General features: G+C 47.0%; 1 protein-coding gene and 1 long non-coding RNA gene across 3 annotated transcripts; both read left to right on the forward strand.

Annotated features, from left to right (window-relative positions):
• Positions 1-25560: 25560 nt before the first annotated feature.
• NMUR1 (neuromedin U receptor 1) lies at positions 25561-31601 on the forward strand. The gene is made up of 3 exons (XM_060015488.1): positions 25561-25685; positions 27620-28505; positions 31161-31601. Exons 1-3 carry the CDS (start codon positions 25683-25685, stop codon positions 31568-31570), a joined length of 1299 nt encoding a protein of 432 aa, XP_059871471.1. The 5' UTR covers positions 25561-25682; the 3' UTR covers positions 31571-31601.
• An 8308-nt stretch (positions 31602-39909) lies between these two features.
• LOC132427956 (uncharacterized) lies at positions 39910-57744 on the forward strand. Of its 2 annotated transcripts, none has more exons than XR_009520039.1 (5): positions 39910-40434; positions 40660-40765; positions 43166-43262; positions 43372-43768; positions 57160-57744. It is a non-coding gene; the product is annotated as an uncharacterized lncRNA (long non-coding RNA). The 2 variants fall into 2 exon arrangements; XR_009520040.1 differs by lacking the exon at positions 57160-57744 and adding an exon at positions 45352-45842.
• Positions 57745-62127: the final 4383 nt, after the last annotated feature.

Below are 62127 nucleotides of genomic sequence, written 5' to 3' on the forward strand. Positions count from 1 at the left end.
GGATTGAACTATGGCCCCCCAAAGACACGTCCACTTGCAACCTCAGAATGTTACCTTATTTAGAATTTGCAGATATAATTAAGTTAAGGATCTCTTGATGAGATCATCCTGGATTTAGGGTGGGCCCTAAATCCAAAGACTGGGTCCTTATAAGACCAAGTGGAAGATGTTAAGAACAAGACACAGAGGGGGAGGCCATGTGAAGATGGAGGGGAGATGGGAGACAGAACACTAAGGGTCCCCGGCAGCGAGCAGAGGCTAGGAGAGAGGCATGGAACAGATTCTCCCTCAGGGCCTCTAGAAGGAACCCATTCCTGCTGACGCCTTGATTTCTAACTTTAGGTTTCTAGAACTGTGAGAGAATAAGTTCATCAAGTTTGTGGTAGTTTGTTATGACAATCCTAGAAATAAATACACCTTCCCAATGGTGATCATAGGTGTTGGGAAAGGATCTCATGTTTAAATAAATTTGGGAAACACTGTGTTAAACTAGAAGTTTCTTTGCTGAGGAACTTCTCAGAGGCTTTAATAGGCTACAGAGCCCTATGGATTTTCAAGGAGGGGGATCAGTATTGAACACACATTTCCCAAACGTATTTAACCAAGGAACACTTGTGTATTAGTCAGCTTGGGCTGTCATAACAGAATACCACAGACTGAGTGGCTTAAACGACAGACATTTGTTTTCTACAGTCTGGAGGCTCCAAGTCCAAGATCAAGGTGTCAGCAAGGTTGGCTCTGGTGAGGTCTCTTTTCCTGGCTTGAAGATGGCTGCCTTCTCACTGTGTCCCCACATAGTCTCCTCTCTGTGCATACACGCAGAGAGAGAGAGAGAGAGAGAGAGAGTGCTGTAGTGTCGCTTCCTTTTCTTGTAAGGACATGAGTCCTAATGGACTAGGGTCCTATGCTTTTGACCTCATTTAACCTCGATTACCTCTTTAAAGGTATCTCTAAGTACAGTCACATTAGAGCTTCAATATATGAATTTCCGGGAGTGGAGGGGACACAATTTAGTCCAAACGTCTTACTTCGTGAGACTGGTTTTCCCCCAGATCTGGGGAGATGCGGATTTAATTGCCTTGAACTTGAGCCCAGGGATATAGGGTGGCAGGGAGCACTGTCAGTTGGCAGGTGGTTGTCATTCATCCCTGCCTGTATAAGGATGTCCTTGGTATGACAGGAGAGGAGAAAGAAGATGTGGTAGATATTTTCTGAAGGTCACAACATTTTGCAGCTCCTCCTGTCAAAAGAAGGAGTCTATTTTCTCTAGCCCCTGACTCAGGGCTTGGCCATGTGACTTGCATTAGTCAAGGGGACAGTAGGAAACATGACACAAGCAGAAGCTTTTACAGTGTTTGTGCATTGGGGCTTGGCTTCTCTTACTCCTTTTGGAGCCCAGCTGCCAAGCGAAGAAGCCTGGCCGGCTCGATAATGAGATTCATGTGGCCCAGTTGCCTTTATCACCCCAGCCAAATGCCAAACATGTGAGTGGGGGCTGTCTGGGATCTGGACCTTTCAGCCTCCAGCCCACCTGCCTACTGACTGCAGCCACGTAGTGTACCCAAGTGAGACCAGCAGAAGAACTACCCAGGGGAATGCCCTGGTGGCGCAGTGGTTAAGAATCCGCCTGCCAGTGCAGGGGACACGGATTCGAGCCCTGGTCCGGGAAGATCCCACATGCTGTGGAGCAACTAAGCCCGCGCGCCACAACTACTGAGCCCACGTGTGACAACTACTGAAACCTGTGCACCCAGAGCCCGTGCTCCGCAACAAGAGAAGCCACCGCAATGAAAAGCCCACGCACCGCAACAAAGAGCAGCCCCTGCTCTCTACAACTAGAGAGAAGCCCGCGCAGCAACGAAGACCCAATGCAGCCATAAATAAATAAATAACCCCCCCAAAGAACTACCCAGCTGAGCCCAGCCCAAATAATAATAAATAATAACAACAACAACAATAACATTTTCTTTGAACTTCTTGGTTTTGAGGTGTTTTCTTTCATAGCAGTAAAGCCACCTTAGAAAAGACATATGACTGTCACTGCTTTATAAGGAATAGCCTTCTCAGGGCACTACTCTCTGTACCAGGCTAACCTTCTCAGTACTGTGGGGAAACATCTTTGCCACCAGTCTTGCTATTAAAGTTTTCTAGTCTTATCAGCACGATGAATATCAGGTGAAAAATCTTAAACGGACACACCACAAAAACAGGATGTGAGTTTTATTAGTTCAGTCCCTGAAATTAGCCATGGACTGGCTACAGAGAAATCGGAAACATGTTTCAGATGATGGAATGTATCAAACATGTAAAAACTGACCTATCTTGAATATTCTTGAATATCCCACTGGAAGGAGTTGGTGAAAAACATAGGTTTTCTTGCAAAACAATTTCCTCTTGTGAAATGGCACCATCTTCTGAAAATCAAGCTGAAACGACTGTCTTGCTTAGTCTTGGTGTCTTGGGAGAGTCAGGGGCAGGGGAATCGGGGAGAGAAAGCAGTGGATGTGGGGCAGCTCCCAGGTGCCATCTCTTCTTGAGCTGGCTCTCTGCTGCCACCCAGTGCTGATTCTGCGGCATTGCAGGAGGCTGCCCATCCCTTATTCAGGCCCCTGGCTCCGCAGGCGGCACCTCTCCCAGCCATGTGACAGCATGAGGAAGAGGTCTGTGCTCCCCACCTCACTCCTACCCCCACTCTAAAAGCTACACATTCTCTGTTACTCCACAAGGTGTCCAGTGACAGGAGAATATGGATCATGACCAACCACTGCCTCTTCTGGGGCAATTTTATTTTGGGGTCCCACTCCCATTGTATTAGATACACTGAGGCCATCCAAATTCCACATCAAATGTGAGTTCCATATACTCACAGAAGGCTTGACTTTCATTGAAGTTGAGGGTTCTTTTCCCCGCAGTGGTCAAATACACGTAACATAAAAGTTACCATTTGAGCCGTTTGAAAGTGTACAATTTAGCAGCATTAAGCACATTCACAACATAAATCCAGTTCCAGAACGTTTTCATCACCTCAAATGGCAACTTGTACCCATTAAGCAGTCACTGCACTGAACTTTTTGATGCATGGTTACAATTTTTAGACATTTAAACATTTATTAACTTTTATTATTAACATGTACTAACCCAGAAATCACACTTTTATTTTTATATTTGGAGCCAATTAATCTGTTTTTAAAAAGTTGCACATATTCTCATAGGACATTAAAAGCTGCTAGGTTTGGGCTTCCCTGGTGGCACAGTGGTTGGGAGTCCGCCTGCCGATGCAGGGGACACGGGTTCGTGCCCCGGTCTGGGAGGATCCCACATGCCACGGAACTGCTAGGCCCGTGAGCCATGGCCGCTGAGCCTGCGCGTCCAGAGCCTGTGCTCCGCAACGGGAGAGGCCACAGCAGTGGGAGGCCCGCGTACCGCATAAAAAAAAAAAAAAAGCTCTAGGTTTAAGCCTGTGCATGGGGTGCCTGGGTATAAGGAGACCATGAGAAGTCTCCCTCCACTCCCACCTCTGTGCCCCTCCAGGACCTACTGGGCCCCTGAGCCCTGCTGCCTTCCCAGGGCTCCCTGCCCTCCATGCTGCCGTTGGCCATGGATTCTTTTAAACATACCTGTACTATTTATCTAAATTATAAAAGCGTGACACGTCATTATGGATGAGTTGGAAAGTGCAGATGAGCATAAAGGAGAATAACCACCCTTCCTAATTCTACCACCTTGAGATAATCACTGTTAACATTTAGGTGTCTTTACCCCACCCCCCAATCCTTTTGTTTCTAGGCAAAATTACCACCCAACTTACCTCAAGCAATATATACAAGATATATTTTTATTTACAAAGTTGGGATCCTGTACTTTCAGTTTGAAACTCTGCCTTTGTTCCCTTATTAGAAATGATACTTTGAGAAATTTCCTATATTCTTAAATTTAATATTAATAGCTGAATATATTTAAATATAAATTTTAATTGAAAATATAACTACATTTAATAGCTGCATACCCATCATTAAGACACACCATACTAAAAAAAAAAAAAAAAAAAAGACACACCATATTTTATTTAGCCAGGCACCTCTTGTAGGATGGTCTTAGTCAGTTTTCACTAGGTATAGCTGCAGTAACAACGCATCCCCACATCTCGGTAGCTCATGGACATCAAGGCTCGTTTCTTGACCCTCTTACATTTCCTTCACAGCTTGCCTGTGGCTTGGCACCTTTTGGCTGTGGGTCAGCTGTGGCTGTAATTCTCCTTTGTTCAAGCTGAAGGAACAGCCCCCGGGGGGACATGTCAGCCTTGTGGCAGAGGACAGGAGCAAGCGAGCGGGTGGAAAAAAGCAATGGCTCTTAAAGTCTCTGCTCTGATGTGCTACAGGTCCTGTCTACACACAGGCCGTTTGCAAACGCAGTCATGGGGTCAAGGTCAAAGTCAGTGGGGCTGGGCGAATAGCTCCTCTCCAGGGGGCACCACAGGTCACACGGTAGTGGGTGGGGTTGCATAATACTGTTTCAGGAAGGGAGCGTGAATAATTGGAAATAATAATACAATTGTCTACAGATGTTTCCATTTTTAAACTATTAAAGTGTTTTGGGCTCTTTTTTAATGATATTAAAAAAGATATGCAATTTTAAAAATGAAATTTTCATTTTAACCAAGGTTGCACAGGTACATGTTTTTAAAAGTCAAATAATTCTTTAAGGCTTACAAAAAACAACCCACCCCCCAAATAGCAGCTTCCTTCCAGTCAAATTCCCACACCTCAACAAATTGAAAGAGAACTTTTCCCTGGTCTTATTACGTGCCAGGAATTGTGCTAAATAATTTACCCAGGTTATCTCAACTTGATCCATACAGCCACCTCAGGAGGTAAATATATTTATTTATCTCTCTAGTAGAGAAGAAATTTAGGCTGAAGAAGCAATTTCTTTGGCCTAAGGGGCCACTTGCCAGCAGGGGGCAGATCTGCCATTGGAACCCAGGTTGCCCGAGACGCCAGAACGCCGGGAGCCAGACTTCCGCATAAGCGCTTCTCAAGGCGCGGTCCTCACCCGCAGCATCCGCCTCTCCTGGGACCTTGTTAGAAATGCACATTTCTTGGGCCCCACCGCACCCCTGCTGGCTCAGAAACTCTGGGGTTACAATCAACAGTTCGGTGACTCTGACGGATACAGAAGACTGCCAGCTGGTCTCCACGCTGATCCTCCCCACGCCGGCTTCAGTCATTTGGGGCTATTAAAAACGTTGCTTTGCAGGCAGACTTAGGAGCCCCTGGCCGTCCGTGGTCCTCCCCACTGCGCCCCCTTCCCCCCAACACACACACCTCCACCTCCAGCCAGACGCAGAGCCGAGTGAGGCGGGTGTCCCTCTTTCCCCTTTGGGGGGCGAAGGTGTGCATGTGTGGCTTGGGGGGCCTGGCTGGTTGCTTGGGGAGGTCTCTGCAGCCCTAACCTGGACTCAGAGCTGCCTGATGTCTGGTCTGGAACCGGATAGAGGCGTCTTTGCACTTTTCATCTGGGAAATAAGTGGAAAAAACCCAAACAAACCAAGCCTACGAATGTCAGAAATTCTCCAAAACAAGTTCACCGCTGAGCTTTAGCGCATATAATGCTCGGACTACTTGCTTAGTTCCCCCCCAGCCCCCATGCTGATGGGTTTCACCTCAGCCCTTTGCAGGGGCACCCTCTCCCACTCCATTGCCTCCGCGCACCATTCCACAGAGCTGAGGCCAGGGTGGGAGAGCAAAGGGTCGAGAACCCACCCTGTGGCAGCAAGACTCCTTTTGTCGCTCTGTTGAACCCTGGAGGGTGGCTGCTTCCCACAGCTTGGGGCTGCCCTGGGGCTTGGTCTCTTACCTGATGCTGCCCCGGGGCCCTCGTCCTGGGGGCACCTGGCTAGTGGCATCCCTCTCTTGGTCTTGCCGCTCCCCAGGGGCACTGCCGGGACACAGGAGATGGGGGCCCCTCTGCCCTCAGACCAACTGACCTCCTCTCTCCCCTCCCCTCTCTGCCCATCTCTCCCTCCCGTCCTCTAATTGGGGGAGGGGGAACCTTGCCCTCTTTATAGCTGTTACTCTGCCCTTCTTCCCTTTTGCTTCCTCAGCAAACCCTCCAGGTTCTCCTAAGAAGGGCCTTCAGGAGAGAAGGGGCCCTGCCCGAGCGGGTCCCCAGGGGTGGAGTGGAAGGGCCCACAAAGGAGATAGTTTGAAGGCTGAATCAACAGGATCTGGTGGCTGATGGATGGTGAGCGCAGGGAGAGGTCAAAGCCCAGCCATGCTGGGAGAACAGGCCTAGTCCCCAGAGATGGAGATGTGAACCATTTGTTCATGTTAAAGACGATGGAAGCATCAGACAGTGGACAGGTCCGGAAGGCCATTTGGAAGGGCTGAGCCTGGATTCCGTCCATGGAGGTTATGGGAGACCTTGGTAAGGACCACTGCTAGGGAGTGAGGTGGCCATCATGCACAGGGAGGGCAGAGGATCAGCTGGCAAGGTGGAGATGGCTTTATTTAGGGGACTGAGGCAGAGGAGGATGGAACGTCTACAAACAGCTCCTGGGGACCAGCTGGCCCACAGCCCCACCACAGGCCAAGCAGAGCAGTCAGCAGAAGAGGGAAGCAGGCAGGCCTGAGAATCAGGCATCAGTGTATCCAGTGAGCCTGGTGCATCATGGGTGCTCAGTATGGGTGTTTCTGACCGTAAGGAACAAATGCAGGACTGGAGTGTATTAGTTTCCTGCCGCTGCCGTAACAAAGTACCAGAGGCTGGTGGCTTAAACAACAGATGTGAAATTTCTCACAGTTCTGAAGTCTGGAAGCACAAGATCAAAGTGTCGTCAGGGCTGGTTTCTTCTGAGGCCTCTCCCCTTGGCTTGCAGACGGCCATCTTCTCACTGTGTCTTTGGCACAGCCTTCCCTCTGTGTCCTAATCTCATCTTCTTATAAGGACACCAGTCATATTGGATTAGGGCCCACCCCAGTGATCTCATTTAACCTTAATTATGTCTTTAAATATCCTATCTCCATATATAGTCATGCTAACTGGAGGTTAGGATTTCAACACATGAATTTTGTGGGGACACCATTCAGTTTGTAACAGGGAGCAACTACATACAGTTGGGGAGATAAAATATACACACTGAAGTAATGGACAAAATGGTGCACAATTGTTTAATTGTGTGCTAGAGAGGAACAAGAAAATAAGACTGTATATAAGACATGACTAAAAGTTCTAGAGAACCGACTCCCTCTTGCGAGAGCACCAGAATCGCAACTAACTGCTGAACAATCATCGACAGGAAGACGCTGGAACTCACCAAAAAAGATACCCCACATCCAAAGACAAAGGAGAAGCCACAATGGGATGATAGGAGGGGCGCAATCACAATAAAATCAAATCCCATAACTGCTGGGTGGGTGACTCACAAACTGGAGAACACTTATACCACAGAAGTCCACCCACTGGAGTGAAGGTTCTGAGTCCCATGTCAGGCTTCCCAACCTGGGGGTCCGGCAATGGGAGGAGGAATTCCCAGAGAATCAGACTTGGAAGTCTAGCGGGATTTGATTGCAGGACTTTGACAGGACTGGGGGAAACAGAGACCCCACTCTTGGAGGGCACACACAAAGCAGTGTGCGCATCGGGACCCCAGGGGAAGGAGCAGTGACCCCATAGGAGACTGAACCAGACCTACCCGCTAGTGTTGGAGGGTCTCCTGCAGAGGTGGGGGGTGGCTGTGTCTCACCGTGAGGACAGGGACACTGGCAGCAGAAGTTCTGGGAAGTACTCCTTGGTGTGAGCCCTCCCAGAGTCTGCCGTTAGCCCCACCAAAAAGCCCGGGTAGGCTCCAGTGTTGGGTTGACTCAGGCCAAACAACCAACAGGGAGGGAACCCAGCCCACCCCCCACCCCCCATCAGCAGACAAGTGGATTAAAGTTTTACTGAGCTCTGCCCACAACAGCCAGCTCTACCCACCACCAGTCCCTCTCATCAGGAAACTTGCGCAAGCCTCTTAGATAGCCTCATCCACCAGAGGGCAGATAGCAGAAGCAAGAACTACAATCCTGCAGTCTGTGGAACAAAAACCACATTCACAGAAAGAGAGACAAGATGAAAAGGCAGAGGGCTATGTACCAGATGAAGGAACAAGATAAAACCCCAGAAAAACAACTAAATGAAGTGGAGATAGGCAACCTTCCAGAAAAAGGATTCAGAATAATGATGGTGAAGATGATGCAGGACCTCGGAAAAGAATGGAGGCAAAGATCAAGAAGATGCAAGACATGTTTAACAAAGACCTAGAAGAATTAAAGAACAAACAAACAGAGATGAACAATACAATAACTGAAATGAAAGCTACACTAGAAGGAATCAACAGCAGAATAACTGAGGCAGAAGAACGGATAAGTGACCTGGAAAACAGAAAGGTGGAACTCACTGGTGCAGAACAGAATAAAGAAAAAAGAATGAAAAGAAATGAAGACAGCCTAAGAGACCTCTGGGACAACATTAAACGCAACAACATTTGCATTATAGGGGTCCCAGAAGGAGAAGAGAGAGAGAAAGGACCGAGAAAGTATTTGAAGAGATTATAGTCGAAAACTTCCCTAATATGGGAAAGGAAATAGGCACTCAAGTCCAGGAAGCGCAGAGAGTCCCATACAGGATAAACCCAAGGAGAAACATGCCGAGACACATAGTAATCAAATTGGTGAAAATTAAAGGCAAAGAAAAATTATTAAAAGCAAGGGAAAAACGACAAATAAGGTACAAGGGAACTCCCATAAGGTTAACAGCTGATTTCTCAGCAGAAATTCTACAAGCCAGAAGGGAGTGGCATGACATATTTAAAGTGATGAAAGGGAAGAACCTACAAACAAGATTACTCTACCCAGCAAGGATCTCATTCAGATTCGATGGAGAAATCAAAAGCTTTACAGACAAGCAAAAGCTAAGAGAATTCAGCACCACCAAACCAGCTCTACAACAAACACTAAAGGAACTTCTCTAAGTGGGAAACACAAGAGAAGAAACCCAAAACAATTAAGAAAATGGTCCTAGGAACATACATATTGATAATAACCTTAAATGTGAATGGATTAAGTGCTCCAACCAAAAGACACAGGCTCACTGAATGGATACAAAAACAAGACCCATATATATGCTGTCTACAAGAAACCCACTTCAGACCTAGGGACACATACAGACTGAAAGTGAGGGGATGGAAAAAGATATTCCATGCAAATGGAAATCAAAAGAGAGCTGGAGTAGCAATACCCATATCAGAATAGACTTTAAAATAAAGAATATTACAAGAGATAAGGAAGGACACTACATAATGATCAAGGGATCAATCCAAGAAGAAGATATAAAAATTATAAATATATATGCTCCCAACATAGGAGCACCTCAATACATAAGGCAACTGCTAACAGCTATAAAAGAGGAAATTGACAGTAACACAATAATAGTGGGGGACTTTAACACCTCACTTACACCAATGGACAGATCATCCAGACAGAAAATTAATAAGGAAACACAAGCTTTAAATGACACAATAGACCAGATAGATTTAATTGATATTTATAGCACATTCCATCCAAAAACAGCAGATGACACTTTCTTCTCAAGTGCACACAGAACATTCTCCAGGATAGATCACATCTTGGGTCACAAATCAAGCCTCAGTAAATTTAAGAAAATTGAAATCACATCAAGCATCTTTTCTGAGCACAACACTATGAAATTAGAAATCAATTACAGGGAAAAAAACGTAAAAAGCACAAACACAAGAAGGCTAAACAATACGTTACTTAAAAAACCAAGAGATCACAGAAGAAATCAAAGAGGAAATCAAAAAATACCTAGAGACAAATGATAATGAAAACACGACGATCCAAAGCCTATGGGATACAGCAAAAGCAGTTCTAAGAGGGAAGTTTATAGCAATATAATCCTACCTCAAGAAACAACAAACACCTCAAATAAACAACCTAATCTTACACCTAAAGGAACTAGAGAAAGAAGAACAAACAAAACCCAAAGTTAGTAGAAGGAAAGAAATCATAAAGATCAGAGCAGAAATAAATGAAATAGAAACAAAGAAAACAGTAGCAAAGATCAATAAAACTAAAAGCTGGTTCTTTGAGAAGATACACAAAATTGATAACCCATTAGCCAGACTCATCAAGAAAAAGAGGGAGAAGACTCAAATCAATAGAATTAGAAATGAAAAAGGAGTTTCTGTAAAAGGTGTCAGTAAAAGAAGTTACAACAGACACCGCAGAAATACAAAGCATCCTAAGAGACTACTACAAGCAACTCTATGCCAATAAAATGGACAACCTGGAAGAAATGGACAAATTCTTAGAAAGGTATAAGCTTCCAAGACAACCAGGAAGAAACAGAAAATATGAACAGACCAATCACAAGTAATGAAATTGAAACTGTGATTAAAAATCTTCCAGGGGCTTCCCTGGTGGTGCAGTGGTTGAGAGTCTGCCTGCCGATGCAGGGGACACGGGTTTGTGCCCCGGTCTGGGAAGATCCCACATGCCGCGGAGTGGCTGGGCCCGTGAGCCATGGCCGCTGAGCCTGCGCGTCCGGAGCCGGTGCTCTGCAACGGGAGAGGCCACAACAGTGAGAGGCCCGCGTACCGCAAAAGAAAAAAAAAATCTACAAACAACAAATGCTGGAGAGGGTGTGAAGAAAAGGGAACCCTCTTGCACTGTTGGTGGGAATGTAAATTGATACAGCCACTAATGGAGAAAAGAATGGAGGTTCCTTAAAAAACTAAAATAGAATTACCATATGACCCAGCAATCCCACTACTGGGCATTTACCCAGAGAAAACCATAATTCAAAAAGACACATGCACCCCAATGTTCATTGCAGCACTATTCACAATAGCCAGGTCATGGAAGCAACCTAAATGCCCATCGACAGACGAATGGATAAAGAAGATGTGGTACATATATACAATGGAGTATTACTCAGCTGTAAAAAGGAATGAAACTGGGTCATTTGTAGAGACGTGGATGGATCTAGAGACTGTCATACAGAGTGAAGTAAGTCAGAAAAAGAAAAACAAATATCTTATATTAACGCATATGTGTGGAACCTAGAAAAACGGTACAGATGAACCAGTTTGCAGGGCAGAAATAGAGGCACAGATGTAAACAACATACATATGGACACAAAGCGGGGAAAGTGGTGGGTGGGTGGGGGGGTGGTGGGATGAATTGGGAGACTGGGACTGACATATATACACTAATATGTATAAAATAGATAACTAATAAGAACCTGCTCAGGCTTCCCTGGTGGCGCAGTGGTTGAGAGTCCGCCTGCCGATGCAGGGGACACGGGTTTGTGCCCCTGTCCGGGAAGATCCCACATGTCACGGAGCGGCTGGGCCCGTGAGCCATGGCCGCTGAGCCTGCGCGTCCGGAGCCTGTGCTCCGCAATGGGAGAGGCCACAACAGTGAGAGGCCTACGTACCGCAAAAAAAAAAAAAAAAAAAGAACCTGCCCTATAAAGAAATAAATAAAATAAAATACAAAAGAAAAAGATCCCGCATGCTGCATGGCATGGCCAAAAAAAAAGAAAAGAATTTTCTCATAAGTCCCACTCAACAATTTCTATTGAACAGTATCTCCTGTTTGGGAAATGTAATTATTTAGCTGGATACATACTGTATAAAGGGTCACTTGGAAAAGCAAAGACACTAGGATCTGGGAGTGAGGAAAGAGCGAGAAAGGAGAATGGATATTAGGTGGGCAGCTTGCGTCTCTGTCGCAGGTCCCAACCCAAATCCCCTCTATCTCTTACAGTCCGGCCTCCACCTAGCAGTCAGAGCAATTGTTTTTTTGCTTAAATTTTAAGGCAGTACCTTTACAGAGTGGAAAGAAAAAAATCTAGCAGTGTAGCTGATACTGCTAGATACTGTACTGATACTGCTGGTGTAGCTGATACTATAGTAAAAAATGTCCCTCTCTCACCCCGACTCCCCACTCCCTCAGTCCAGAAACAATCTCTGAATTTTCAACATGTGAACCAGACCATAGCATTTTCCTACTGAAGACCCTTCCCTGGGTCCCAGAGTCTGCTCTCAGGCCCTGCCCTCCTTTCTGCCCTCAGCTCACGCGGCTCTCCTCCTGGCTCATAGTGGGAGGTCCTCTGGCTTCCAGTCAGTTACTGAGGGCACTGCCCGACAGCACTTCCCCTGTTGTTCTCTCCGCCTGGAACACTCTTCAGGGCTCATTTCAGTTCCATCTTGTTTGGCAGCAAGTTTTTCTCTTTAGGTCCAACCCTGGTCAAGGTATCCAAGTCCTGTACCCCCCAGTGAGGGGCCCAAACCCCTGCACAGCTGAATTCCATGACTGTACTGTCAACAACCAAGGGACATGATGGGGCTGGTCCAGGGCACTGTGGGAAGGGGGGAAGGGCTCCTGACCAAACATGGATGAGCTTAGGAGCTGAGGGATCATTATTTATTGAATATGTATCAAGGGAATTCCCTGGTGGTCCAGTGGTTAGGACCCAGTGCTTCCACTGCAATGGGTATGGGTTCGATTTCTGGTCAGAGAATTAAGATCCTATAAGCTGTGTGGCATGGCCAAAAAAAAAAAAGAATACGTATCAGGTGCTCTCTCCTATGACCTGGTATCGGGAAGATAGAAGAGAATGAGATGAGCATGTTCTCCTGGACCCTCTAGACAGATCCAAGAGACGCAATAAACAAGAAAACAAACAAATAAGATCGTTCCAGGCTGTAATAAGTTCCATGAAAACGAACAAATAAGATCGTTCCAGGCTGTAATAAGTTCCATGAAGGGCATAAACAGGGGATGTAGCAGAAGGTTTGGGAGTAGAGGAGGGCATGCCAGAATGTGTGGTCAGGGAAGCCAGCTCAGAGCTCTGAGGATGAGAAGATGCCAGGGAAAGAGCCAGGGGAAGCTAGGACGAGCAGAGCAAGCAGCATGTGCAAAGGCCCTGAGGTGGCAGAGAGTGGTCTGGCCAAGCACAGGGAAGCAGAAGGTGAACAGAGTTGGGCAAGGCTGAACTGCAGGCTGACTTAAGCTGGGGTTTATTCTAGGAGCCTTGGGAGGATTTTCAGAGGACAGTGGCATGATCAAGCTGGCTATGGGACCTGAACTTCATGAGTCCTTTGAGTGGCTTCTGTAATTTTCCGTTTGCAGCGCTGTCTTGGGATAGCATTATGGGGGTTATTTTTGGTTTTCTGGCCAGCTTGGTTAAACCAACAGCAGGATGCATTTTATGAGTGCAGAGCAGCAGGGCAAGTCTCAGCAAATCTCCTACCTGCTTTTCTATGACCTTGGGGGTTGTCTCCCCAGGAGTGACACTCGTGCCCCCTGAATGGGGTACCCTTATCTTTGACATCCCGCCACTCAGCACCTCTCCGTCTTGCCTTCCACTGAGAGTAGATACATCAATCAGGGCTCTCTAGAAAAACAGAACCAATAGGAGATAGGTGATAGATAAATAGAGAGGTAGGTAAGTAGATGGATGGATGGATAGATAGATAGATAGATGGATAGATAGATGGATAGATAGATAGATAGATAGATAGATGGATATTGAAACCTTTGAGCCAAACTGGGCTCTTTGGCTCTGTTGCTCTGGGCAACTCTGTGTATGTTGGGAATATTAACATCCACCAACTATCTTTTGCTTGAAGATGAAGGCATTTGACTCGGGCTGAGCATGTCTGAATTTGGGAAGGAATAAAGTTCTGGGCACCTGGTTCCCAATCTGGGCCTGGAGGCTGGAGTGAGAAGCCTGGTTGAGCCCAAACCTCTCCCCTCTGCTGTTTGACTCTCAGTCTTTGCTCAGTGACTGTTGGTGAAGTTCACTGCCAAAGTGACCTGGGACTCGCTGGGCAGGAGATGCCTCACCACACTGGTCCCTTTGCCTGGGGGACCTCAAGAGGTGTTCCTGTCTCCCTAATTGCAAGTCTTGGCTGTGCAATCTTTGCTTTTTCTTAATCAGATACCTCAAGATCACACTCGAAGGGTCTGACCCTTCCCACAGACTCTGCTGAACTCTCACCCCACAGCCTTTCATAACCTCCTGCTTCTCTGTCTTGGTGGTTTGTGTGGTCAGATGACGCCCAGCCACAGAGACAGGAAAAATAAGCCCAAGGGGAAATGAACATGTCCCACATATCCCATCTCGGATAAAACGCAGAGGCAGGGCCTGGTTGTTTAATGGTCCCACCACTGTTCCCAGGCCTGAAAGTGTGTGTGTGTGTGTGTGTGTGTGTGTGTGTGTGTGTGTGTGTTAGCATGTGTGCACATCACACCAGGCTCATGCCACGCATGCTGTGGGGATGGCCAGCTCTGCGACTATTTTGGACTTTGGTTCAAGCCTTTGCCCTGGACAGTCAGCCAGTGGGCAGTCCCCCCAGCTGAGATCCGTAGGGATGGGGCTCAGAATCAGCCCCACCCCGGAGGACCTTGACTCTCAACCTGAAGAACATGCTCGCTTTCGTTTGGGTTCCCTCAAAAGCGAACCTTGAGACAAGAATTGGGTTAAGTAGTTTATTTGAGATGTGATCCCAAAAAGCGTGGGGTGGAGGAGTGAGACAATGACGAGAGGAAAGAAAATCCAGTGTTTATTAACAGACCAGCTCTGGCTTTGTGCAACTAGTGTTCAGTCCTACTGGGGACCCTCTGAGAGGCTCTGTGGAACATGCCTCAGAGTTGTTCCACCAGGGGGAAAGGAAGCTGTGGTGTATTCGTCATCTGTTTTTTTAAAAAATAAGTTTTATTACGATATAACTGTCAGGACTTCCCTGGTGGCACAGTGGTTAAGAATCCACCTGCCAATGCAGGGGACACGGGTTCGAGTCCTGGGCTGGGAAGATCCCACATGCCGCAGAGCAACTAAGCCCGTGTGCCACAACTACTGAGCCTGCGCTCTAGAGCCCTTGAGGCACAACTACTGAGCCTGTGTGCTACAACTACTGAAGCCCACGTGCCTAGAGCCCGTGCTCCGTAACAAGAGAAGCCACCGCAATGAGAAGCCTGTGCACCACAATGAAGAGTAGCCCCTGCTCACCACAGCTAGAGAAAGCCTGCACGCAGCAATGAAGACCCAACGCAGCCAAAAATATAAATAAATAAATTTATTAATTAAATATAAAAAATATATAACTGCCATCCATACAATTCACCTGTTAAAAGTATACAATTCAAAGTTTTTTTTGTATATTTACAGACATGTGCAACCATCACCAACCATGGTCAATTTTAGAAGACTTTCATAGCCTCAGAAAGAAATCCCACACCTTTAACTGTCACCCCTATCCACCACCACCCTACCTCAACCTAAGCAGCCACTAATCTACTTTCTGTATCTATAGATTTGCCTATTCTGGCCATTTCATATGAATAGAATCATATAATACATGGATTTTTGTGACCAGTTTCTATCACTTTTCAAGGTTCAGTCAAGCTATAGCATGTATCTGTACTTCTTTGATTTTTATGGCCGAATAATATTCCATTGTACGAATATACCACATTTTGTTTCTCCATTTGTCCATTGATGGACATTTGGGTTGTTTCCACGTTTTGACTCTCATGAATAATGCTGCTATAAACATTTGTGTACAAGTTTTTGTGTAAACAGATGTTTTCATTTCTCTTGGGAATATACCTAGGAGTGGAATTGCTGAATCATATGTAACTCTATATTCAATCATTTGAGGAACCACCTAACTGTTTTCCAAGGTGGCTGTTCTGTTTTACATTCCCACCAGGAGTGTATGAGATTATCAGTTAGCTATTGCTGCATAACAAATTACTCCAGAGCTTCAAAGCTTAAAAAAATAAACATTTACATAACACACTTTTTTCAAGGGTCAGGAATCCAGGAGCAGCTGAACTGGTGGTTCTGGCTCAGGGTTCTAGCTACTGTCTCTCATGAGACTGGAATTATCTGAAGGTTTGACTGGGACCGGAGGATCCCTTTCCAAGGGGGCTCGCTCGCTTGCCTGACAAGTTAGTGCTGGTTGTTGGCAGGAGTCCTTAGTTCCTCACCCCATACACCTTCTCCTGTGCTGCTTCAGTATCCTCATGACATGGCAGGTGGCTTCCACCAAGAGCAAGTGGTCCAAAAGAGAGAAGGGCAGAAGCCTCAATGCTTTTATGATCTAGGCTTGGATGTCACACACCATCATTTCTGCAATTGCATAGTTCAACCCTACTCAGTGTGGGAGGGAACTACACGGGGTGTGAATACCAGGAAGCGAGGCTCATTGGGAGCCATCTTGGAAGTTGCCTACCATGTGGGGCATTTATCCATCCATTCCCATCCCTCCATAGGAGGGTTGTTTCTGGGGAGTTAAGTCCCTGGAACTTTTGGCCTAAACCAGAAAACTCTGAAGACACTACCATGCTAAAGAACACCCTCAGGCGGAGAGAGAGGTTCAGGAAATTGTCACTGTATGAGCTGCATTTGCAGATGTTTACAGGAGATAAGGGCAGGGTGCTGACTTCACCTGTTATAGTGATCAGACCCGTCCCACACCAGGTCTCCTGTGTCCTCCTTCCTTGCCGAAAGGCCCACCACCACCCAACACTTGCCTTCATGCTAACATCCCTCCCCTCCCCTGCCTGTGCGTTCTTATCTGTTCCTCCCTTACTTGGTCAACAGCTGTTTCAGCAGATTCCACAGACTTCTTTAACTATTTATTTGATTTTTGTTTGTTTTGTGATTATACAAGCAATACACATTGCTGAAAATACAAACAACACAGAAATATATTACTTAGGAAGTAGAAGTCCCTTATAATCCCACTCTCTAGAAACGATCACTGTTCCCTGATTGTTGTATGTTCTTCAACAATTTCCTGAGCATAAAAACCTACCCTAGTTTTTTTTTAAAAAAACAACAACCTAGTAATATACATGCCTGGGATCCAACCCTTCCTGCTGCTATGTTTCTTACAGGCTCCTCTTGGCAACATACCTTGTCTGGGTGCCTTTCTAGGGCAACATGTGTAGATCAGCCTCCATCTTTCACATGCATGCACAGTGCCAATTAATATGCGTGTTCTACCATTTATTGTGCCCATTCCCTATTGACAGAGATAGCAGATGTCTTTGGGGTCCCCTGTCTCCTCCCCTTGGCCTGACTCTGATTTCAGCCTCAGCTGGGGAGGGAGGGTCCCTGCTCAGGCACATGCTTTGCATCTTCCTCTTTCTACTCCAAGACCTTCTCTGGCACACAGGAGCCCTCTGGACTCTTGTACAAACACAGTCAGGAAGTACAGGGGGAGCTAAGAGCTCTGGAGGAAGTCAATTAGAAACCAGCTGTCTGGTCCTACAGGCAGATGACTCTGGGAGGCATGCAGGGTACTCTTTCAGGAGCTAAGATAAAGAAAGTTTAGGTTGTCTCCAATTTTTCATTATTACAGACAAAGTTATAACTCATACCCTCTTACACGTATCTCTGTATTTTAGCTACTATTCTTTCCCATAAATTTTTGGAGGTAAAGTTGCAGGGCGAAAGGGATAAATCTCAATACTTTGGTGGCTATTGACAATTTGCCCTCCAGAAATGTTGTAATACTCATCCATGGTGAGGGAGCCTGTTTCCCTCTATCTTGGAAGCTGAGTGCAGTGAGGAGGGTGTCCTGCATGCTTCTCAGCTAGAGGAGGGGAGGGGGCAGGGACGGCTCAGAGCTAGACTTGAGTGGGTGAGGAGGGGTTGGCACGATTGGTTACATACTGAGGGGGGTCCACCTAGTAAGTAAATATGCTGAAAATAACAGAAGGCACATTTCTCACTGTCAGGGAAGGATAGTAAAGGATGAATGCTGTGGCGTTGGATTGGAATTAGGGGTACTGATGTCCGTCATGTTTTTCAATGTTTATGGCTAGACATACAAATAAATATTGATGTGTGCATATATGTGTGTTATGTTTACCTACATGTATACTTATGTTTATACATGTATTCCCTAGTTGGGCTTCCTGAGAGGGCCTGGGGGCAGCAACACCCTAGTAGTAATGAGCACACATGGCACCCAGATCTTGGTTTCTAAACTCCAGTCTCTGCTAAAAAGAACCAGAGCTCCTTGGAAAATGGCTGATTCCAGACTGGTGCAGGGAAATACATGATGAGCCTGGAATATCTGACTGTGCCAGAAGACACAGAAATATTTATGATGAAGACATGTGAAAAGGATATAGCAGGCAACTTGAAGCGGTTCCCACTGGCCAAATCTGGGACAATTTAAACATGATAAATAATGATAATGGATTATTATTCATTGAATACAATAAGAAATCCTGAGTCCACAAGGATATAGTGAGAGGAAAATTTTTTATCTTAGAGTACAGTACCAACTAATCAATGAAGGAATGATAGAATTAGAATTACCATTTGGCAACCAATAATTAATTCATCTAAGAATCATAAATGAATGCTAAAATTAGTGGGTAAGAGTCTGATGAGAAATGGGATATTTACACAATCTCAAAGTATCTTCCATAAAATACAAACTAATCCCAAAAGGAAACGTAGTAGCTTTCTAGAGGAGAACCCCGGCAGGTACCACCCTAATCAAGGGAATAAAATTACCATTTTCAGTAACAGGGCCAATCAAAGCTGGGTGCTACCTCATAGGATGCGATGAAAAGGGCAGATCTCCCTTTCTATGATATTCCCGCCCAAAATGTATAACCTGAATGTATCGTAAGGAGACATCAGCAAGCCCTAATTGAGAGAAATCCTACTAAATAACTGGCTTGTAATCTTAAAAAATGTCGAGGTCACGAAGTCAAGGGATGATTGAGGAACTGTTCCAGACTGGGACAACTGGCAGAACTTGAAAGGGTTTGTGGATTAGCCGGCAGTAATGCCTCAGTGCAGTTCCTGAGGTTGATGGCTGTGTTGCGGTGATGCAGGAGGGGCTCCCCGTTTGCAGGAAACATGTACTGAAGTATTTAGGGAGACTGAGCTTCAGGCCAACAACTTACTTTCAAAAGGTTGAGGACAAGAAGTCTTTTGTACTTTTTTTTTTTTTTCCCCGGCTGCACCGTGCAGCTTGCAGCATCCTAGTTCCCCGACCAGGGATCGAACCCGCGACCTCAGCAGTGAAAGCGTGGAGCCCTAACCACTGGACAGCCAGGGAATTCCCTTTTTGTACTATTCTTTTTTTTTTTTTGCGGTACGCGGGCCTCTCACTGTTGTGGCCTCTCCCGTTGCGGAGCACAGGCTCCGGACGCGCAGGCTCGGAGGCCATGGCTCACGGGCCCAGCCTCTCTGCGGCATGTGGGATCTTCCCGGACCGGGGCACGAACCCGTGTCTCCTGCATTGGCAGGCGGACTCTCAACCACCGCGCCACCAGGGAAGTCCTTTGTACTATTCTTGCAAAATTTTTCTGGAATGTATTTTGTCATTAAAAATGCCACATGTACCCCGGAGTCTGTAAGAATTATTTCATCCTCACAGCAGCTGGGGAAAGATGGTTAATGAGGCCCTGCAGCTCACACAGGCAGTCGGGGCAGCAGGGGTTTCAGCCAGGCTTGTGCTGTCCTTTTAGGTCATTCAATGAGGGATGTGGCTGGTCAAGATCAGGGCTTTGCACGGGGAGTGAGAAGTGGGGAGAAATAGAGAGGATGGCGCCCTCCCCACGGAAGCAATACTAAAGCCTGTAAGTGCCCACAGGCCCACGCTGTTAGGCGTGATGCATCCCCCGCCGACACAGGGGCCACACAGGGGATGGGATCTGGGTCCAGGCTCCTGGCCAGAAGCCCCTGTTTGCCCCTGGTGGCCAGGAAGTGTCCATACTGGGCCTGGGCAGAGGTTGCCCTTCCATCCCGACCGCTGCACGAGGACCAGGAGTGGGGGACCATACGGCAGAAGGCCCTGTACCTGGGGGCGAGGAGAAGGGAGCAGAGCAGGCTGGTGTTGTGGCTCCTGGCTCCTCGCACAGGGCCTGGGATCCTGGGTGCGTGGTAGGGGTGACACAGTGGAGGGCGTGACAGTTGGGGATGACAAAGTAGCAGCGATACGGAGGGGGCCTTGGGGACACCAGGGCATGTGACCAGCTGCAGTGCATCTCTGTGTCCAAGTCTTCCCCACCTGTCCTTGGAAGGCTTCTGACCAGGCTAGGCCTGACCCCAATGAAGGGCTTGGCCCGAGACAAGCTACCAGGATTAAGCAAGGAACTGCATTTTAAAATAAAAAAATATATATATATCTACATATATAATTATTATAAGAAAAACAAATGTTGACTGTTGAAAAAAAATCTGTTTAACGGAAAACAAAAAGAATTATCTCCCCTCCTCTTACCCTAATCCACTCCCCAGAGAGAACCCCTGGCAACTTCAGAGCTGAGGGCTGCTGGGTTATAATATCCGTCTCAAGGCAGCTGGGAGGAGAACTGACATTGTCTACTTGAGGACAGGCTGTTTACAAGTCCGCCATGTTTTTGGTCCAAATGGACCAAAAAGGATTTCAACTTTCAGTTCCTGGATGTGGCCCCCTCAAATAGGAGTGTGAACTGGTCCTTCCAACTTTGCATAACTGGAATCTCTTATTTTCTTTGCAGACACGTGTTCTCCTGGGTGTAGTTTTCCAAAAAGGTTTTGTTGACACTTGTGAGCCTGTTGGGACAAGCCACCCCACCCCTAATGCCAGGCTCCCCTGTGCCCATGTGAGCGCCAGCCCCTCTCTCTGATGCTGGTGCATTTGAAGAGACCTTGGACCCCTGGGTGGCAGAGACTTGTGTGCTTTGTTTTGGTTGCTTGGCAACAGCACGTCTGCCAGGGGCTGTGGATGCCCCTCTGGGCGGGGCATCTGCCTTCCTCCACTCCAGAAGGCTTGAAGGCTCACCTGTCCCAAACAGTGAGAGTGCTGGGGTAGGATCCAACTTCACAGCATCCAGGGCGTCACCCCGGGGCAGGGGTCCATCAAGTGTCTCAAAGAAGTAGGGACATGGTCCTGGACTGGGGCTCATGTCCAGGGGACACAGGGCCACACCACCAGCACTTTCACCTGCAAGGGGTCTTCAGCTACCTAATGGTCTTCAGGAAACCCTGCCTAAATTAGCCAGAGCCAGTTTTGATATTTGCAAACCAAGATCCTCATCTGGCACAGGAGCCCACCATCACCTGCGACAAGAATTGCAGCAGCAGCATTCCTGGCACGCCGCCTTCAAGCGCACAGACTCCTGGCCTTCTTTAACTTTGGGCCAACTGTACCCACACTGATGCCTAACCCCCAACACACTCTCCGTGTCCCTGTGTTTTGTGCCCTTCGCCACGTCTAACGATTGCTGGTGGATACAGCCAGCACTTTTCACTTACCTTGCGATAACCCCAGAAAGACTCACGCACAAACAGTTGTCACTTTTTCACTGCTTTTAGGTTCTTTAATTTATTTTCTCCAATTTAATGTTATTTCCTTTGTAATCCTGAGCCTCTTTTTGCTAACACTTTGAATACTGCTTTTGTATCTATTGGCTTGAAAGCAGTCTGCCTTGGGAATGGCAATACTTGGGAAGAAAGGTAAAGTGGTAATCAGACCAGCTGGAAGTGGTCTGCTCTCTATAATCACAAAGTGCTGAGTGGAAAGATATTATTCTTGCCAGGCTGACTGTTCCTTCTACCCTCACCCCTTGGTATGCCACCTCCTATGGGAAGGTAGAATTAATAATATTCATGGAACACTTTGAAACTAAACCAGAACTGAAGTATTAAGCGGTAAAGGGGCATTATGTTTGCAACTGACTCTCAGAGAGTCCAGAAGAATTGCATACATGCATATCCATACACACAGAAAAGGATTTAAGAAATGGAAAATTTTAACACTTGGTGAATTAGTGTCAAGGTGTATAGGAATTCTTGGTTGTATTCTTTCAACTTTTCTGGAAGTGTGAAATTGTGCCAATGTCAAACGCTGAGAGACTGGGGTCGCTCAGAAGCAGCTCACGGCCCTTCGGCAGGAGGGGCCGGACGGTCCCAAGTGGGCCTCTTCATGGGCAGGACAGGCGGAGGTCTCCGAGGTCCAGCTGCAGGGCCTGGCCTGCCCATGCCCCCCACAGCTTTGTGTGCTCCTTCCCTCCCACTGGGGCCAGCTCTCCCGCCCCAGCTTGCTGGGGACCTTCCCCCACAACCTGCTGAGTGACGCTCCTCTGTCTTCCGGCTCCCATACCAGCCCTGACTCCTGGCAGTTTTCTGGTGTCTCCCAGAGAATGCTGAGCAGAGTTATGACCACCATTTCTTGAGTGTGTCAGACCGAAGTGTTTTAACCCATGTTATCCCGCTGAATCCTCACAACACCCTGACAGACAGGTGCTGTTCTTGCTGGTTTACAGACCAGGAAGCTGGGGTCTGGCGTGCACAGTCTCTGGCAGAGCGGGGATTCTCATCCAGGCCCCACTGTCCTCTGCCTTCCTTTACTGTCTCTCTTCTTGGGAGTAGGCCAGTTTCTGTGAGCGGAACCAGGAATGGGGGCTCGGCAGTACTGATGACCACACAAGCCGCACGGCTTACTGAGGTGCATCCCAGCCCCCACCACCTTGTGGGACCCAGACCTTTCCTCCTCTCTCCTGGCCATGGCCTGGCTCCGAGCCAGCCGAGCAGAGCCAGGTGGAAACGGCTCTGACCTGGGAAAGTGCCCAGGTGAGCACAGCGACTCTCCTGCTCGGATGTTTGCTGTTCCCAGCTCTCCGTGTTTGCTGAGCCCGATTACTGGTGGGTCCCGGGCTGTCCCCCTTGCCCAGGCTGCAGAACTGCCCCTCCGTCCCATCCAGCGCCCCAGTGTCCCCAAGCTCACCTCATCCTCCTTGTCTCATCCCCGAGGGCAGTAAAGCAGGCGGGGTGGGGTTTCTGGACCTCCCAGGAGTCAGCAGGGTGGGGATGGCTATGGGACTCATCACGTGCCTCAGGCCCAGTGAGCCCTGTACACGCTCCAGGACCTGGGAGGTGTGCCCACCGGCTCCCGGAGGTCCCAGTGGCACACGCTTGGCAGATTTGCTGTCGTGTGGAGTTGGGCCCCTAGCACCCAAGTCTGGGTAGATGTCCACCGGCTAAGCTCAGGAGACTGAGGTATACACCCAGAAAACCTGGCACCCATCTAGGCCAGGCCTCAGCCTTGTGGGAGTCCCCGGCCGGACACGGCCCTGGGGAAGCCACCTCAGGATGGAGAGGGAGGCAGTAGATGTCATGGGGTTCTGATGGGACATGCTGCCGTTGTGCTCTCAAGCTCCAGCCCGGAGGCTGGGACACCCAGGGTCCTCTGGTCAGTGCCACAGTCATGATGGCCACTGGGCCTCTCCTTTTGGGGCGCTACCCTTTTAGCATGACATGGTGTTTGACGGCTGCTGATGCTGTGAAGATGCAGCCAGCTGTAGGAATTCCCAACAGGCGGGAGCCATTCTCCCTCTGGAAGACAGAGCTAAGGTCCTTCCCCATCCTTTCCTGGGCTCTGAGCGCCTCCAAAGGGTCCACAGTGGGTTTCGGGCCCTCAGAGTCTGTACGACGTGGTCACAGTGGTGTGCGTGGGTGTGTTCCATTGAGGGGGGTAGGGGTCGACAAGGCTCATGACGTGCCAAGTGCGGTCTGTGACCCCATGGTGGGCTGTCTTCCCCTCACTGCTCAACTGATGTGATGGCGGCCCTGATCTTGAAGTTTCCATCCAGCCAGGCTCACGCATCTGAGGCTGAGTAGTTAAGTCTCAGGGACACCCCAGAATCCTTTCCCCCAGGGACATGGGCACTGTGTGTCCCTGTGCTGCCTGCAACCTCTCTGTGCCTGGGGCTGTGTTTACACGTGGAGTTCCTGGGAAGGCAGCGAGGGGGACAGGATCTAACTCCCGGTCTCCAAGACCCGGACAGTGACTCATGAGGAGGGGGTGGGGCAGCGAGAGTCTGAGGGAAGAAGGTTTTGCCTCCAGTTAACATTAAATAGAGATAATCCCACCCAAATCCCACCCGACGTTCTTGAGTGCTGGCCCTGTGCCAGCCCTGGGCTGAATCTTTGCAGTCCGCGTCTCACAGCGAGCACACAGTAGTGGTAAGGATGGTTACACGTCCTACAAGGCACAGAGGGGCTGAGTCTCTTCCCTCTACACAGCTCACAGCAGCCTTCCTGGGGCCTGGGGCTTTATACTTAACCCTTCCTGGTGCTTCTCACAGCGAGATTCTGCGGCCTGGGGCTCTCTGGAGGGTGTGTGTATCAAAAACGAGGATTTCTGGATCTCGCCCAGACTAAGTAAATCAAACCTTGGGAAGAGGCCCAGGAGCCAACATTTCAGCCTGTGAGATCCACGCTTCTAAGCTCCCTAGCAAGTTCCTGATGAAATAACTTCAGCTAAGGAGCTGGTTGGAGGAGGCGGGCCAAGCAGGGAAGGTGCCCCCTGCTGGGCTGAACAAGTGCACAGTTTGGGGGAGAGGAGGAGGCCTCTTCCCTCTCTACAGTCTCCTCCCTCCTGTGGACCCCCTGCGGTAGGGAGAGAGGAGCAGGGGGAACATTTGAATGGCTGAGAGGTATTTGGGGTATTTGGGCTGGGAGAACATAGTGACAGGGGACCAGGAAGGCAAGTGGGGTGGGGAGGTACGAAACCAGACTAGACTTTGGTGTTCTTTTTCAGAAGGGAGTGGGGGGCCCTACAGAAGGTTTTCAAGAAGAGGAATGCCGCGGCTTCCCTGGTGGTTCAGTGGTTGAGAGTCTGCCTGCCGATGCAGGGGACATGGGCTCATGCCCCGGTCCGGGAAGATCCCACATGCCGCGGAGCGGCTGGGCCCGTGAGCCATGGCCGCTGAGCCTGCGCGTCCGGAGCCTGTGCTCCGCAGCGGGAGAGGCCACAACAGTGAGAGGCCCGCGTACAGGGGGAAAAAAAAAAAAAAAAAGAAGAGGAATGCCATGGTTGGGGTTTCAGGAAGATGACTGGGCTGTGGGAGCCCAGAACAAAGGAAGAATGGAGGTTCCGGCAGCAGTCCTGTGGGGTGCTGAGTACTGGACCCAGGGGCTGGAGGACCCGAAGGGAGAGAGCGTTAAGGGAGAGGGCGTGGAGACTGCGATCCTGGGACTGAGATAGACGGGGAGGAATCCCATGTGAAGCCTAGGAGGCGGGGTGAGACCTTTAGGGGCTTGTTGACTTGGAGGGGCTGGTGGGACCTCCTTGGAGGTGCATTTGAAACGTGGGGCAGGAGGAGGTGGGATCTGGAGGGCCACCGTAATAAGGGATTAAGCTAAGAGTCAGCACGCTGGAGCACAGGGACATGGTGTGAGACCCAGATCATTCGAACTTCATCTCTCTGAGGCTCAGTTTTCTCATCTGTAAAATGGGTTGTTGTGAGGGCTCTACGAGGTAAGGGTGTTCCTGGAAGCGCCCCATCAGACACTTGGAAACACAGTCGCTACGGTTTGGGTGGCTGCGGGGGGCCCCAGACGGGCGTGTCTGGGTTCAGCGGCCGGGTGGGCTGCAGGGGCACCACTGCCCCCTGTTGGCGGTCCTGGCCAGAGCGTCCCCGACCTCTGACAGGCGGGGCGACCCGGCGGGCTGCTAGTGCGCTGGCCGCCCTCAGTCTGCCCGTCGGCTCGCTTTGGCGCCGCGTCTGTCCGTCGATCGATCCGCGGACGCCCGCCCCACGCTCGGCGGGTGGGCTCTCGGCCCCTGGATCTCGCGGGGCGCAGACTGCATGGTAGGTGAACGGGATGCCGGCGTGGGCACGGGCGCGGCTGGAAGAGCGCGCGGGCAGGGTCTCCCCAGGGCTGTAGGGATCGGAGGGCGCGTCGGGACGCCCCCCTTCCCGGGGGACTCGCAGCCTTCTAGGGTATTTGTGTCTTTTTGTCGGCCACGCACGCCGCGGGGCTGGGGGCTCCGGTGCAGCGACCTTTCTCGGGGGAGTAAGGGAGTAAGGGAACCTCTCTCGAACCTGGGTTGGCGCCTGCGCATTCCCAGCTCATCTCCTCTGTCCCCGCCCGGCTCCCGCAACAGCCGGCGTAGGGAGTGCGGGTGCGGCGGGCGCGGGCGGAACGTTTGAGTGGATGAAGATGCCCCCCGATTCCAAAGTGCGGGGATTAGGGGTAAGAGAGGCAGGGAGGCTGGGGGAGGCTTCTGGGTGGAGGCTTCGGTGAGGAGAAAGATACTCAGGATTAAGAATACTTGGGATCTAGGAGAGAGACGGACCTGAAAAAGAAAGTCGAGTGGTAGGTGCGCAGGTACATGGGCCACGGGAGCCCCAACCCCCCATCTGAGGACAGGAAATGGAGCCGAAAAAAGAATCGAGGGAGAGGATCCAGGAGCCGAGCCTGAAAATCCGCAGTTGCTCCGAAGGGAGGGGAGGTGGTGGTGGCGGGCTTGGGGAATAGGCTCAGAAGGGCAGCTCCTGATCTTTCGCACCAAGACACATGCCCAGTGGAATCCCGTTCAACCCCTGCCCCATGTCCCTTAGACTGTCCTTCCCTTGCCAGGTGGGAAATAAGGATCATGTCACTATGCACCGAAGCTGAGCACCTGAAATGTGTCAGGCACACTCCTGAGAACTTTATTCTTTCATTTAATCTTCCCAGAAACTATGAGGTAGGCTCTACTTACCCATTTTACAGGTGAGGAGACTGAGGCACAGTGAGGGCATGTCACAGAAGAGGATAGCAGAGCTAGCATTTGACCCCAGGCCAGTCTGTTTAGTTCCATGGCCTGGTTCCTTAACTACTATATCTGGTGGACTGGCAAAGAGATGGGAGCTGGAGAAAGGAGAGGGAACCCCAGAGCTGGCAGTGTCAAGGGTGTCAAATATTCCTACTTCAAACAGTTCAGGTGATAGAAAACAGAAACAAGGACCAACTTTTGGATCAGCACCATAGTTTTTGGCCTTTTCACTGCCTTGCTTGATCCCCACCGTGACTCAGTCCTCACAGTGAGTTGATGTAATCAGGCCCTTCTGTGCGTCAGGCAGGCCCTGTGTCAGGCAGGCCTTTCATGTCTTAAATTCCTGGATCCTTGTAATATGGGAACAGCCACAGAGAGATCACCATGCAAATAGTCCCACAGTTCGAAACTGGGGAGGCTGGATTTGAATCCAGGCAGCTGCTTCCAGAGACCTTGCTCTTAAAGACCATGTGATACTGTGCATTGTGCCCATTTTACAGATGCCCAAACTGAGTGTCTCTCCCAAAGTCCATGACTTGAAAGGGGAGAGACCCAAAGGGTGACTGCTGATGGCATAGCCCATGCTTGAGCGTCTCCATCACTGTTCAAAGGTTTCAGTAGATCGTGAAATTTAAAATTGAAGTCCCACTTTTTATCATTTTAAAGATATACTTGTTCTTGTTTTTTTTGGCCACACCGCGCGGCATGCGAGATCTTATTTCCCCAACCAGGGATTGAACCTGTGCCCCCTTCAGTGGAAGCACACGGTCTTAACCGCTGGACTGCCAGGGAAGTTCCTAAGATGTACATTTTTAAGATGAAATTGTGATGCATCTTACAATGGATGGCGGTGTTTTTCCTTCTCAGCGGCACACGATATATCGGCCTTCTTGGTGTTGATGGCATCTTTGGTTTGACGAATAACAACAGAACCAGATTCCCTGAGTGACTTTTCTGGGTGTCTCTCTCTCTTCTGTTCCACAGGCTCCTCTCTGCCTCAATTGCTCCACCCTCCCTGGAGACAGGTCCCTGGGTACAAGGACCCCGGTGCCCTGCAATGGCAGCAGGGCCCTGGGGCCCTTTGACCCCCAGGACTTGAACCTGACTGATGAGGAGCTCAGACTCAAGTACCTGGGGCCCCAGCAGACGGAGCTGTTCGTGCCCATCTGTGTCACGTACCTGTTGATCTTCGTGGTGGGCACCGTGGGCAACGCACTGACCTGCACGGTCATCCTGCGCCACAGGGCCATGCGCACGCCCACCAACTACTACCTCTTCAGCCTGGCCGTGTCGGACCTGCTGGTGCTGCTTCTAGGTCTGCCCCTGGAGCTCTACGAGATGTGGCGCAACTACCCTTTCCTGCTGGGCCCCGGTGGCTGCTACTTCCGCACGCTGCTCTTCGAGACTGTCTGCCTGGCCTCGGTGCTCAACGTCACTGCCCTGAGCATAGGGCGCTACGTGGCCGTGGTGCACCCACTGCACGTCAGGTCCGTAGTGACTCATGCCCACGTGCGCCGCGTGCTCGGGGCCATCTGGGGCCTCGCCCTGCTCTGCTCTCTGCCCAACACCAGCCTGCACGGCATTCGGCAGCTGGACGTGCCCTGCCGGGGCACGGTGCCCGACTCGGCCGTGTGCACCTTGGTCCACCAGAGAGCCCTCTACAACCTGGTCGTGCAGGTCACCGCGCTGCTCTTCTTCTGCCTGCCCATGGCCACCATCAGCGTGCTCTACCTGCTCATCGGGCTGCGGCTGCGGCGTGACCGGCTGCTGATCCACAGGCAGGAGGCCAAGGGGAGGGCCAGGACTAGCAACGGCCGCAGGCTCCAGCTGCTGCAGGATAGGGGTCGGACACAGGTGACCAAGATGTTGTGTAAGTGTTGCTGCTGGGAAGAGGGGCGGAGCCAGGCACTGGGTATGGGGCTGGGGCTTCCAGGGGCCTGGGGGAAAGGGCCGAGTGTTTCGGTTTAGGGTGGAGGCTGAGTGTGAGGTGTGGAGTAACCCCCCCGCCCCCCACTCCCCCCGTGTGTGTGTGCATGCACTGCACGTGTGTATACTCTTCTAGATTACCCTTGAGAAAGTGACACTGGAAGTAAATGCTAATGGCTCATGGCGGGATCAGCTACATAATTTGTGGGGCCCAACGCAAAATGAAAATTCAGGGTCCCCTGTTAAAAAATCATTAAGAATGTCAAGACAGCAATAGTAGAGCAGCTGTCTTTTTTTAAATAATTAATTAATCAATTAATTAATTATATTTATTTTTGGCTGCATTGGGTCTTCATTGCTGCACACGGGCTTTCTCTAGTTGCGGCGAGCGGGGGCCACTCCTCGTTGTGGTGTGGGGGCTTCTCATTGCAGTGGCTTCTCTTGTTGCGGAACATGGCCTCAAGGCACGTGGGCTTCAGTAAGCTGCAGCACACGGGCTCAGTAGCTGTGGCTCTCAGGCTCTAGAGCACGGCTCAAAAGTTGTGGCGCACGGGCTTAGGTGCTCCACGGCATGTGGGATCTTCCCAGACCAGGGCTTGAACCCATGTCCCCTGCATTGGCAGGCGGATTCTTAACCACTGTGCCACCAGGGAAATCCCAGAGCTGCCGTCTTGAAGGTTTAAAGGTCAGGGCTCTGTGCAAACGCGCAGGTGGCACCCATGAAGCCAGCCCTTGTTCATGGAACCAACCACAGACAGGGCAGAGGCGTGCAGCTAGGCTCCAGGATAACAGAGCTGTTCATGGGCTCTGGACCCTCCAGGTCTCTCATCTTTGCTCCCAAATATGTTTTGGTTCTGTCCTTCCCTAAGTAGCCTGGGAGGCAGGACCACGGGCACAGAGTTCCCCTTTCCTGAGGAGCTAACTGTCCTCTTCCCTTAGTGGCTATGGAAAATCCCAGGGAAGGATTCTGATTGGTGGGCTTGGGTCATGGCCTGCCACCGGGCCAGAGTGGCAGGATGCTGAGGTAAGCAGCCCCCACAGACCCACATGGGGATCCGGGGGGAGCAAAGTTCCCAAAAGAAGGGGAACAGGGTGCTGGAAAGGCAAGATAGTGAATTTCCTGCACACCATGTCTGTGGTTCCCTGGGGACCAGAGGAAGGATCATGATCTAAAAGAGGTGGTTGGAGGCATGTTTGTGAGGGTCTGTGCACAGAACACAGGAGAATCAGGGCAGAAGTGTGGATTGGGGCCGACCAGGGCACGCCCAGCTGGCTTGAGGCTCTGGAGCTTACTGTGGCCTAGGCCTGGTGCTTTTTCAAAAACAGTGGCCCTGGGGAAACCAGGCAAACTGATGCTAAGCCAGTCATTGATTCCCTCCCCATCCTGCCCTGTCCCACAGAGCCTGACTCAGGTAGGTGGGGTGAGCCAGGGCAAGACAGGGCTGGTGAGACCTTGGTCAAAGCCATGGGATTATGGCCAGCTAACTGGGAACTGCCCCATTCCCAGAGAGAGACTCACTCCTCTCCCCCCACCAGAACAGTGTCCCAGAGCCTATGGTCACTTGTACAGCCCCCTAAGATGGGACTGACCTGGAGCTCTGTGCTTGCCTCCTGCACTACAGACCACCTGCCTGGGTCTGCCTCTGCTGCCTTCTACTGCCCTGCCTACCCGGGCTGAGTCTGCTCATCTGAGATGGCTCTCGCGCTGGGAAAGTGGGGTGTTTCCTTAAGGCTGCCTTGCTTGCTGGCCTGGGGCTCTGGCTTTCTTCTCTCCCTCCTGCTCCTGTCTTGTCTTTCTGAGGGCCTACTGTGCATCAGGCTGTGTGCTGGGGATGTAAGCAATGTTCTGATTGAAATCCGGGATTAAGAGGAAAACCACGCTGGAATGTAAGGGGGAAGACACTGCAGGGGAAGGACTGTGAGCTGGAGATGCAAACATGAGAAACAAGAAACAAAAATCAACACAGACCTGATAGCAAAGACCCAGGGAGGGTAGGGTGAAAACCAGGGCTGGAGGGAAGCTCTGGAGAAAGAGTGAAGGATTGGCTGGCCTGGCCTGCCTTTTACTGGGGCTTGGGGTGGGGCTGTCGAGGAAAGGGGAGATAATGCAGGGCAGGATATTCAGGGGCACCCAGGAGAGCTGGGGGCTGGGGCTGGGAAGGCTTATAGGGCCAAGACAGGCAAGTGCGTGGTGGCGGGGGGTGTTTGTCTCGCTCTCCCTGTAGCTCCCTGGCTACTGCTGTCTGACCACGGGCCTCATCCTCCTGTTCCTTTCTGCTTATGCATAAGCGGGCGTGGCCCCTGAGTGGCACCCAGAGTGGGCCTTAGCCGCACTGTGTCACGCTGGGGCTCAGCATACACAGCTGTCACTTAGGTCCAGTTCCACGGTGAGAGAATCGGACCAGGCCAGTTTGGCCCGGGTGTCCACACCGGGTCCAGGGCGCACGCCCACTGCCCCGTCGGTGACAGTGGCGAGAGCAGCCTCTCCTATAGGGGTGTGGCCAGGACAGGCAAACTTCCAGAAACTTCCAGATGGACAGTGGGTGTGGGTGGCTGGTGAGAGGGGAGAGGAGAGAACAGGCTCCCTTTCTGCCCACAGTTGTCCTGGTCGTGGTGTTTGGGATCTGCTGGGCCCCGTTCCACATCGACCGCCTCATGTGGAGCCTCGTGTCCCACTGGACCGAGGGCCTGCACCTGGCCTTCCAGTACGTGCACGTTGTCTCCGGCGTCTTCTTCTACTTCAGCTCGGCCGCCAACCCTGTGCTCTACAGCCTCATGTCCAGCCGCTTCCAGGACACCTTCCGGGAGGCCCTGTGCCTGGGGAACCGGTGCCGCCGCCACAGATCCCGCCGCAGCTCTCACAGCCTCAGCAGGGTGACCACGGGCAGCACCCTGTATGACATGGGCTCCCCCCGCAGCAGGGCCCAGCCCCTGGCTGAGAATGATGGCCCAGAGGGGTGGCAAGAGACGGACCCCTCCCGAGAGGAGCCTCAGGCAGCTTCACCCTGAGGGGCCAGAGGGCCACGCCCAGCTTTGGGGACCACACCTGCCTCCTCTGCAGCATGTCTTTGTGGCCTGTCCCCCTTCGTGCCCCGTCCCCACTTCAGCCTAGAAACCCTGACCAGCACCTCAGTGATCCTGCCCCACCCATGGATCAGGACTGTAAGGTTGCTGTCTGTCCTCCAGACTCTCAGGTCCCCAGTTCCAGCCCTTCCCCTGGAAGGGGAACATCGTGGTCGGATAACTGCGCACCGCAAGACTCTATCTGGGGAGATAGAGTCTCCCCAGCCCGTTTCTGACGTGTTTCCGTGGCGCCCTTCCTTTCCTTCCCGTTTCTTGCAGAGCTTCTGCAAGATCTGGCCCATTCTGTCCCTCTCTAGCTCTTGGCCTGCACCTGGGATTCTGACCCGACCCCCTTCCTGGCCCCCAGTCGGCTTGTTTTGCTCTGGGAGCTCCACCCGGTGGAGCCACTAGGCGGCAGGTGTGTCAGGGATCCAGGAGACCTGGCTCCGGTCTCAGCTGAGCCACCGGTCACCTGGTCCCGGCATCAAGCGAACTGCCTCGCCTTACAAGCCTCGGGCCCTGCTTGCAAAATGAAAGGGGCCATGACATTCTAGAGTGCCGCGCTTTGGCACTTTAGCTGTGATTTTGTGCGCGTGCCTAAGTTCCTGCTTGTAACGAAACAGATCCCTCAGATTAGCAAGGCGGAAATTACTCTTTACATCCTCACTAACCCCCAGCCCTTACTCCCTCCCTGACCTCTACAAGCCTCCCACCCGACCCCCTCGAGAGCCACTCAGGGAACATGCTTTGCTTGTCCTAGAGCAAGTGAGGCTTGGCACCGGCCAAGGGACTGTGTGTGAGCAGAGGCCCCTGCCTGCCTCTGTTTTCACCTCCTCACAGGTTGGCTTGGGGGCCTGAGGTGAGCAGAGAATTGGGCCTGACTGGCCAGAGAATCTCTGGGGGCGAGAGACATGGGCCAACCAAGGGCAACGAGTGACTCCGCGAGAACTGCTTGGGACTCAGTGAGGTGAGAAGAGAGACACGTGAGTCCTGAAACGAAGCTCCATCCCGAGTCCCTGTGGGTAACTGGGTGCTCAGTCAGGACCCAGTTAATGGCCAGAACTTGTCCTGCTGCAGCCCCTGACCTGTCCTCCTCCTAAGAGGGGACTGCAGCAGAAGGAGCCCTGGCCTCCTTTGCGGGGAGCTGCAGGACACCCAGGGTGCTACAGGTTCTTCCTGCAGACTCTCCACAGCTCAGGCCCCAGGTCCCCTGACTGCAAAGTGGAGAAGATTGTACAAAAGTGTCCTGGAGTTTTTGAAATTCAGTTGTAAAAATAATACATACTCATTTTAGAAAAATTGGAAAGTACAAATGAGCAAAAATGAAAACAATTTAAAATAATTAAAACCCACCCTTGCTAGGGGATGGGGGAGGGGGAAATAGAGAGTTGTTTAATGGGTACAGAGTTTCAGCTTTTTAAGATGAAAAAGTTCTGGAGATTGGTGGCAAAACAATGTGAATATGCTTGAACAATATTGAATTGTACACCTAAATGGTTAAGATTTAAATTTTATATGTATTTTACTACAGTTTTTTTTAAAGAAAGGGTTAAGTCAAAAGGAAAAGAAAAAATTAAAAAGCCACCCATAGCTTTACTTTCCAGGGTAACCACCACATATAAGACAGGATGGGGGGATCTGAGAAAGGAGCTTGTGAAAAGAGGCTGTGCAGAGCTACGAGTGCCCAATGGCACCTCTGAAATGAGCTCCCAGGCGGCCTTGGGGTGTCGTCGGGGGAAGCAGCTGAGGCCAGACTTCAGGCTGGAGCCTGCTGTTGTCCCCAAAGACAAACTGGACTCCCCAGGGCCTCTCTTAAGTGACAGAGACGACATGCTCCTGAGGCTCTGGTCAGTATTTATGAAGGGGCTACTATGGGCAGAGAAGCAGCAGGCAGATTGGGGAAGCGGGGGATGTGAGTTATCAGAAGGCCTGGGCTCTGTAAATTTGATGTCTCTCAGGTGTCTCCACGGCATGTCAGTGGATAGGTCCCACTTGTCATGAGTCACTGGTTACCATGGAAAGTGGAAGCAGCAGCAGTGGGCTCAGCCCTGGAGAAGAAAGGATGGAGGTGGAAAGGCCAGCCAGCAAGATCCCACTCTGTCCTGGAAGCAGCATCCCCTGCAGCTCGCTCTTCTGCACTGGTCAGGGGGGCAGCAGCATTCCTGAGTGCTCAGTGCTACTCCCGGGACAGGAGTCCTGGCTCGTCTGGGACTCGGGTCACCTCCCGTCCTAGCTCTGGCTGCAGTCACACAGATGTCTCCTCCTCCCATGTTCGAGAGTTTGGGCCCGCTCTACTTCCCGTCTACTCCACTCCTGCCATTACCCTGGGCGAAGCTGAAGTCCCCGTGGATGGCCCGCCGCTGCCCTGGTATCAGCTCCTGATCTCTCCTGCAGCTCTGGAGGCTCTCCTCCACCGTGGCCTTTTGGCCCCTTGGTAACATCCTGACTCCCAGAACCTCTGGGCGTTTTTCCATTTCTGGAAGTGTGAGCTCTTTGACCATGATTGCCTCCTTCCTGCTCTGCTGCTTTATAAATGATACATTTATTCTTTAACCTCATCTAACCTTCCCAGTTCTCGACCACTCTGCTTTCTCCCCATCCATCAGCTTCCTCTCATCTTCACTTCCTTTCTGATGGGTCCTAGATCCCACGGTCCATCACACACAACCCTCTCTGCCAGTATTTCTGTAGGGCCAAGGGGAACATACTGGGATCACCCTTTCCTTCTCAGAAAAAAGGCTTATTTTCTTTGGGAACTCACCAAGATGAGTCTCATCAACAAACAAAGCTGCATTTGCCCACCCTTCCTTCTGTGAAGTACCTGCTCAGGAAATATAAAGTGTGCAACACTTCACATCTATTCTTACATAGTCAGATGGCGTTTCCAAATCAATCCTGACACATGGGAGCCCATCTCATTTTGTACACTTCTTGGTGTCTCCCTTTTCCCCATCCTTGTCTTCTAGTGGGTCCACCGAGTCTTCTTTGTTCCATGTCTTCCCTGTAGAGAGGAGTTGCCTTTTTGGAGGGCTTCCTAGTATTTGCACTCCCTTCCCATTGAGGGGGATCCCTGTGTGTGTGACTCGGTTTGAGACCAAGCCCAGGCTCCTACCACAGAAGCTGAAAGGGCTCTGGACACCGCATCACTGACACCACTGTGTGACCCAGGACTTGCACTCAGGCAGCTGGATGGTCTGACCTGGGACTTCCACTGGGAGTGATACTAAGACCCATGACAACAGGGGCAGACATGTCCAGGGCAGCAGTGCTAACAGCAGCATCCCATGCAGGCTGCTCCCGGGGCCCCTGCTGCCCAGCCCGCCTTGGCTTCTGCCCATTTTCTCTGCCGGTTTTTCAGCCTTCTTGTTGTTCTGAGCTACTAAGAGCCTTTCAATAAATTCCTTTTTTGCTTAAGTTGGCCAGAGTTGTTTGCTGCTGTTTGCAACCCAGAACCTTAACAGATCCATCTACCACTGCTGTGAAGGTTACACATTCTGCTTGTTCTACTAGTGGTTGTCTTTACATATTTCTAAGATGAACAGATATTATCATTGTTTTGAAACCCCAAACTACGGTCTGTAATACTTAATCATTCTCCTCTCTCACTCTGTTTTTAAAACTTTTTTTAAGAGGCAAGAACGATGAGGACGCACTTAAGGAATTTGATCCTAGAAACACATTTACATTTTTCTAACAGTCTAATCCTCTTCAGCACAAGAACTTTCGTATGCTTCTTCTGACAAAGCAGTAGGGTAAAAGGTGGTGAGCAGGGACTCGAGTCAGGCTGCCTGGGTTCAAATCCTGACTCAAAAGTCAGACTGGCCTTAGGCCAAAGTCAGACTGGACTGAAAGGTACTGACATTTCTAAACAAAGGATGAGCAACCTGCCTGCACACAAATAAGAGACTCAGAGGCCAACACTGAGCGCTGCATCCTTCCAAACAGTGTCCAGGTTCCTAAGTCTACGAGGTTTAGTTTGAGGATGGTAGTTACTGAGGTAAATGTCCCTTTGTGTGGCCTCTTTAAATGCAACACCCCAACTTCACCTTCTTTCAAGCTTCTGCACAAGGCAGGGCAGGACAACTGGGGGGCTGTTTAGGAATAGAGGCCACGGCCCAGGTGAGGGACAGTGGGGATCCAGGGAAGGCCGTACCTGGCTGGGTAAGAGTGCCCTGGCTCAGGAGAGGTGGCCACAGGCTAGAGCTAGGCTGGAGGGCCTGGAAGCTGCTGCCACATTCTCTGGAACATCTACAAGAGTACCTGGGGTCTTTTAATCTAATATTCAAGTAGCTTCATCAGCTCTGAGCAGTGTGGGTGTCATTCATTCAGCTAACATGTACTGAGTACCACGTGCCAGGGACCGTACAAGGCTGGGAGCGGGGGCATACAAGTGTTCTGACAGCTGCAAGTCTGGGGGCACAGAAGAGAGGCAGCTGCCCCAGTGGAGGGAAGGTTTCCAGGAGGAGGCGATGCTGCTCAAAGTTCTGGGAGAAGGGGTTGGACTGGCCTCTGAGCTTTGGCCAGGGAAGGGCGGAGCAGCTATAATGACAGTTCCACCAACACTGAATCCAGGGGAGGGGGACCCTAAAGGAAACAGGGGCCGTCAGGAGGAGGAATGGACATTGGACAGGCAAAAACAATAGCAAAGCAGACTGCGGTCCAAGTTCTTTGCTCTCATTCTCTGGACTTCCCTGGTTGCTCTTCCTGGAATTTGCACTTGGAACCTTCCCTCCAGTCTTCCTGTCTGTCTGGCCTTCATGCATAGGTAGGATGTGTTTCCATTTTAGTAAATTTGAAAAAACAAAAAAATGAAGTATACAAATAAACTACTTTTATTCCCAACACCTAAATTAACCACTATTAACATTTTGGCAATTTGATCCCTGTCATTTCCCACACATATACCCTCCCCTCATTAATGAATAACACACTGTTTTCAATCGTTTGCTTTGTGAGAGAACTGCCTTGAACCGTCTGGTACGATATCCATGGTTACGATGGACGGATGAAGCTGACAATACCCAAACTGTGAGATCAAGTTTACCCTCACTAGAAGTGGTGACTTAACCAGACATTAAGTGCCTCCTAGAAGGATGTAACAAGTACACAAAACCAACCATAAGTCTTGCAAAAACAAAAACTGAAGCTGAATGTCAGGAAGCTCCAGATCTAACTGGCAGTTTACAAGATCACTGCGGATGGAGGAGCGCGTTCAAGACACCTCGGCGGTGTAAGGCAAATCTAGCATAAGGACAAATTCTATAAGACAAATGGCCTGGTTTCTTCAACAGATAAATGGTATTTAAAAGGAGGTTTCTATTACAAAGTAAAAAAGATTTAAAAGATGTATCAACCAAATGTAATGCATGGAAATGTTTGAATCCTAATTCAAACATGCTAACAGGGCTTCCCTGGTGGCGTAGTGGTTGGGAGTCCGCCTGCCGATGCAGGGGACACGGGTTCGTGCCCCGGTCCGGGCAGATCCCACATGCTGCGGAGCGGCTGGGCCCGTGAGCCATGGCCGCTGAGCTTGCGCGTCCGGAGCCTGTGCTCCGCAGCGGGAGAGGCCACAGCAATGAGAGGCCCGCGTACAGCAAAAAAAAAAACAAAACAAAAAAACATGCTAACAGCAAAAAACAACAAACACGCTAACAGCAAAAAGGCATTTTTGAGACAGAAAACTGAACACAGACTAGATATTAGATGATATTAATCCTGATAGCCTGTATCAGTACTTAATAAAGTGTTTACTGGCAAAATAATAGGATGCCTGGGATTCACATTAAAATACTCAAGCCAAAAAAAAAAAGGGAGAGAGGGAGAGCAAAACTAAAGTGGGGCAGGGAATAGCTGAAAAAAGAATTGCAAAAATACTGAAGTGATTGAGGTGATGGGTAAAAAGGGATTCATTAAATTATATTCTACTTAATAATGTATGCTTGAAATGTCCATAATAAATTTTAAGTTTGCAATAAAGCTTCACATATTTGTATCTTCAGCAGCGTGATCCCTTATCTCTAGGTGAGAAAAGTGGAATTCCTCAATTTAAGGAAGGAGAATTTTTACCTCAACAGGAAGTCACCAAATTTCTCTCCAGGTGTTTGTAATGAGGGGGTTCAGGATATGCTACCCCAAAATACAGCCCCTTGGCATACTGAATATCTTAAGCCAAATGCATCGGTAACACAGCAGGTGCAGAGAGGACTCTGACCTTCCCCTGAAGCAGGTCATAAGACCCTCACGTGAGAGGTGCTCTCCCTCTACCCAGAGGAAAGAAGCATTCTTTTCTCCAAGACTGAGGAACACCAAGACCACACTTACCTCACACTTCTTTCCTTACTTTCACATTTTGTGACACCCTCTACTCTTCATCACATCTAGCAAAACACTCAGGTTTAACCCATTCTTCAGGTCTTCATTTCCTTATGAAGGCTCCTGTGTCACATCAAACTGTATGCTTTTCGCTTGCTAATCTGCCTTTTGTCACAGGGCCCCAGCTAACAATTTAGACAGGTAGAGGAAAAAGATATTTTTCCTCCTCCACTGTAACAATTTGCCTTCTCACCAGTTTCCCCACAATTCCCAAACACTTGTTTGATGTTTTAATTTCTGTTAATCTGATGATACAAAATAGCATTGTATTATTGTTTTAAATGGTATTTTCCCTGTGGTTGTATAGCTGAGCATCTCTTCGTTATCTTTTCGTGCCATCTAAATTTCTTCTGAAAACTACTTTTCATATCCTTGGCCCATATTTGTTTGCCGATTTTTTTTTTTTTTTAACTTTCGGCATGTGGGATCTTAGTTCCCTAACCAGGGATGGAATCAGCCCCCCATGCATTGGAAGCACAGCGTCTTAACCACTGGACCACCAGGAAAGTCCCTGTTTGCCTTTTTCTTATTGTAGTTTTTCATATTCTGATACTAACTTTTTATTATATATGTTACAAATATTTCTTCCCAATTTGTTCCTTACATTTTAAATTTGTTTATAGAGACTCTTGCACCCAAAGGTTTTAAACTGTAACATGGCCAAATCTGTCATAATTTTTTTGCTCTGTCATAATCTTGCTGTGTCTTAAGAGTGACATTCATATTCCGAGTTCTTATTACAGATTTTAATAAGAATGCTTCTTACTTTTTGCCATCAAATAGTCTACATTTTCAGATAAGGTTTATCTAAAAGATATGTATTTTTCTTCCTTTAGTCTCTTAGTTTGACATTATTAACTTACCTTGCGACATCTGGCATTCCAGAGATAAATCCTATTGGTCAATATTCTTTTACTATATTCAGTCAAGTACCAAATCTAAAATACGTAGGCAAATCGTTCTTTTCACTCTTCTTCCTCCCCAATTTGGGACTTTCTGAAGCTAGGACAAAAGCAGGGCCCCTTACTCAGGGTCACCCCTCCCCACCCCTCAAAAACACACACATGACCCAAAGTGCTCATTTTCAAATCCCAATGTGGGTATTATTCCTAGAATTTTGATCCCACTACAGGGCCTAATGGTGCTAATGGTCGTTAAGAGAGCACATATTAAAGATGGCTTAATTCAAATAAAATAAGAGACCATATTAAGTAATTGAGGATGCAAATCAATGGCCTCGGACGTGTTCCTTAGCCTCACTCTGTGAGCCTGGGAAACCAGTAACCGATTCTAATCACAGATTTGTTTTGAAAAGTCCATGATAAAATGTATGAAAAGCAACCGGTATAAGGCCTGGCACAAAACAGATATTAATGTTTTAGCTGTGACCATTACTACTATCACTAACTGCTTTGAGGGCAGCTTCAGACGCGGGTGGGCAGCGAGGGAAGGTTCCCCGGGGTTAAGAGGCCGACTGCCGGCTTCTGGTCTCCGCTCCACCTCGCGCTGTAGGGTCTGTGCCTCTTTCTAGGCTGAAAATGTCGAGAGTACTAACACACACCCCAATGAGGGGATGGCTGCCTAACCGGATTAATGGATGTGAAAGCCTGGAACCGACCCTGGGTCCCCGCATGTAGCGGAGGCCGCGCCTCTTTCCACGGAAGCGCTGCACTCACAGCGAGCGCCCACCTCACCCACTCGGGGGCCTCCCGGGCCCGCCCACACCAAAATGTCCGCCCTGCGCGCAGGCGCAACACTTGCTGCCCCGGCTCGAGACCCCGCCCCCAGGCTCGCGCACTGCCCGCTCCCCCAGGATTGCGGCTCGGGACTGGCCTCAAGGCAGCGCGGGCTCTGATTGGGCGAGGCGGAGTCACGAAGGCGTCATTCTCTTCCGTTTTGTATTCTGCCTGGGCCTAGAGTTCTGGGGGGCTGCTGGGAGGGTACTGCCAGCCAGTTGGCGCCTGCGGGCTGTTGCAGTCTCTTCCCGGGCGTGTAGTGCAGGTGGCCGCGCGTGGTGGCCCGCGGGGCTTTGAGTGGGCGGGACCCTACACCAGCGATAGCTTTAAGGGGAGGAGTACTCGTCAGGGACAACACTGTGCGGGTTAATTTGGGAAGTGATGGTTAAAGGTCATGGCTTGAGACTCACTTGTGTTGTTAATTTTGATGGGGGTAGAGATGGAAGCTGCTCCAGTTAACAGTGAGTTCTCAGTCTGGAGAGGTAAAGACACTTGAATTGTAGGTACTGATTTTGTTCCGCTATGGGGCCTTTATTTTGGTCCCGTGTGCTTCCGTTTGAGCAGTCGGTGGTGGAATTACTAATTTTTAAGAGCATCAGAGTTACTTGAAAACGATGGTGAAGGGAGCCGAATGAGAGGAAAAGGGAGGAATTCCTTTTTTACCTCGAGGAGTTTCGTTTCTAGATCGTGGCGAAAGAGAAGGTATGGGAGACCTAACCTACAAACATATACCAAAAATTATCTGTGCAATATATTTTGATATTAGCTGGTGAGAGTAAAAGATTCCAAATGAAGATAACTAGGATGAGGCCTAACACGGACTTATTGCAAATGGAAACTTAACACGAATACTAGAGGCAAAAGGTGCATAGCCTGGAATGTTGAAGTCCCTGTGATGTGCCTAATAATCTTGTCCATTTGAAGCAGGAAAACAAATCAAGGTGAACTGAAGAAAATGAGCCTTTCCCCAGAGGAGATAGAAGATGGGGAAGATGAGACATCAGAAGATAAGGACAATGGCAGTAGAGATGAGGTAACTATGTGTACAGTGTGCAGCACAGTAACTTACTAATGTCAACAATCCAAATCCAGAGGAAAGCAGTTAAACTGCATTGTTTGGTCTGAAAAGTGGTTTTGTGAACATTTTCCAACTAGTTTCACAAGCTCACCCTAAACTCAATACCAAAATCTGACAAGGTCATTTTTAGAAAGGAACGTTACAGACCATTCTCATGAGCATAGATGTAAAAATTCCAAACAAAGTATTAGCAAACTAAATATTAGTGTTATGCAAAAAGAAAAGTACATTGTGACTAAGAGCAGTTTATTTGGGGAATACAAAAGTGTTCTTTGTTGAAAAGTTATTTTGATTGCCTGGAAATACCGGTTTGAAAGAAAATCTCTTGATTCTTAAAATTGCTTCCTTCAATTCCATTAGTTTGTGTGTCCACCAAACATATGTTTCCATATTTATCCTGTCGGCAAATATTTAGGTCCCTAGTATGTTCTGTTTCTGGCTGGGAGCCTCTGCATTAGTATTCCAATGTAGATAGGTTTAAGTTGGGCCCTAAAAGAATTGCGGTGGGTGAGTGGGTACACAGTGAGTATTGAATGCTTCATCTGTGCAGCCACTGTGCTAGGACTGATGCACTATCTCATTTCATCCTCACAGTGACCACGTTAGGTAGGGATCCTTAGCTCCATTTTATAGACAGGAAAAGAGAGTTAGTCATTGACTAACTTGCTCATGGTTTCATGAGCTAATAAGTGACAAATAATAAGTGACAGAACCCGCGTTATGCATTTGGTTCTGCCGAATCCAAAGCCTCTACTCTTTTCTGGTTCATTTCTCAGTCTTCGCCCAAGCAGCTCTTTTGGAGAGACAGATAGGTATTCAATCGCCAATCTTGATATGGGGCTAAGGCTTTGTCTTTGACTTTGAGTTCACTGTTGCAGTAGCTTATCTTTGTATAAAGTATACCCATTGTGCATCTTCTGCAATTTAAAATTTGTTTCTTTAAAACAAAGCAAAACTTAAACGCTAGGAAAGCAATTCGAAAACAGACGCCTACATTTTTACATTGTTTTCCCCATTCTTTTATGGTTCCTCACCCACACCTAATTTGAGCTTTATTGAGTATGTCCAAAGCGTTCAACTTTGTTTTACTAGGTTCAATAACTTTTTGCATTAATCTGATTGGTTTATATGACATTTATTATGTAATTGAAACTGCAACTACAATGGTCATATATAGGTTTGCGAACAAAAGACTGAGGCTTATTAAGGATACGGTTCAGCTTATAGGATCAGAAATTTCTAGGTGTACCGAGTACCACTTAGTAGCCCATTAGCCGCATGTGCTTTTCGCATGCATTTCATAGGCATCAAGTTAGTAAATCCTGTTTGGAATTGAGATGGCCATTTAATCCAGCCACAGACTAGCTTAATGTGACACAGTTAAGTGGACATAGTTAGTAGACATAGTTAGGAGAGCACCTACTGTACTGTGATGTCCACAACACAGTGCGTTGACTCTCTATACCAATCAGACACACAAAATTCTTGGTGAATGCAACTTTTGTTTCGGAACCCAGACTGTGTTAGCTCAGAGGAAAATAGGAGTAGTCACATTATATTTTCCTTAAACTGAGATGCATGTGTTATGGTTCTAGACTGTTCACACTGGCAGCCTTTGGTCATTCCTCTTTAAAATGTGATGCCTGTGACCGTTTACTCTGATTGGTGCAGCACATAGTGGTGGTATCACAGTTAGATTAACTTCTAGGCTAACCATACCCTACTGTGGGCTCGTTGAAATTATTTAATTCAAACGCTAGTCTCTTTCACGTGCCTTCCCTGATCCCATGTCATTCCTATGCCAGATGAACTGGTCCCTCATCTGTTTGCCTGTAAATATTGTTCATAGCCAGTAATGCTAATCACATATTATAGTGACTCATCTCTTCCTGTGATGTGGGTTGAGGTCTGTATGTGTGTATGTGTGTATGTATATATGCACACATACATATACATTCACACACACCCAGTTGTGTTTTTGCTGGGGCCGCCATAATAACATATCACAGATGTGTGGGTGGCTGAAACAACAGAAATTTACTTTCTCTCAGTTCAGGAGGCCGGATCAAGTTGTTGGCAATTCGGTTATTTCTGAGGCCTCTCTCCTTGGCATGTAGATGTCTTCCTTCTTGCTGTGTTTTCACATGGTCATCCACCGCCCATAGTTCTTCATTTTCTCCTTTTGTATGTGGCGAGACTTCATTCAGTGTTCTGCTAAAATTTTCATCTTTAGTCATTTAGTTTTATAATACTGTGCCCAATTTTTAGTAGCTCTGGGATAGGAATCAGTGGTGTAATTAGGAAGCACGAGGTCCAATTTTGGGGGCCTGGCTCTCATCCCTGTGTATGTTTTAGGTGCCTGCGTGGGGGTCCTCACCTTTGGTGTTTTACTTGAATGCAGAGAGTTGGGACACTACAGACACACTGAGCCACCTGAACAGTCGTTGACTTGGTATGTTTTCCTTGTATACTTTTAGAAACCTAGATCCTTCCCTGTAGAGATTCTGATTTCGAAGCTCTAAGTGAAATACAAGAATTTTCTTTTTCTCTTTTTTTCTTAGACAAGCGTGCCAGGTAATTCTGGTGCTGGGAGCTCTTTTACTGCACACTGAGAAATTCATCCTGGAGAAATCAACACAGATGTTGACACGTGGACCTGAGCAGATCTTGCACTTGCTGACTGTGCAATGTGACTGTCGCCTCCTGGCCACAGAGGAGACATCTCTTCATTGTTGTTCTTCCTCCTCTAGGTTGATGTCCCTCAGAAAAATGGTAGGAAGATTACTACTGCTCCAGGAAATAAAATCGAGGAAAAAAAGTTTCTGGCTCCCATGTTTGCTGAGAAATTAATATCACCATGCAGGAAGGGAGCCACAGGGGCCAAGGTTCCAAAAGACAGGAGGAGTGCCCTGCTCGAGAACCATGAGAAGTGACTTGAGAACCCTGAGGAGGATGAAGGTAAGAACTGTGAGTTGTGTCAGGTTGAGGGATGTAAAGAGTCCCCTCTGGGGACATCCCTGCTGGTGGCTGTCAGGGGTCAGCCCTACGTGCCATTGCACATGGCTCTCGAAAGGGTTCTGTGGAAATGCCACCCTTGGCATCCCTGGCTGATTCTCCAGGCTTGGCTTGAGGAGTCCCAGTGGACATTTGACTTCTGCTGTCCACATGACCAGAATCAGAGTTTTCTCTTTGAGTATTGTACACTCTTTCTCTCCTTGTGCTTATGAGCCAGGCAGGTTAATTGTCCCCCAGATTTCACTCTGAGTGATTTTTTTGTCCTGATGGCGTCTGTGTAACATTTTAAATGGTATTGCTTCCAAAGCAGTAATTCTTAGCATTGTTATGAAAATAGAATAATACATTTTAAATTATTTCAAATAAAAGGTTAAAATGACAGCGAATTTTTTTCTTAGATTTGTATATACAGTCAGACTTATGAGCAGTTTCTCTGAAAGAACAACTTGTCATTTTCATTCTTAACAAGTCTGTGTGGCAGTAATTGATTGGGTGGGTTTTCATTTAGATTCTGAAAAAGAAGCCCTGTATCCTTCATGGGCCAGGGGGAGAAAAGCCTTTCCCCTGGGGGCAGAGGAAGACGAGCAGGACCATAAGGGTGATGACGAAGGCTGTGAGGAAGAGGAAGGTCAGAATGACCTAAACCAGTTCTGTTAAGTGGTAGGCAGTATCAAGGAATTAGAGTTATAAGCGAAGCTGTGGGACAGGCCTGTTGAAGTTCTTTTAGGAACTTGAAGAACTTTTCCTAATTAATTTATAAATGCTTTTAAAAGTATTCTGGGGCTTCTCTGGTGGCACAGTGGTTGAGAGTCTGCCTGCCGATGCAGGGGACGTGGGTTCGTGCCCCGGTCCAGGAAGATCCCACGTGCTGCAGAGCGGCTGGGCCCGTGAGCCATGGCCACTGAGCCTGCACGTCCAGAGCCTGTGCTCCGCAACGGAAGAGGCCACAACAGTGAGAGGCCCGCGCACCACAAAAAAGAAAAAAAAATCCAATTAAAAGTATTCTGACCAGACCTAACCCAGGCATCTTGTGGAGAATAGGCACAGTGTAGGTATGGTATTTGTGGACAGTGTAAAGGCTCCCACTTTACTCATTTAGTGGCACAGACAGACGATTAAAAATACTATATTCTGGGGACTTGCCTAGTGGTGCAGTGGTTAAGAATCTGCCTGCCAACTCAGGGGACACGGGTTCGAGCCCTGGTCCGGGAAGATCCCACATGCCGTGGAGCAATTAAGCCCGTGCACCACGACTACTGAGCTTGCTGTCTAGAACCTGTGAGCCACAACTACTGAGCTCGCGTGCCACAACTACTGAAGCCCACATGCCTCGAGCCTGTGCTCCACAGCAAGAGAAGCCACCGCAATGAGAAGCCCGCGCACCACGACAAAGAGTAGACCCCGCACGCAGCAACTAGAGAAAGCCCGTGCAGCAACGAAGACCCAACACAGCCAAAATAAATAAATAAATTTATTTTACAAAAACCCAAAGAAACAAAAATTTGTATTCTGGCTTTTGCCCACAGAGCCTGTGAAGAAAGCACCTGATAAACCAGAAGGAGGAAATGACCAAACAGAATGCTTCCCCTGAAACCAAAATTCAGAAATTAGAAAGTAACTTCTTTGCTGCGTTTTAGAGCACAAGAGACACGTGGAGAGTTTCATATTGGCAAAAACCAAAACTCTGTTAGTCCAAATGATGGACAAAGGGATTTTAACTGCAGCCTGGTGTTACAATATGCCAGATTCTTCAATGGAAATTTTTTTTAGCATCATTCTTTCTGAACTGTTTCTTTGAGTTCTTTCTCTCTCTCTCTCTCTTTTTCTTTGCCTTTTTGTATGTCAGCTAAACCACCTGTAAGTTTCAAACTATTTGTTGGAAACCTGAATTTCAACAAAACTGTTGCTGAACTAAAAACTGGTCTTAGTGAATTTTTTGCTAAAAATGATGTCGCAGTCGTTGGTGTCAGAGTTGGCTTGTCCAGGTAAATACTGATAAATTAAGGGTGTTGTTAAGAGTTTATCAGCCCAACAATTATTATTCTTGTCAGATCCTTTTGTTACTTGTTCTTCGCCCTTTATAAGATATTACCTCAGCCTCTTGCAGTTCAGAATGAGTATTTAAAGTCCTTCAGTGGCTCGTTTAATAAATCCATTATATTAAATTTTGCTATCCCATTTTTCCAACCAAAATACTAAACTAATCACAAGATCTTCCAGGTCTTTACAGAAACATGTTTTCATGATTTTCCAACTGTGAGCAATGTTATTTGCCTAGAATTATTTTAAACGAACACAGATTTAATCACAAAACCCCTAGCTTTGGTGGCAAATATAGGTTCTGTATCAGTTCTGCTTTTTTGCTGAATTGAATTTCATCGTTTCTTACTTCTTTCTCATCAGAAGCATATGTCTTGGGTGTGAGCATGCTTATTTTATGGTACTCAGGATTTCTTAGGTAGAAATGAAAAGATAATAATAATAGTAAACATTCATTGAGTACTCATTCTACCAGGCATTGTTCCTTGTTTATTTAACTCATTGAATCCATAAGACAATTCTCAGCGGTAATTATTGTCATTATCCCCATTTTACAAAGGAGGAAATTGAGGCACAGAGAAGTTAAGTGACATACCGAATATCACACAGTTAGAAAGTGACAGGGTCAGGATTTGAGCCCAGCATTCTGGCTCCAGAGGTGATGCCACAACTTTTGACACATTGCTCTGCTTACACTTTTTATTAACTATATTGTGAAATATTGTTGTGTTTGTAGTAAATAAACATTCCTTTTGCATTAAAAAAAAATTCTTGGGACTTCTCTGGTGGCACAGTGGTTAAGAATCCACCGGCCAATGCAGGGAACACGGGTTCGAGCCCTGGTCCTGGAGGATCCCACATGCTGCAGAGCAACTAAGCCGTTTGCCACAACTACTGAGCCTGCACTTTAGAGCCCGCGAGCCATAACTACTGAGCCCGTGTGCCACAGCTACTGAAGCCTGTGGACCTAGAGCCTGTGCTCCGCAACAAGAGAAGCCACCACAATGAGAAGCCTGTGCACTGCAACGAAGAGTAGTCCCCCCTCGCTGCAACTAGAAGAAAGCCCGCAGGCAGCAACGAAGACCCAGCACAGCCCCCCCCACCAAAAAAAAAAAAAGAAACTTACTCTAATAGCCTTTGAGTTTGCCAACACGTTCTATTTTAAGAATGATATTTTTGGGAGTTCCCTGGTGGTCCAGTGGTTAGGACTCTGCACTTTCACCGCCGTGGGCATGGGTTCAATCCCTGGTCAGGTAACTAAGATCCCACAAGCTGGGGCTTCCCTGGTGGCGCAGTGGTTAAGAATCCGCCTGCCAGTGCAGGGGACACAGGTTCGAGGCCTGGTCCGGGAAGATCCCACATGCCACGGAGCAGCTAAGGCAGTGCGTCACAACTACTGACCCTGCGTGAGCCGGCGAGCCATAACTACTGAGCCCGTGTGCCACAACTCCTGAAGACTGCATGCCTAGAGTCCATGCTCCACAGCAAGAGAAGCCACCGCAATGAGAAGCCCGTGCACTGCAACGAAGAGTAGCCCCTGCTCGCTGCAACTAGAGAAAGCCCGCGCGCAGCAACAAAGACCCAACACCACCAAAAATAAATAAATTTATTTAAAAAAAAATCCCACAAGACGCATGGCATGGCCAAAAAAAAAAAAAAAAGATATTTTTGTTTCAATTCACAAGTGCAATGGCTGTTTCTTAAAACAGAAATTCAAAAGCGTGTCGTTTCATTTTTTATAGCTTTTGGTTAAATCTGGCCGGTAGTTAGAAAACTAATAATGATTTCAGCGGGTGAGTTTGCCCTGACTCTCAGTCCTTGCCCTGGAGGAGGGCTTCTCGACTCTTGCACTATTAAAATTTGGGGCCAGCTAATTCCTTGTTGGGGGGGACTGTTCAACAGCATCCCTGGATTCTACCCACTAGATGCTAGAAGTCCCCCAGTTGTGACGGCCAAAGATGTCTCCAGGTATTGTCAGACTCACCCCAGGTGAGAACTGCTGCTCTCCGGTTACTTGATGGCACTGATATTGCCAGTTGGGGGAGCCTTGGTTTTAATTTGTAAAATTTGACAGCTGCGTTTGACTCAATGCTAATTTCCACTTTCACAGCCAGTGTGAGTAGCCAGCTGGAAGGCATATGCCTTTTGACTCTACTTGTGTTTTTTTTCCCTTTTCGGCTGCATCTCTGTAGGAGATTTGGTTATGTGAATTTTAAATCTGCTAACGACCAGGAAAAAGCCTTGGAACTTAGTGAGACAAACGTCCTTGGATATGAAATTAAATGGAAGAAACCGAAAAGGGAAAGGAAACAAAGAAACGTATGCAAGCAAGGTAACTTGTTCAGAGATACCTGTGTACCTAGAAGACGCTGCATCAGACAGGAATATTGTATTCTTTCTTACTCCGTGCAAGCACTCCTCAGTTTCTAGCAAGTCGCCTACTTCCACAGCACAGACTCTCTCTGCTGTGCTCACTCCTTCTGCTCTAGCCGCACGGCTCACCTTCTCTGTCCTAATGTTCGTGACTTATCCCCTGGCTATTGACAACCCATTCAAGAGTCTCAGCTTAAAGCTTACCTCTGCAGATCAGAAAAATTTTCCCTTGCCCCCAGACTAAGTTAAGTCTTCTCTACTTGATGTTCTCATTTCCCTTTTTACTTTTCCTACCTGACACTTACCACAGTTTGTAATTATGTGACTATTTGTTTACTAGCCTTTTCCGCAACAAGACTACATTCTCAAGAGTGGAGGCCAAGTCCGTATTTTCACAGCCAGCACGTAGCACAGGCCGTTGTCACCCAGACGCTGTGTGCAAATGTTTGGTTTTTTTAATACTTTATTTATTTATCTTCCTTATTTATTATTATTATTTTTTTGGCTGTGTCAGGTCTTAGTTATGGCACAGGGGATCTTTGTTGAGGCATGAGAGAGCTTTTTGTTACGACACGCGTGGGCTTCTCTCTAGTTGTGGCATGCAGGTTTTCTCTTTCTGCTTGCAGCGTGCAGGCTCCAGAGCATGTGGGCTCTGTAGTTTGCAGCACGTGGGCTTAGTTGCCCTGCAGTATGTGGGATCTTAGTTCCCTGACCAGGGATTGAACCTGCGTCCCCTGCATTGGAAGGTGGATTCTTTACCACTGGACCACCAGGGAAGTCCCCAAATATTGTTAAATGAAGGAATATGTACTACTCTCCAACTCTTTGAGAAGTATTTTTTCTCTCTTGGAGAACTCTTGATGCTTATGAGATCTAAACTCAGACTAAAAATACTCTTTTTGTGTTTATGAAGATGGAAATGCCAAAACACTTTTGATCAAGAACTTGCCTGACAGAGTCACTCAGCATGAATTAATAGAAGTGTTTGAGGATACTTTTCAAATCAGATTGGTGAGCAAGGATGGGATGAGTGAAAGGTATGTCTTTGTACCTTGTACTGAAAAAGAATATATGATAACAGAATTTCATTGTATTCTCCCAAATCACTCATACCGGATTTTAGAGAAGGAAAAAGTAGTTATCCAGCCTTTCTACCAGCAGGCAGAGAAAGCATCATAAATGGATAGCCAAAGGCTTCTAGAAGACTGTAGGGCTGTCATAGAGGAATGAAGACTTTATTCTATCAAGTACAAGATTGAAGATTAGAAGAATCCACTCCTAGGTTATCATCATCCTATCTCTCCAGGGCTGACACAGGAAAATAACACCCTTGGTGACTTGTCTGGACAGGTACCAAAAGAGAACATTAACTTGGTCTGTTAGAATTATGTTGTAGCCAATTAATGAAACACTGTCACTATATACCTGGGCTTTGGTAGCCTAAGAGGGTGAATATGGTGAAATTAGAAAGGATGGAATAGAATGTATTTTGAAGGGATTCTCAATGTGGTAAAAATTGGGTATCAGGATTACAGATACAGTTGAGCTAAATTTGTTGGTGTAGGTGAACTCTAAAATAATCTATGCCACTGTATTCTGATGACCATGATCTCTGGAAAAGAATCCCACAGATTTAGAGAACAAGTCTGAAAAGATAAATCCCAAATTGTTAGCAGTGTTTACTGTGAGGAGGTTTGGGGGCACTCTGCTGGGCTTGCATACCATACCCCCAAATTAACTCAAAATAGATCAAAGACCTAAATGTAAGAGCTAAAATAGAAAACGACAAACAGAACACAGGAGTAAATCTTTGTGATCTTGGATTAGAGTCTTGCACAAGCAATAAAAGAGAAGATTGAGAAGTTGGGCTTTATCAAAATTAAAAACATTTGTACTTCAGAGGACACTATCTAAAAAGTCAAAAGAAACCCTACATCCTGGGAGAAAATATTGCAAATCATATATATGAAAGAGACCTGTATATATAAAAGATATATAAAGAACTCCTACAGCTCAATAATTAAAAGACAACCCAATTAAAAAATGGGGAAAGGGCTTGAATGACCGTTTCTCCAAACAAGGTGTACAAATGGCCAATAAACATGTAGAAAGATGCTCAACATTAGTCACTGAGGAAGTGCAAATCAAAACCATGATGTGAAGGAGGACTGAGTCAAGATGGTGGACTAGGAGGACGCGGAATTCGCATCTCCGCACAACTAGGGAACCTACCAGGCACCGTTGGGGGATCATGGACATCTAAGGGGATGGGAGGAACTGCTAGCAACCGGCTTGTGGGATATTGGTTCCCAGGCTGGAGGTCGGGCCTGAGCTCCTGTAGTGGGAGCTCTGAGTCCAAACTGCTGGACTAACAGAGAACCTCAGACCCCAGGGAGTATTAATTGGAGTGAGCCCTCCCATGGGTCCTAATCTCAGTACCAAGACCCAGCTCTATCCAACTGCCTGCAAACTCCAGTGCTGGACGCCTCAGGCCAAACAACCAGTAAGACAGGAATACAGCCCCACCCATCAAAAAAAAGAAAAAAGAAAAAAGAAACGACAGAAAAATATGTTACAGATGAAGGAGCAAGATAAAAACCCACAAAACCAAATAAATGAAGATGAAATAGGCAACCTATAATTCAGAGTAATGATAGTAAAGATGATCCAAAATTTCGGAAACAGAACGGAGAAAACATAAGAAACAGTTAACAAGGATCTAGAGGAACTAAAGAGCAAACAAACAGTGATGAACAACACAATAACTGAAATTAAAAGTACCCTGGAAGGAATCAATAGGAGAATAACTGAGGCAGAAGAATGGATAAGTGACCTAGAAGATAAAATGGTGGGAATAACTGCCAGGGAGCAGAATAAAGAAAAAAGAGTGAAAAGAATTGAGGACAGTCTCAGAGACCTCTGGGAAAACATCCAATGCACCAACATTCGAATTATAGGGGTCCCAGAAGAAGAAGAAAGAAAGAAAGAAAGGGTATGAGAAAATATTTGAAGAGGTTATAGTCGAAAACTTCCCTAACATGGGAAAGGAAATAGTCAAGTCCAAGAAGCGCGGGGAGTCCCATACAGGATTAACCAAAGAAACACGCCAAGACACACATTAATCAAACTATCAAAAATTAAATACAAAGAAAAAATATTAAAAGCAACAAGGGAAAAGCAACATATAACATATAAGGGAATCCCCATAAGGTTAACAGCTGATCTTTGAGCAGAAACTCTGCAAGCCAGGAGGAAGTGGCAGGACATATTTAAAGTGATGAAAGGGAAAAACCTAAAAGCAAGATTACTCTACCCAGCAAGGATCTCATTCAGATTGAACGGAGAAATTAAAACCTTTACAGACAAGCATAGTTAAGAGAATTCAGCACCACCAAACCAGCTTTACAACAAATGCTAAAGGAACTTCTCTAGGCAGGGAACACGAGAGAAGGAAAAGACCTACAAAAACAAACCCAAAACAATTAAGAAAATGGTAATAGGAACATACACATCGATAGTTACCTTAAATGTAAATGGATTAAATGCTCCAACCAAAAGATATAGACTGGCTGAATGGAAACAAAAACAAGACCTGTATATATACTGTCTACAAGAGACCCACTTTAGACCTAGGGACGTATACAGACTGAAAAAGGTATTACATGCAAATGGAAATCAAAAGAAAGCTGGTGTAGCAATTCTCATTGACTTTAAAATAAAGACGATTACCAGAGACAAAGAAGGACACTACATAATGATCAAGGGATCAATCCAGAAGATACAACAATTGTAAATGTTTATGCACCCAACACAGGAGCACCTCAATACATAAGGAGAATGCTAACAGCCATAAAATGGGAAAGCAACAGTAACACAATAATAGCAGGGGACTTTTAACACCCCACGTTCACCAATGGACAGATCATCCAAAATGAAAATAAATAAGGAAACACAAGCTTTAAATGACACATTAAACAAGATGGACTTAATTGATATTTATAGGGCATTCCGTCCAAAAACAACAGAATACACTTTCTTCTCAAGTGCTCATGGAACATTCTCCAGGATAGACCATATCTAGGGTCACAAATCAAGCCTTGGCAAATTTGAGAAAATTGAAATCATATCAAGTATCTTTTCTGATCACAATGCTATGAGACTAGATATCAATTACAGGAAAAACACTGTAAAAAATACAAACACATGGAGGTTAAACAATATGCTACTAAATAACCAAGAGATCGCTGAAGAAATCAAAGAGGAAATCAAAAAATACCTAGAAACAAATGACAAAACACGACGACCCAAAACCTATGGGATGCAGCAAAAGCAGTTGTAAGAGGGAAGTTTATAGCAATACAATCCTACCTCAAGAAACAAGAAAATCTCAAATAAACAACCTAACCTTACACCTAAAGCAACTAGAGAAAGAACAAAAAAAGCCCCAAAGTTAGCAGAAGGAAAGAAATCATAAAGATCAGATCAGAAATAAATTTTAAAAAATGGAGGAAACAATGGCAAAGATCAATGAAACTAAAAGCTGGTTCTTTGAGAAGATAAACAAAATTGATAAACCATTAGCCAGACTCATCAAGAAAACAAGGGAGAAAACTCAAATCAACAGAATTAGGAATGAAAAAGGAGAAGAAACAGCTGACACTGCAGAAATACAAAGGATCATGAGAGATTACTACAAGCAACTATATGCCAATAAAATGGACAGCTTGGAAGAAATGGACAAATTCTTAGAAAAGCACAGCTTTCCGAGACTGAACCAAGAAGAAATAGAAAATATAAACAGACCAGTCACAAACAGTGAAATTGAAACAGTGATTAAAAATCTTCCAACAAACAAAAGCCCAGGACCAGATGGCTTCACAGGAGAATTCTCAAACATTTAGAGAAGAGCTAACACCTGTCCTTCTCAAACTCTTCCAAAGCATAGCAGAGGGAGGAACACTCCCAAACTCATTCTACGAGGCCACCATCATCCTGATACCAAAACCAGGCAAAGATGTCACAGAAAAAGAAAACTACAGGCCAATATCACTGATGAACGTACATGTAAAAATCCTCAACAAAATACTAGCAAACAGAATCCAACAGCACATTAAAAGGATCATATACCATGATCAAGTGGGGTTTATCCCAGGAATGCAAGGATTCTTCAATATACGCAAATCAATCAGTGTGATACACCATATTAAGAAACTGAAGGATAAAAAACATATGATAACCTCAATAGATGCAGAAAAAGCTTTTGACAAAATTCAATACCCATTTATGATAAAAACTCCCCAGAAAGTAGGCATAGAGGGAACCTACCTCAACATAATAAAGGCCATGTATGACAAACCCACAGCCAACATCGTTCTCAGTGGTGAAAAACAAACCATTTCCTCTAAGATCAGGAACAAGACAAGGGTGCCCATTCTCACCACTGTTATTCCACATAGTTTTGGAAGTTTTAGCCACAGCAGTTAGAGAAGAAAAAGAAATAAAAGGAATCCAAATCGGAAAAGAAGAGGTAAAACTGTCACTGTTTGCAGATGACATGATACTATACATAGAGAATCCTAAAGATGCTAACAGCAAACTACTAGAGCTAATCAATGAATTTGGTAGAGTAGCAGGATACAAAATTAATGCACAGAAATCTCTTGCATTCCTATACATTAATGATTAAAAGTCTGAAAGTGAAATTAAGGAAACACTCCCATTTACCACTGCAACAAAAAGAATAAAATACCTAGGAATAAACCTATCTAAGGAGACAAAAGACCTGTATGCAGAAAACTGTAAGACACTGATGAAAGAAATTAAAGATGATATAAACGGAGAGATATGCCATGTTCTTGGATTGGAAGAATCAACATTGTGAAAATGACTGTGCTACCCAAAGCAATCTACAGATTCAGTGCAATCCATATCAAACTACCAATGGCATTTTTCACAGAACTAGGACAAAAAAACTGCACAATTTGTATGGAAACACAAAAGACCCTGAATAGCCAAAGCAACCTTGAGAAAGAAAACCGGAGCTGGAGGAATCAGGCTCCCTGACTTCAGACTATACTACAAAGCTACAGTAATCACGACAGTATGGTACTGGCACAAAAACAGAAATACAGATCAATGGAACAGGATAGAAAGCCCAGAGATAAACCCATGCACATATGGTCACCTTATCTTTGATAAACGAGGCAAGAATACGCAGTGGAGAAAAGACAGCCTCTTCAATAAGTGGTGCTGGAAAAACTGGACAGCTACGTGTAAAAGAATGAAATTAGAACACTTCCTAACACCACTCACAAAAAAAAAGTCAAAATGCATTAAAGACCTAAATGTAAGGCCAGACACTATAAAACTCTTAGAGGAAAACTTAGGCAGAACACTCTATGACATAAATCACAGCAAGATCCTTTCTGACCCACCCCCTAGAGAAATGGAAATGAAAACAAAAACAAATGGGACCTAATGAAACGTAAAAGCTTTTGCACAGCAAAGGAAACCATAAACAAGACGAAAAGACAACCCTCAGAATGGGAGAAGATATTTGCAAACGAAGCAACTGACAAAGAATTAATCTCTAAAATATACAAGCAGCTCATGCAGCTCAATATCAAAAAAACAAACAATCCAATGCAATAATGGGGAGAAGACCTAAATAGATATTTCTCCAAAGAAGATAATACAGATTGCCAGCAAACACATGAAAGGATGCTCAACATCACTAATCATTAGAGAAATGTAAATCAAAACTACAATGAGGGGGCTTCCCTGGTTGCGCAGTGGTTAAGAATCTGCCTGCCAATGCAGGAGACACAGGTTCGAGCCCTGGTCTGGGAAGATCCCACATGCCGCGGAGCAACTAAGCCCGTGCGTCACAACTACTGAGCCTGCGCTCCAGAGCCTGCGAGCAACAACTACTGAAGCCCATGTGCCTAGAGCCAGTGCTCCACAACAAGAGAAGCCACCGCAATGAGAAGCCTGTGCACCGCAGTGAAGAGTAGCCCCCCGCTCGCCATAACCAGAGAAATGCCCGCGTGCAACAACGAAGACCCAACGTAGCCAAAAATGAAATACATTAAATACATAAATTTATATAAAAAAAAACCTACAATGAAGTATCACCTCATACCGGTCAGAATGGCCATCATCAAAAAATCTACAAATAATAAATGCTGGAGAGGGTGTGGAGAAAAGGGAACCCTCTTGCACTGTTGGTGGGAATGTAAATTGATACAGCCACTATGGAGAACAGTATGGAGGTTCCTTAAAAAACTGAAAATAGAACTGTCATATGACCCAGCAATCCCACTACTGGGCATATACCATGAGAAAACCATAATTCAAAAAGAGTCATGTACCACAATGTTCATTGCAGCACCATTTACAATAGCCAGGACATGGAAGCAACCTAAATGTCCATCAACAGATGAATGGATAAAGAAGATGTGGCACATATATACAATGGAATACTCTTCAGCCATAAAAGGAAACGAAATTGAGTTATTTGTAGTGAGGTGGATGGACCTAGAGTCTGTCATGCAGAGTGAAGTAAGTCAGAAAGAGATAAACAAATACCATATGCTAACACATATATATGGAATCTAAAAAATATGGTTCTGATGAACCTAGGGGGAGGACAGGAATAAATATGCAGATGTAGAGGATGGACTTGAGGACATGGGGAGGGGGAAGGGTAAACTGGGATGAAGTGAGAGAGTAGCATTGACATATACACACTGCCAAATGTAAAATAGATAGCTAGTGGGAAGCAGCTGCATAGCACAGGGAGATCAGCTCGGTGCTTTGTGACCACCTAGAGGGGTGGGATAGGGAGGGTGCGAGGGAGACGCAAGAGGGAGCATATATAGGGATATATGTATGCATATAGCTGATTCACTTTGTTATACAGCAGAAACACAACATTGTAAAGAAATTATACTCCAATAAAGATGTTAAGAAAAACCAAAATGAAACAAAACCATGATGTGATACCACTGCACACTTGTTAGAGTGGCTGTAATAAAAAAGACAATAAGAAGTGTTGACAAGGATGTGGAGAAATCAGAACCCTCTCTCATTGCTGGTGGGAATGTAAAATAGCACAGTTGCTTTGGAAAACGGTTTAGCAGTTTCTCAAATGTTAAACATAGAGTTGCCATACAGTCCAGCAATTCTCCTGTTAGGTATGAATCCACAAGAAGTGAAAACGTATATCCACACATTTCTACAAATGTTTGTATGAGCTTTACTCATAATAGCCCAAACCGGAAACAACCCAGAATGTCTTAACAGCTGATGAATGGATAAACAAAATGTAGTATTTTCATGCAATGTAATGTTACTCAGCCATGAAAAGGAATGAAGTACTGATACATGCTACAACACGGATGAATCTCAAAAATATTAGGCTAAGTGAAAGAAGCCAGACACAAAAGATGGCATATTTGTATAATCCCAGTTATGTGAAATGTCCAGAATAGGTAGATCTACAGAGACAGGAAGTAGCATAGTGATTGCCTACAGCTGGGGGATGGGAGTGAGTTGGGGGGGATGAGGAGTGACCGGGGCTGGGTGCTTAACTGTCCTAAAATTAGATTATGGTGATGGTTGTAGAATTCTGTAAATATACCCTTGTACACTTTAAATGGGTGAATTTTATGATTTGGAAATTATATCTCAGTAGAGCTTTTTAAAAAAAAACAGTGTGCGTATGTGTATACATTTGCTTTTATTTATACAGCATGTTGCCTCTAAGGATAGAAATTGGGCAGAAGGAAGACGTCACTGTATCCTGTCTACCTTTTGCATTTCAACTCTTGTATGTGCATTACTAATTCGAAAGACAATACAGAAGAGTCCTAAATGTTGACATCTTTCTTCTCTCCCCTACCCTATCCCCACAATTGCAGGATCGCCTCTATTGACTTCAAGTCACAGGCCGATGCAGAGAGAGCCTTGGAAGAGAAGCAAGGAACAGAGATCGGTGGGCTTTCTGTAGTTCTGGAACTTGTCGGAGCAAAAAGCCAAGGCCAAGATGAGAGAGACGGGAGGGAAAAAAGTGCAACTGGCAAAGTAAGGGTGTGACAGCTCTGTAGATGGAGACTCGCCAGGTTTCCCAGGGAGGGGCTAGTATGAGGTTAGGGGCACTTGGCACTGTTTTATTTTTTGTTTTTTTTGTTTTTTTTGGCTGCGTTGGGTCTTCGTTGCTGCACATGGGCTTTCTCTACTTGTGGTGGGCGGGGGCTACTCTTTGTTGCAGTGTGTGGGCTTCTCATTGTGGTGGCTTCTCTTGCTGCAGAGCATAGGCTCTAGGGGCACGGGCTTCAGTTAGTTGCAGCACATGAGCCCTAGAGTGTGCAGGCTTCTGTAGTTGCAGCATGTGGGCTCAGTAGTTGTGGCTCGCGGGCTGTAGAGCGCAGGCTTGGTAGTTGTGGCGCGCGGGCTTACTTGCTCTGCGGCACGTGGGATCTTCCTGGACCAGGGTTTGAACCCGTGTCCCCTGCATTGGTAGGTGGATTCTTAACCACTGCACCACCAGGGAAGTCCCACTTGGCACTTTTAAATACAGTTTCTCTATCAGGAATGTGTAAGTCATCCTCATAATTCTGTCAAGCTAATAAGTATTGTCCTAGTTAACTGTAACCTCGAAGCCTGCAGAAGGCATGGCACTTTGAGAGACATCAGTTTAGTTCCCCCTTTTGGGGTATCTTCTAGGATTCTGTTTCAACAAGCTCTTAAATCTGTGGTTTTAGAGTTAGATATTTAATTCTCTTCAAGTTGTGCTTTTTGTATTTTTGTTTTTTAAAAAATTTTGGCTCTGTTGCGTGGCTTGCGGGCCACGGCAGTGAAAGGGCCGAATCCTAACCACTAGACCACCAGGGAACTTCCTCAGGTTTAAAGACCCCAAACCTAATCTCCCTAATCTGATTGCTCGACGTGGTGGCTTATACAGAAAAAATAAATAAAACAATAGAATTTACCATGAATATTTTTTAAAATCAAGAGATTTCACATAAAAAACTGGATTTCCAACTGCTTTTGCTACATCAGAAAATCTGGTGGCCCTGGGGCTGCGTCCCTACACGTCCACAGGCGTCTGGAGAGAGGCAGCTGCTTCCTTTCAGCTGTGGCATTTGTTCTGCTGGCTATAGCCCCACTGTTCTGGAAGTTCTTACCAACCCTGAAGGAGTGAACATCACGCTGACACTTTGAAAAAATAGTGAATACTTTTTTTTTTTTTTTATCACAAAGCTGTACTTTTTTCTTCTTGGTAAAGATATTTTTATATGTCTTATGCATTTGTCTCTTTCAAAAGTGGGAAAATGGAAGTTAGACAAGAAAACCATAGACTTCAAGAAAAATGGGAGAGAGCTTATTTCTTTGGAGGTAAAAGAACGTTCCTTCATATTTAATATGCAAACAACGTCTGTCTGTGTCAAGAGAATGTGACCTAAGACACCATTATGAAAGCAGCCATCGTAGGAACCATGATGAATCTACAGAAAAGCTGTGTGATAGAAAATTCAATGAACTGAAAAAAAGACTGAAATTTCAACATGATTTGCTTTTGAATGTGAATAAAATAAGTGATGCTGCTATGAAATGTAGTTACATATTAAGCGAGAAAATTGCCCGGGCAGCCAAACCTTTTGCAGATGGTGAGTTTATCAAGGACTGTCTGTTGAGTGCGGCAGAAATCATGTGCCCTGAACAGAGACAAGCGTTTGCCAACATAAGACTGACTGGTAGTGTTGTTGCCCAGCATGTTTACAACACGACTGAGAACTTGCAGGACAGGTTGCAAGAAAAAGCCGAATCATTTGTGGCTTTTTCCATTGCAGCTCAGGAAGGAGTGGATGGAAATATGGACCCCCACGTAGGTGTATTTATTCGTGGTGGCAATGAAACTTTTGATGTGACCGAAGAACTTCTGGACCTGGCCCCCATAACAGGCACAACATCAGGAAATGAATGTTGAGAAAAGTCTTAAAACATTTAACGTGGACTGGTCAAAATTGGTGAGTATTAGCACAGATGGTGACTCTGCGATGGTTGGTGTTAAAGAATTAGTTGCAAAACTGAAATCTAAAGTGTCAGGGCTGGGCTTCCCTGGTGGCGCAGTGGTTAAGAATCTGCCTGCCAATGCAGGGGGCACAGGTTCGAGCCCTGGTCCAGGAAGATCCCATGTGCCGTGGAGCAACTAAGCCTGTGCGCCCCAACTACTGAGCCTGCTCTCTAGAGCCTGCGTGCCACAACTACTGAAGCGCGCACGCCTGGAGCCCGTGCTGCACAACAAGAGAAGCCAGTGCAATGAGAAGCCTGCACACCACAATGAAGAGTAGCCCCCGCTCACTGCAACTAGAGACAGCCCACGTGCAGCGACGAAGACCCAATGCAGCCAAAAATAAATAAATTTATTTAAAAAAAAAAAAAAAGTGTCAGAGGTTTGCCAAGACACGGAACTAAAGTCTGTGCATGGCCTCATTCTCCAGGAGTCACTTTGTGCTAAAAGGTTAAAAATGATAGTTAAGGGCTTCCCTGGTGGCACAGTGGTTGAGAGTCCGCCTGCCGATGCAGGGGACACGGGTTCGTGCCCCGGTCCAGGAAGATCCCACGTGCCGCCGAGCGGCTGGGCCCGTGAGCCATGGCCGCTGAGCCTGCGCATCCGGATCCTGTGCTCCGCAACGGGAGAGGCCACAACAGTGAGAGGCCCGTGTACAGCAAAAAAAAAAAAAAAAAAAAAAAAAAAAATGGTAGTTAAAAAACGACTATGTCATGGACATCGTAGTTTATACCATAATCTGGATACGCTCCCATGGCTTGGACCGCAGAAAGTTCGGTGCTTTGTTTAATGAGTTAGATGCACCATATGGAAGCATGTTCTGCTCCATGGAACTTAAGTGGCTGAGTTGTGGTGTGGTCCTAAGGCAGGTTTTTGAATTGTTGGAGGAAATTAACTTTTTCCTGTCTTCTAGAGGAAAATCTGTGCCTCAGCTTACAAGCAAAGATTGGGTCAGAGACTTAGCCTTTTTGGTTGACATTATGACATATCTAAACATGTTGGATATTTCTCTGCAAAGGCGTTCTCAAGTGGTGACACAAATGTATGATTCAGTTGGCTCATTCCTAGCAAAATTGTGTCGTTGGGAGACTCATATGGCAAGGAACAATCTGGCCCACTTTCCTACACTGAAATTAGTTTTTGAACATGAAAATGACGGCCTGAACTACATTCACCAAATTAAAGAGTTGAAGGCTGAATTCCAAAAAAGGTTCTCTGATGAAAACTTTATGAGAATGAACTAATATTGTTCAGTTCCCCTTTCTCAATTAGTATCAATAATGTGAATGAAGAGCTACAAATGGACGTTATTGAACTGCAGTGCAACAGTATACTGAAAGCCAAATATGGTGACGTTGGCATCCCAGAATTCTACAGACACCTTGGGAACGGTTACCCGAAATATAAAAACCATTGCGCAAAGGTTCTGTCCATGTTTGGAAGTATTTATGTTTGTGAGCAGCTCTTTTCTGCTATGAAACTAAAGAAAAGTAAATGTTGCTCCCAGTTAAAGGATTCAGAGATGAATGTGCAGCACAGGATTCACAGCCTGACGTTGATTGACATCTTGGGGCATAAGAAAGGAGTGTCAGATTTTGAATTTCAAATCTGAGGAGTAATAAATTATGGAACTTTGAATAATTATTTCTATTTTCAAATTATGTTTTTTCAATGTCAGATTTAAAGCATAATCTCTGGCATCGTACGTTTGTACCTTATGACAGATAAAATAACGTTTCCTTATATCCCGGCAGCTTATTTGTCCTATACTTGGCTTTTCTGGCACTTAGATTATTCAGGTTTATAAACCTGTGCCCTAAAAGTAGCCACATTTTCCCAAAAGGCACTTGTGAGCCGGCGACGTGAACCAGGGAGTCAGCTGGATGAACGGAATGTTTAGATGCCTCATGCAACCCTGTCCCCTAGGGTGACAGACGTGCCACAGTGATCCTGGGGCTCACCACTTCCTTAGACAGAGCTGGGGCGGCATAGCCAATTCTGGCCGCTGGGCTTCCTTTTTGGTGCTTGCATTTTGCATTTAAACACCTTCCTTTTGAAATTTCAATATTGCTGGTCAGCTCACAGTCAGTTGTGTCTGGACCTGGGAGCCGTTCTGCCTCTTACAGACAGGGATGGGCATTCCTTTGGCATCCTGGTCACCCCAAGGGGATGCAGAATGGGGTGTCAACATGTCTAAGAGCTTATGAGCATTTTTCCAGGGAGAAGGCCCATAGCTGCCTTCAGAGTCTTAAAGAGGTCTGTGATCCAAAAGTTGTTTTTCTACTGTGAAATTGGGACAGGACTCCTCACTGTTGCAGAAACTGTATCTTGAAAAATCAGTCACATTATAGAAATGATATGTACTTACTGTAGAACATTTGGAAACTCTAAAGAAATAAAGGGAGGGCTTCCCTGGTGGGGCAGTGGTTAAGAATCTGCCTGCCAATGCAGGGGACACGGGTTCGAGCCCTGGTCCGGGAAGATCCCACATGGCGCAGAGCAACTAAGCCTGTGCACCACGACTACTGAGCCTGCGCTCTGTAGCCTGTGAGCCACAATTACTGAGCCTGCATGCCACAACTGCTGAAGCCCGCGTGCCTAGTGCCCGTGCTCCGCAACAAGAGAAGCCACCGCACTGCAACAAAGAGTAGCCCCCGCTCACTGTAACTAGAGAAAGCCCGTGTGCAGCAAGGAAGACCCAACGCAGCCAAAAATAATAAATAAATAAAAAGAAAAGAAATAAAGGGGAAAACCTATAATCTCAACAACCAGAGGTAACCCCTATAAATATTTACGTATGTTTTCTCTGTCAACT

Source organism: Delphinus delphis, chromosome 7 (assembly GCF_949987515.2).
Source record: "Delphinus delphis chromosome 7, mDelDel1.2, whole genome shotgun sequence".
NCBI classification, from domain to species: Eukaryota; Metazoa; Chordata; class Mammalia; order Artiodactyla; family Delphinidae; genus Delphinus; species Delphinus delphis.

Coding starts and splice junctions, on each gene's coding strand:
- NMUR1 (XM_060015488.1), top strand. Junction 28,506..31,160: donor ACAGGTGACCAAGATGTTGT/GTAAGTGTTGCT, acceptor TTCTGCCCACAG/TTGTCCTGGTCGTGGTGTTT.